The following is a 72,089-nucleotide window of genomic DNA, read 5'->3' as shown; positions in this document are numbered from 1 at the left end:
TCATTTTCGCTTAAACCTTCCTCACACGGCATAGGCGTATCAGTTCGGAGTTTCCATCTCGCTTGCGATGCAACATCACGTCGACACATTAGGAACTTGACGAATGTCATTGGCCATGAATATATGGGATAAACAGCTGGCCGTCTACGACTCAGGCAACTTGCGAATCTGTGTAACTAACCATTAAGTAATGAGGTGCGCATATAACTATTGCCCAGACAGACACCACGATCCTAGTTATACTTGTGCTCATTACATCTTGAGTAACACTCACGAACTTTCCCGGTTCTCGGTATTAATTCAATGTCTGATTAAGTGCCGTAAGGTCTGCAGATGTCCCAGAAAAATATGATGATTGAGGTGGTGCTGTAAATAATACATGGAAATTGAATAACATTTGCTCAACATCATTTTAGTATGAGTCGGCAAATTAACTGACAACTCAGCAAACTGTGCACACACTGTCTCATATATTGAAGGACATATTCATCTGTACAACGCAGAATGTGGTAGGTGAAGGACACTTCAAATACATGATTCGGAACTGATCAACGCCTTATCAATGGAAGTACCTCGTGTTCAATCAAAATCGCAGCTTAGAAAGTGAATGGCGTAGGGATAAAAAGCGAAGCAATGCAGTACGTTAAGAGAATGAATGTCAATGAATCTTTGTGTCTTTTTTTTTTTCATTGCTACACTGTTTTAGGAATTCTTCGCAAAGTGTAATTATTTCAGAGCGTTGAATCACAGTGAGCACTGGTACGAGTGCTTACCTTGGCAGATGTGCCATTCCAGAGCAAAACATTTCAATGTCGCTGCAGGTTTCCGACAACGTGTGGATATAGCGGTACTGTGCGTATATCAGCCGCACCCGTGGCGAATACCACCGTTATATCAGCGTCACGCAGTTGGTGCTGGTGCAGTTGCGAGTATGAATTTCTTGACCTACAGTCGACTTTAGTCATGGTTACAAATGAGGTATGACTTCACTGTTTTGAGTCACACGTCTCGTGTTATTTAACTACTCGGCCGAAGAAGTAGCCTGCCTTGGACGTATCTGCACTCTTTTGCGATATATATGGTAATTTTCTCGCCAAACCGCAGGCAGAATAGGTAATTCATGTAGAGCAGCTTCTAGCTGTTTTTCTCTAGAGCCCTCTGTGACGGTTGCTCTATTCAGCTAGACTCTATATTGCATGGGGGCAATAAGTGTCCCGCTCGGAGCGTCCCTGTTTGTTACATTCCACCAAACAGAGGTGGTAATGTCTGTTGGGACATATGGGACTAGAGTCTCATATGTCGCGTCGACGAAGAACTGAAGACAAGAAACGAACAAGAGACGGAGAAGAAGAAACGCATCGTGGTGGTGCCCATGTACATTTCACCCTGCATGCCCTTCGCCAAGATGCATGCGTTCCTGGCTGAAGCCAATCACCGACAGACGAGTTCAAATAAACATCTCTGTCGCTGTCGTTGATTTGATGTAACTTCCATCATATGCCAGTTTTTGTTTGTTTGTTTGATTTTTCTTCTTTTTTTCAATTTTGCTCAAGGTCCTGATCGCCCACACAAATGTTCCGAAAGCCTCTGAAGTAAAGTGTAGACAGTGCTACAAATGAGTTGCTTGTTGCACTCGTGTTCTTTAGTGGATCCGAAAGATCTTGATAGTGTTAGACTGGACAGTTGAAACTGGAACTATACCAGTCAACGTAAAATTAAGACTATTTCAGTGCAATGAAAATTCTACAAACGAAGACGTCGTGACGAGACCTCGAATTCTCAGGAACGATGTGCACGGTCCTAATAGAAATTTGCTTAAATAAGGCATGGACAGAGTCAGAGTTCGAGAAAACTTGTTACAAGTTACTCGTTACTGTAACTAAGTTCCTTTTTTTGCAATTTTGCCAACGTAAGTTTTAGTTCCAAAGTACTTTTAATTTGCTTTTCACTCACGTGCACATATTTTCTTGCTTTCTCTCCGGTTCCTTCATGAAATTTTGTGCCATAAAACGTGATATTCAATCAATGACAATATATCATTCAGGAAGTAAGAACCGCTGCCATTGAAATGAAGCTGAACCACTGTGCGCCCACAGGGAGTAAGATGCAGAGCGTTCGAATAGACCTCTACCAGAGAAACATCATCATGACGGTGGTAGACGTACTGGAACCGAAACAAATCGGAACGAGAGGGCTGGGTTCCACGAACGGAAAAGTAGGACCGAAGGTCGCGTCCCTTTCGGGGACCATCGTAATCCCCTCAAGACCGTGGCTTTCGGGGGCGACCTTGTTCACCTTTAGCTTCGAGCATTGTTCAACTCTACCAAATTTCTGGCGGTGTCCAACACTATTACGTCATTTGTTTGCAAACAGGGAGAAACCAAGCATCCCAATCAGTACAATGTACTGAAAGTCGGGTGCAATAGGGGTGGACGGTATGTGTCTTATCAGTGTTCTTTAGTTTCACGAGTCTATTCAAGGCCTTCCACCTATCCATCCACGCACTATTGCACTCGACTTTCAGTACATTGTGCTGCTTGGGATCACAATATACTGAAAGTCGAGTGCAACAGGGGAGGACGGACAGGTGGAAGGCCTTGAACCGGCTCGTGAAACTAAGCAACATTATATTCGTAAGCAACGTAAGCATTCGTTGTTGCATTCTTAAGCAATATTGATGAGACACATAGCATCTACAACCCTATTGAACTCGACTTTCAGTACATTGTGCTGCTTGGGAGGTCTATTCTTGGATATAAACGAAGACGATCTGAGCGTGTTGCATTCCTCCACAGGGAACTCAAGGTCTAGCTCAACTGGTCACGCGCGCTGCACCTGCGTAATACTATTTTGTGTCCGAAGTGACTTCGAAGTAACTCGTTCTTTTTTTAAAGTAACTCAGTAACTGCGAGTTACATTTCAGGCTGAAGAACTTCGTTATTAACTTAGTTACATTTTTGACACGGTAAGTTAACTGGTAACGAGTTCTTTCTGACGGGTAACTTCTCAATCTATGGGCAGAGTTACCGTTTCAAAAGATAGACTACATTTTTGTTTACACGAAAGGTGTATTGGCCTATTAATCAAATGTGCAGCCTTTGCAGCCGCATCATCAAGGGCACAATTGACTGGCATCGAATTCTGTTTTCTCTTTTCCTATTACGATTTCTTTTTCTATCGTTTTTTTTTTTTTGTCATTCGGCATGCTCCAAAAACTCCGAAATCTACTGCATATGGTGCTAAATGCGGAAAATCCCGGTTACATATTATACTTTTCTTCCTCTGGGGAATGGCATTTTCGTTTTTCCTTCACCACGTTTCCAGGTGGAATGTGGGTAATACCGCTCTGCGGAGGTGCTGGCCACTTGAAGGAAGAATTATACGTTGAAACATTTCGATCACTTTGGTCAAGAGGGTTCTAGCACACGTGGAACCCTCCATCAAAGAATGGGTAATCCTTTACGTTTTCAATCTTGTCCTACGAAGCTGCTCTCCCTCCATAGTCCTTCTCCGTATAGCTCCCAGTTTTTGTGGCTTTTTTATTTATTTACTGACACATTGCTCGTACACTGATGAAATGTGGGACTACGAGGCCGCAGCCTGTAATGTAGTCCCGTGTGGGCAAACAATATGGAAACTGTGTTAGATGTGTTGTGGGTCAGCCTGTCAGCACAAGTGTAATAAAGTGAAACCACAGGTATGAAACAGATGTACGACAAATTAACAGCGTCAGCAATAGTTATCTCAACTACAACGCTAACACCTCAAGTAAAATGACTAGCCCTAGTAATACTAAATGACATATGCATCACTAATGACAACAATATCATACAGTAAAACAGTGACAAAGATAGCGGTGTGTCAATGGTCAGTTAAATGTGCTCGTAGTCGCTGTCTAAATAAGAAAAAAATATTTAATTGCCGAAACTCTTTTGGTAATTCATTCCATGCTTTTGGTCCGCAATAACTAAATCTATATATACCAAAATTAGTTCTTGGGAAGGGCATTCTAAGGTGCATGTATGTTCTGCGCGACGAATAAGTTGTCTTGTACTCGTAGTTTGCAAAACATTGTGGAAGCATCTAAACTTGTCTTCAGCGTTCAGGTTGTCTGGGAACTCCCACACCTGTGTAGACAATTGTGCTTCAGCAACGGTGTAATCGACGAACGGGTGCCTTACTCTATGTATTCCTTATGCTTCGAGCTGCACGAGACACATACACGAGTTCGTGATCACTGATGTCACATGCAGCAACACCATAAAGCAAATGGTCCTCCCTGAGGTTGGTAAGAATATGGTCTACCAATGTGGAAGATGTTGAGCTAAATCTTGTCGGCGAAGTTATAACTTGCTGAAAACCGTAAGAACAATAGATTTCCTTATACGCTATCGAGTAAGGGTTGTTGCTCAAAAGATCAATGTTACAGTCTCCCAGAAGAATCAGATTGTACTTATGTGATTGACAAAAGTGCACTATTCTCTCTAATTCCTCTAGAAAATGAGGAATTAAGTTCTGGGGCGACCTGTACACTACCCCAACTAGCAAAGAGCGGGACATGAAGGATAACGTTTGTTCCCCACATTGATAGAATGCATGATTGGTGTCAGTACGAACCTCAATAAACAGGCTTTCGCAAAGGAGTGTATTAAATGAAATGTCTTGTCGACAAACATATGGAACGTGATTCTTAATATATAATGCTACGCCTCCGTGAGCGTCATTTTTCCTATTAACAAATTCGTGGGCATAACCACCAAGCTTGCAAAGTGCTTCCTTGGTGCTCTCTAACCGGTTAACGCAACAAAGAGTGCCTTTTGTTTCAAGATCTGTGAAACTAACACAGTAACTTCATCAAGGTGTTTTATCATACTACGCACGTTTAAGTGTACAACTGACAGGTCAGGGTTAATGACTTCCGCCAAGTCAGTCAATGTTAGAGAGTTCATAACAGATACAATAAACTATAGGCACAGCCTATACAGAATAACAAAAACCATGCAAACTAAAGGGAGTGACCAAGCCTACAGCAATGCGAGGTCATCTACATGGGTTATGCGAATTGCTTTCGCACCTTCATGTTTTCTTACAAAAATTCGACCATTTCTCACCCATACAAAACCAAACTTTTTCTCTTTTGCAAAGGTTCTTGTCGCTCCGAGCAACAGCTTATTGTCAGCTGTTAAGTTCTCACATATGAACACTGGCTCTTCGCTTGCACCAACACTCCCAAGCAGCAAAATGCACTGAAAGTCGAGTGCAATAGGGGTGGACGAGTAGGTGGAAGGCCTTGAACAGACTGGTGAAACTAAAGAACATTGATAAGACACCCCCAACAACACATAGACTGCCTCAGGTGATCCGGAGGATGCCATCAAGGGACAAAAATGATGTCCCCAGGAAGTCCTCACCAGATCTTCAATTTGTCAGAAAAGTGACAAAGTGACACTCCCCAATCCATCCTCAGGGCTTCCTCAGACAATCACCTCAGGATGCAACCAGTATGATTTTGGGAGTCATTGGGGAATATTTTTGGGTGCGACCCCAGACGTGGTTACACATGCAAAACTCACTCACTAAGAAGTTGAAGCATAATAACAAACTTCAAAAGACTGAAACACTTTTATTGCACTTAATTCTCATTGTATCAATGTGGAAAAAACTGAGGTCTAACAAAACTTTGTTACCCTTGACGTGAACATCACACTGCTCTTGAATATATTAATGCAATGTGAAAGCTGACACAGACGTAAAATATAGTGCAACACAAGCACTTAAAGAATTTCACAAGGATGTCAAAGATATCACAAGGGTCTCAGCACAGTAGGAAACAGTATTGACAGCAATATCCAAAAATATGTAAGTGTCTTGAGCAGAAATAGCACATTGGGAACACAAGGCAAATCAATGTAAGAAAGTACAATGTGAACGAGACAGATATAGGTAAAAATCTTCTAAAAATGTTAAAAGTGACCACGTGAGTGACTAGACAATGCTCTGTCCTCGGCATCAAAAGCACAATACCAAACAGATATGGTCCTGTTACATCAGAGGGTTACAAGAGAAACAAGGCAATACCAAGTTGTTGGAAGTAATAGTGTGCTTCGGATACAAATATCACTGACAGCAAACATTTTAGGGTGGTTACATTTTGGCATCACCCTGTAAATATGACTAGAAAACAGAGACTAGACGTTACTCATTTCCTACTTCTCTCTAAACACAAAAGAAACATTATATTGTCTGACAAGTACAGCAGGCCAAAATCACAAACAATGTGAGGTTGCTGGTAAGAATTGCACATGGAGCAACATGCTTACATGAAACAAACAAGAGAAAAAACACAAGGGCAAGCGGCCGCGTACAGAAGATGGGCTGATAATCTGCTGTGAATAATGAACAAGGACACGAAATGAGATAAAAATATACAGGGTGTTCCATTTAAGATTGACCCCACCTTTAAAAAATAATGAATCATCGCAGAAGAATGAAACCAAGTGCATAGTGTTACCAGTGACCTGGAGCATTTAATAGTATTTTTGTTGCGCCCAATTAACTGATTAATTAATTTAATTTTCTAACTTTTTAATTAGGAGGATCACACCGGAGATGTCAACTGTGAAGTTGTGGGCGTTGACATGAGAAAGCGAATGCAGTGTGTTGCAACTCTCTAGCTCATACGAGTCTTTTTTTCCCGGGCCAGCAGAAAGGGCCCGGAGTTCCGAAACTACGACGGAATCAGTTTCTGTCTCTCGAAAAGAGCGCTTGATTGCAGCGCTTTCTCACGGCCGCTTGACGAACAAGCATTGATGTCGTCCGTCCCGCCTATGCTGTTATGTGTCACGGGTGCGGGGACACCAGCGAGGTCACTGCGGCGCTTTATCTCTTGATTCTTTGTTTTTTAGGCGTGAAGCGACACAAAACACGGGAAGCGGAAGATATCTGCTCACGGCTTACCTTGAACCACGAGCGCGAGATTATTAAATCAATAAGAAAGAAAGAAAAGTTGTGGGCTATGAAATTTATGAAGCCGCTCTTTTACACCTTTTCATTTGCACCCACTCTCTGCGTTGTAGCACAAGTTATGTCTTTTCCAACGAAGAGACACAACGAAGTCCTACAATGCAGAGAGTGGGTGCAAATGAAAAGGTGTAAAAGACAAAAGACGTGCTAGACAAGACAAAAGAAGTGCTACAACAAAAGAGCGGCTACATAAATTTCATAGCCCACAGCTTTTCTTTCTTTTTTATCGATTTAATAATCTCGCGCTCGTGGTTCAAGGTAAGCCGTGAGCAGATATCTTCCGCTTCCAGTGTTTTGTGTCGCTTCACGCATAAAAAACAAAGAATCAAGAGATAAAGCGCCGCAGTGACCTCGCTGGTGTCCCCGCACCCGTGACAGATAACAGCATAGGCGGGACGGACGACATCAATGCTTGTTCGTCGAGCGGCCGTGAGAAAGCGCTGCAATCAAGCGCTCTTTTCGCGCGACGGAAACTGATTCCGTCGTAGTTTCGGAACTCTGGGCCCTTTCTGCTGTCCCGGGAAAAAAAGACTCGTATGAGCTAGAGAGTTGCAACACACTGCATTCGCTTTCTCATGTCAACGCCCACAACTTCACAGTTGACATCTCCGGTGTGATCTTCCTAATTAAAAAGTTAGAAAATTAAATTAATTAATTAATCAGTTAATTGCGTGACAAAAAATACTATTAAATGCTCCAGGTCACTGGTAACACTATGCACTTGGTTTCATTCTTCTGCGATGATTCATTATTTTTTAAAGGTGGGGTCAATCTTAAATGGAACACCCTGTATAAAGGTTGAGGGCATGAGCATTCTCTTCCAGGGAACACGATGTACTGCAGGAGCGACATCAACAGGGTGTAATGGTACCCTCTACACACGGCAGTTTTGTTGTCCAGCCCTTGGATCATCACGGTTCATCAGTGCATGGTCGGCCTGTAGGTCTTCTGCGTGCTGACGGCTTCTTCTCTTTTGTAGTCGCTCCGAAGCGTGCCTAAGCCATGTCTGAGCGATCTTTTCCACCTCAGCAGCGGTTGCTGATGTTGGAGGGCTTGTAAGCACACCTGGTAAAAGAAAAAAAATTTGTAACTTCTGGGAGGTTTGACCATGAATTAACTGGTCATTGGAACACATTGGCGATTTCTAGTCACGCAAATATCTATTAATTTTCATATATTCGTTCGAACAGCAGAAAATCTCACGTAGTATACGTAAACAGTTCACGGCTTTCAAGCTTCCTTTTTAGCATGCTTCACCTCATGCATGCAAGTACTGCAGGAGGCCCACATTACATGAGCTTTTGCAACAACTGAAGCTATATTTGCATGCAGTGATCACACTCCCTTTTTTTCCTTCTCATATGAAGCTCCACAGTAACACTGCACTTGAATCTATCACTCGACTCTGAGCTAGGTAGCTTAATTTCTGTGATAAACAGCTTGTTTCGTGGAAAACAGGAATTGTATAATGGGGCTTTCGGATTGGGACCTGTGTTCTATCAGAATGAAAACAACGGAAGAAATGAAGTGTGTATAACCTCACACTAAGCCACAATTTCGGATGGCATTTCTTCCAGATAGTGAGAAGAAAAAGAGCTTGACTTAGACAAGCAGCGTTTCCCTTTTGCCATGCAAAAATGCGTACTTTAGGAACGCTTGCCACAAAATTTTAAATTTGACACAGCATAAAAGTAGCACTCCTCATGTCTCATAGCATCTGCAGGAAATTAGACGGTCCAGGCCTAACACAAAACTGTATGAGAACAGCTTCACCTTCGTTCATTCAGATGGACATATGAGAAAATGCCACAAAAAATACTGCCTTCGTTCACACACGAAGAAACACTGATGATTAAGTTAAGGCCACAGCAGCTCGAATCCCAATCACAGAATAGAGATGTACGTATGCACGCACTCAGCATGACACTGGTAAACTCTAGTGTCTTGAAGCACTTCTTTGCTCCACACCCAGTCCAGTTGTAGCATACAGACACCTCGTCAGACAACAGCTGATACAGGATTCGTCGTACTCGGTCCCCGAGGTTGTTTCCACCAAGCTTTATCATGAACCGGCGCTAGAATGAAATTACAACATCTAGTTATACTTCTGCAATGCTGCATAATGCAATGTCCAGTAGAAGCAAGTCATTGTCAGGGAGAAACAGACTAGAAAGTAAGAAGGCAAGGCTGACAAAATATATGCCACTAGGAAAGGACATTATGCAGTAATTCAGCTCTATCTACTCAGAAATGTACAGGGTGTATTCTTTTGTTTATTGGGAACACAGCACTTCACAAACAGAGCAATAAAAGCAAAACGAGCGCTACTCTTCTGTTACTTGAGTTACGAACAGCTGCTACATAACAAGTATCACGTGTTTCTAACTCAAGAAGCATTGATAGCCTCCAGTTTTCTTTTTCCCTCTTTTTGCCTAGCGTTTCCAACAACAACAAAAAAGTCACGCTATTAAGGGGACAGTCCAGAAGGCCCGAACCAAACGAATGTTAGCACATCATTTTTTGCGATTCTTCTGACTACTCTTCAGAATATCTTTTTTGTATCTCTCGCCCTTCATTTTTAATCAAATTTTTGAGATAGCCGCTTACCCCCTCCCAACTACATTATCCGTGCGGCCGCTGGGCACAGCGAGCAAACACAGACATCAAAGCACAAGTCTTCCAGTGTTTTCTCCCATTACCATAGAGAGATGCCCATGTGCCACTGGCTACCATGCTCCAGAGACACCTATCAGAAGTTGTCTTTCTTCGACAACAGCAACTGCTTCTCGCCACGTCATGTAGTCAAGAGATATTCACAAAACACTCTGTACATACCACATGGAGGCAATAGGCACGTACCAATGACTCCCGTGTCTCAGGTGACCTTTTAAGTTCATCATCATACTCCATAAAGCTTTCCAAGTCAAGGAACTGGGAAATGGTAACCTCTGCATCCGAGGTACATGGAGCCTTTGCCAAAGATTTTGCAATTGAGTCCAGTTGCTCTGAGTGTTCCAAGAGGCGAAGCTGAATTATGCTCAAGGAGCGCAATATTTTCTTGACGACCTCTGGAGAGAAAGCAACAAATATCTGTGTGAATATCCGAAATTTTCAAATATCTAATTAAAAAATCCTTTATTTGATTCGAATAACTGTCAATTTCATTCAATTCGAGAAAGCATAGCGATTAGAGATGCGAAGCCCCGAAAAAAAAAAAAAAGCGGAAATTTTTGAAAAAAAAAAAAAAAAGCTTTTCGTTTTTTTCTTTGTCTTCGGAAAAATTGCCCAAAATTTCCAGGGGACAAAATCCAAAATGTAAATTTTTATGCCTTCGATGCGTTCCAACCCGCTAACAGTGCCTTGGGTGCCTCTAATCCACCAACAACCACCAACTTCAAGCTCCGTCTAGCTGGTCCAAGCGATCGCCGTCGCGTTCACATAATGTCGGAATTCTGGTCGGAGTGGACGGGTTGTTCCAATTACCCATCGCTGAGTAGACAGCAGTCTCATGAGATGCTCTCCTCTGCATTTATGCCTAGAGGGTGAACACTACTAAAGTTTCTAGCTCATTGTATGCTGTGGCTTGGCCGACAGTGCTTCGACTTAGCAGTAACCGCGTTTGTTTCCATTTCTTCAAATTTTTCAGAAAAAAACCCGGAAAGAAAACGTTTTTTTTTCGAGTGATACAAAATTTCCGGAAATTTTGCATCTCTAATAGCGATATCCGAAAGTTACTCGAATTTTTCGAAGATTTTCTAATACATTTCTGGTCGCTCCACCTGTAAAGCGGGCTTAATTTAATGTGTCGATGCACTGCGGGAAGCCAACCTTACAGACACACTTTGCATGCATTGGTCCAGCAATAACAGTGAGGGTACTGTGCTAGCAAAATTACAAGTCTTACGCTTCCCCTACGAAACTCCTCCTCGTCTTTACTTAAAAGTGCAAAAGTTCTTGTGTGTGTTGTGTGGAGGGATACAGTAATTTCATAAAGAGGGTCCACTGTTCACAATCACATTCCAAGATGCTCCCCCAAACAAAACCTTCACAATACCCAAAACAAGGGAGAGAACAAAGCAATTCAATTCTTGGGAAAGCAGTGCCAATTTCTCAGTACTATAAATTAAACTTGGTGGTAATCGTTTTTTCCAGTTTGCACCAATTCTGTCACAGAGTTCGTGCTTGGCAAATTTATCACGCACAACATGCTGAACAGTTAGCTGTGCTACGTAGAATCAGCTACAGGGTGATCTTTTTTATTGGAAACAGCATTTCACAAGCATAGCAATAAAAGCAAAACAAGCACTACTTTTCTGCTACTTCAGTTAGAAACAGGTGCTGCTTATTATGCAGCACCTGGTCTTAGCTCAAGTAGCAGGAAAGTAGTGCTCGTTCCGCTCTTATTATCGCTTTGTGAAGTGCTGTGCTTCCAATAAAATCAATCACCCTGTAAACACATGTACTTTTATTTCCCTGCCAACGTTTGCATTCTGCCATGGCTGCTGTACTTTTTGTTTTGTTTTTGTATTCGACTTGAACTCAAAAATCACTATTTGCACAGGCATAAAATTTAATGTAAAGAGTAAATAACACACCTTTGTTCTGTAACACATCTGGCGTTTCACAACTTGTGCCTTGTTCATACTCGTCAACTGCTGGGTGAATGGCAATCAAGAGCAAGGAGGTGATTGTGGGTCACAATGTTGCTTTATTATGCTAATACTCATCAATCATATAATGAAAACATGGTACCTGTGATCGTACCCCTAGAACCTGAGGTGCTCCTAGACAAAGATGAGGAGGGTCTTGAGCTCGCCGTTTCAGGTGTGCACAAGTTGGATGGCACAATACCGCATGCGATTTCTAGCACAGACAGGGAACTTGTTAAAAGCTGCTCAGGGAATCCAACTATTAAACATCAAAGTAATTTAACATGTAAAAAAAGAAAAAACGCTCTACCAGGTGGGCCATTCCACGTCAAGTGATCCAGAGGTGCCGCTCGACCCCCCCACTAGAATTTTATGAGAATTTTTTTGGTGGTTCCTTATGACTCCGAAAGCAACAGAACATTGGTCTTTTCTAACGAAATTGAAATTTATGTGGTGCAGAGCCCCTCAAAGACGCAGTGCTTGGCGAAAACACAGGTATTACGATCCACGTAAGGCACGGAGCATGTTAAACAGCTTATTAAACAGCATGTTAAACAGACTTATTTGATAGGAGAGACTTCATTTTACCGTATGTAAGCAATTTTCACCATCGCACTCGCCGGGCTCGACGCTTGTGGCGTGCATGAAATTCGCAAAGTTTGTGCAAGTTCACCAATTTTTTGGCAACATAAAACTTTAGAATTTCTTCTTCAAAATTTTTTGCGATATAGCCCTGGTGTTGTACTTTCAACACAAAAAAATCCAACCCTGCCGGTGTAATGTAAGCTGCAGTAAAAAATTGGGAAGTTGTGATTGTTTGAAGTTGTGTAAAATTTTATGTGAATTTTTTAGTCGTTCCGTAAAGCAACAGAACATTGGTCTTTTCTAACGAAATTGAAATTTATGGGGTGCAGAGCCCCTCACAGATGCAGTGCTTGGCGAAACCCTATGTCATTTTAAGCAGGTATTATGACCCACATAAGGCACTGAGCATGTTAAAAAGCATCTTATTTGATAGGGGAGAGTTCATTTTACTGTGTGTAAGCAATGTTCACCACCGCGCTCGACGGGCTCGACGCTTGTGGCATGCACGAAATTTGCAAAGTTTGTGCAAGTTTACCAATTTTTTTTAAATATAACATTCTGGAATTTCTTCAAAATTTTTTGCCATATAGCCCTGGTGTTGTACTTTCAACACAAAAAAATCCAACCCTGCCAGTGTAATGTAAGCTGCAGTAAAAAATCGGGAAGTTGTAAAAATTGGACAAAATGCACATTTTTTACCGAAAAATTTGGTGTGAGGAGGTCGGGATAGAAGCGTGATCAAGGCGTCATTCAATGCACCGTCTTCCTAGCAAGACGTAGCAAAAAAATCTCAGGGGTACTTTTTGTTGAACTTAAATAATATTTTTTTTTTTAGTTGAAAGCAACTTCGCAAATGTGTATGCACGTTGCGGCACAGCGTACCGAATGTACAATTGAGCGGGTCACTCACAAAACACTAGACGGTAGGAAAGCACTAAGCAGTCACATTATTGAAGAGCAAATAACGGTTGCAAACACTTGTTTGCCTCCTTCGAGACCCGCCGGTTGTGCAGTGAGTGCTCATTAAGTTGGCCATCTTGCGGTCTAACGAAACTTGTAGCCAGCTCGCGCTGGTAAGAGAAAAGTAAAGACATGGAGATTGGGGTCTACTCAGGCCATATTGTACCATATGGTTTATTTTTGGCCGTGTGCGGCATCCGTCAGTCGAGAGAGAGAGAGAGATACATGATGACGATGATATGACGAGTCCTTGACGTGAGTAGAGTAATCACGACATAACAGTGATCAAGCACTGCTTGCACCAAACACAAGTGGAGAATGCTTTCACCAGTAAGTTCCTTGTATGTGCCATTGTTCCTTTCATCCTTTTTCTTTTGCATGTGTGTGTTAACTCATTCCAGTATTCGGAAGAGAACCTTTTAGCTGTCCACTCCTCTTGCACGTACATAAAACTTACTTAGTAGCTGTGATGCACAATCTTTTCGCTTTGTGCGCCAACAGTTGAGATGTACGTATAACAGAAAATTTTGCCAGTCACGGGTCCTATCACTTTCCATACCGGAGGAGCTACTTCCGGGCATTTCTGTTATGTACAGAGCTATGATACATGTACTGCGTTATTCAGGTCAGGTCTAACGTTTCTTTCATAGTCATCTTGCATACAGGGGATGGTTATTTCAGAGAAACATGGATGAGCGTGCGAGGACATGCACATTTATACTGCTTTCAATGTGAAGACACTTTTGTGTATAAGCAAGACCTGAAAAATGACTTCAGGGAGATCTGGGATTTCTCAACTTGTTCCTTGGCTTAGATCTTGACTTTCGCACTTCAACTCACAAAAAAACACTAACTTTAACCCTTGTTACCGTTTCATGGCAGTGATCAAACTCCAAGGAACAAGGCAAAAAGTCTCAGATCTCCCTGAAGTCATTTTTAAGGTCAGGCTTACACACTAGACCTTATACGGCAAGCAGTATAAATGTGCCTGTACTCGTACGCTCCTCCATGTTTCTCTGAAATAAGCATCCCCCGAATGAGAGATGACTATCAAGGAAACGTTATACCTGACCTGAATAACCCAGTATTATAGCTTTGTACACAACAGAAATGCCCGGAAATAGCGTATCCGATATCAAAAGTGATAGCACCCGTGACCTGACAAAATGTTTCTCTTATACGTACGTCTCATCTGTTGGCGCACAAAGCGAAAAGATCGTACGTCACAGCTACTAAGTAATTTATATATACATGCAAGAGGAGTGGACAGCGAAAAGGTTCTCTTCCGAATACTGGAATGAGTTAACACACACATGCAAAAGAAAATGAAAGGAACAATGGCACATCCAAGGAACTTACTGGTGAAAGCATTCTCCGCTTGTGTTCTGTACAGGCAGTACCTGATCACTGTTCATGTCATGATTATGTACTCTAGGCATGTCACCGACTCGACTGACGGATGCCGGACGCCACACAGCCAAATATTAACCATATGGTACAATGAAGCCTGAATGGACCCCTGTCTCCATGTCTTTACTGATCTCTCACTTAGCACCACCGCGAGCTGGCTAAAAGTTTTGTTAGAGCGCAAGATGGCCAGCTTGATGAGCGCTCACAGCACAACCATCGGGTCTCGAGGGAGGCAAACACGTGTTTCCACCGGTATTTGCTCTTTAGTTATGCGACTTCCTAGTGTTTCTTTCCGTCTAGTGTTTTGTGAGTGATGCGCTCAGTTGTTCATTCGTTACGATGCGCCGCAGTGCGCATACATGTTTACGAAGTTACCTTCAATTTAAAAAAAATATTTGAGTGTAACAAAAAGTACCTCAGATTTTTTTGCCACGTCTTGCTAGGAAGACGGTGCATCGAATGACACCTTGGTCACCCTTCTATCCCGACCTCCTCACACCAAATTTTTCGGTAAAAAATGTGCATTTTGTCAAATTTTTACAACTTCCCGATTTTTTACTGCAGCTTACATTACACTGGCAGGGTTGGATTTTTTTGTGTTGAAAGTACAACACCAGGGCTATATGGCAAAAAATTTTGAAGAAATTCCAGAATGTTATATTTAAAAAAAATTGGTAAACTTGCACAAACTTTGCAAATTTCGTGCATGCCACAAGCGTCGAGCCCGTCGAGCGCGATGGTGAACATTGCTTACATACAGTAAAATGAACTCTCCGCTATCAAATAAGATGCTTTTTAACATGCTCAGTGCCTTATGTGGGTCATAATACCTGCTTAAAATGACATAGGGTTTCGCCAAGCACTGCATCTGTGAGGGGCTCTGCACCCCATAAATTTCAATTTCGTTAGAAAAGACCAATGTTCTGTTGCTTTACGGAACGACTAAAAAATTCACATAAAATTTTAGGGGAGGGGGGGGGGGAGCAGCACCTCTGGATCACTTGGCGTAGAATGGCCCAAGTCAACATTTTCCTTCAAGAAAATTTTGGGCTGTGTGCATAAACTTTGAATACCTGGCACATTTGAAATACCTCCAGCCGTCTTTTGTGAGGAAGCCGTTAAGGTGCCACGGTATATTTGGGCAATTGGTGATCTTTAGCACCGCCCCACTGGAGAATGGTACAGAATTCAGCAAAACTATTTCTTTCACAGTGATGCTTCAGTGATAGGAACACACACACAAAAAAAGCACCAAAATATGTGATGCTTAGTCACATGATTGGATCACTTGTTGCGGAGTGACCCTGCTACTTTTCTGTTACTTGATTTACAGACAGGCGCTACATTGAAGGTAGCACCTGGTTGTAACTAAAATAGCAGAAAAGTAGCGCTCTCTTTTTTGTTCTCTCTTTAAATATAACTTCTTGGCATGTCAGAGTGAGCACCCTGTATTCTTGGTGATACTGCTGTCTCCATGCAGTACTGGGACCGATAACACAATTTTCCTCGTGCTCCCGCTTTTATCAAATTAGTACTTTTTTTTATGGTCGCAACGACTTCATTATTGCAAGTGATTACTGTACTTTGGAACTGTACGGACGTTTCCTTAGACTGTTCACATTTGTGGACAATTTCCCAATCATGATCACGGTCATGCCATTTGTGAAGTAGGGTTCTCACACACACGAGTGAAGCCCACTTTATAGGAGCTCTTACAGGTGCACAGGGGCATCCAGGAAGAATAAGGGAGGAGCTTCACCCTAGAGATTCACACGAGTTGTGAGGCCCGAAGGCCAGGCATGCCAGATGCTCTTGCTCCGGGCCAAGGGCTGGACCGGACTGTCCCATTTTTTCATTTCATTTTATTACCTTAAGGGCCTGTAAGCCATTGAGTACGAGGAGAGTATTAAATTACAGGACACAATACAATAAAAGATAAAGAAAAAAAAACCCAGCAAGGTACACCAACTCGCTCATACGAAACTCGCTCACACCTTCAAAAATTATGTCAGGACTTCTGTCTGGAAAGACATCTGTAGAAGTGCATTCCAATTTGTATGCCAGACAATAAAGGTGAATTTTTATGGTACTCGCTCTGTGACAAGGGAACGAACAGCGTGTAGGGATGGTGAGCACGAGGAGAAGGCGCTGCTGCAGGAAGGTAATGGGAGCTGCTCGTGCAAAGGCTATACAGTAGACTCTAGTTAATTCAAACTTGAGGGGACCAGCACTTTTTGTCTAAATTTTCAGAAGTGCCACTGCAAGCCATTGTTGGTAATTTCCCCAACTTGAGGATAACTTTGACTGTTTTCCTGACAGTTCCTCCATTTCCAGGCTTTCCCAGTTGTTACACACTTCGATAACAACAGTACAATCCAGCCTCCTTGAGACAGCAACAGAAGTCTCTGCTGTCCTTCACACAATACATTTACCTAATGTCTTACCTCCCCTGAAGCCTGCAGAACCCCGGACGACACATGGTTGTGACAAAGGCATAGTGTGCACATTGTCCGAGCGACGTGGTGGAGCTGAAAAGTACCACGAAGCTGTCAACAGGAATCACATGCAGAGGAAACTCTGTTCATTAGAACTACATTCATTTATAACTCTAGTTAATTTGACAAGTTCCTGTGGTATCTGGCTGCCAAGATGTAAAAGTACTAGGTGTGAGTTCACCTCCTCCATAAGCAGTGATGGGCATCAATTATTTCGGAGCAAGCTTGCCTGCTGGCAGCTGACCAAGTGCAGGGTGACAACCATTTTAGACATGTGCAAATGCTTTTTTGAAACAACAGCACAGGAAGGTTTGATGGTGGAGACCGACAGTTGGTAGCTGCAATTACGCGGCCTCAAACGTAGTTAATGCATATGCGTGCAGCGAGTGCATCTCATGGCCTCAGGGAAGAGTTCGTTCTTTCATTGGACGCACTTGAAAGAGCCTCTTTGCAAAGCAATCCACAACTGAAACAAGCTAAGATATCTTCGTTTTCTAAATAAACGTGCGTGTTCTGTTCTACTGTGCTTGTTGCTGTGTCATTCCTGGATAACGGTGATGTCGATCGCTGATTTTGCTCGAACTTCAGTATAACGATAACCATGATATAACGATAGAAATTTGCAGTCCCGTCAATATCGCTATAAACAGGCTCGACTGTATTAAAACTGAACAATAATTTTAGTTATCTAGCTTCCGTGGGACAGCCTCTAATGTCTGTCATACAATAAAACTAATGGCTTACCTTCTCTTAACGCTGCACAGCCCTGGGCACAAGGTTGTGAAGCTGACCGTAGGTGTCTGAGTGGCACAGCGGAGCTGAAAAGTACCACGAAACTGTCAACATCAATCGCGTACATTGTAAACTGTTCCTCTGAACCCCCCTCATTCAAAAGTTTTGTTAAACTGACAACTTTCCGTGGTGCTCACTGAGTTAGGGTACTGACCTGGAACAGTTGGTACATGCACATAAAATGAAACAGCACAAAAGAATTACGAAACAGGTGCTAGATCATGCCCGTTTCCTTTTATTGTGCTCCCTATGGACTGCACTACACTGAATAAAAAGGGCAAAAAAGGGAGGAAAAACATTACGCAGCGGTTGCTAAGAAGGCGTCTGAGGGATGGGACAGCTTGGGGAAAAATATGGTTAAACCACAAAACTTCATGATTGAGTCATATGGTTCTGACATGCAGATTTACGAGATTGCCCTGTTTTACACTAGTACAGAGTGCTCCACCAGAAGAATGATAAAAGGAAATTAGGCGACTGCTTTTGTGGCCAGTGTTCCAAGCAGGTAGACCTCTTGATATAGCACGTTTATGGCAGCATCTGTTTGTTTAGATACTTTCGGGCAATACGGCCAGATCTGTCCAGTGCATATGACCAGTCCATCAACGCTGCTAGCCCTTGACTACAGAAAGGGAACACTTACAGTCAACATCTGAAGAAGCATCACTGAGTGTGTTAGCATAGCTGGTTGGCATGGCTGGTTGGCTCTGGCTCACACCTAATGAAAGAAGCAAAATCGTGCGGTTTTGTTTGGTTGCTTGTTTTTCTTGAAATATCATTTCACTCATTTGAACTTTTTTAAACTTGCTGCTGGATTCACACAGACACCACTGTTAACATTCCCTAGCAATACACAGGATGCTACATCATCCGAACCATGCCATTAGAAGCGCTTCACTTACGCTTTAGGTGGTGTTTTGGCAGCAAAATGTGTGGTGAATCATCATCATCACTGCTTGACAAAATTACCCTGCGCTTCCTTCTGCCACGACCAAGCTCTTCCTCTGCATTGAGGTCCGACGTGTTTTCAGCCATTGGCAGCATCTGCCTTGCCTCGTGGTAGGTTCCTGCAAAGCAGAAGATTCATGCATACAGAAGCAACAAATGCTTCATTCTTACTGTATATTGCCACTATCACACATGTGAGCTTGATCCATCCGGACTGTGGGTCTTTCCGCTTGCGGACATAAAGACCAACTCTTGCCTCTTCTCGATGCGGTGGCCAATAGCACATTCTTTCACCAATCATCCAATTGCTTGGAACAACCGCAACAGTGTTATCTTCCTCAGGAAACTTGACGATCAAGAAGTCATCCAGCTCTACTGTGATTGCAAAAGCTGATTTGAATCAAATACTTAAAAAGCTACAAAAGCCACCTTATCAGTGTTCCTATGGGAGTGGTCAATACACACCTAAAACAAAAAGAGCTCTCCTAAATGTATGATACACAATGGGGAGGGTACCTGCACACATTTAACACAGCCTGACGAAGACCTAGACGTTGGCTTTTGTACATGGCAAACAGCATTCAAAAGAAAAATACTGAGCAGACGATGAGGATAACTTGCAGAGCAAAAAACTGTGTGCAACATGGTAAACTGCTACACTTGTGCACTATGTGGCAGTGGGAATGCCACGTAAGTGTTTGTTCGGAAGGGCAAAAGTGCACATTTCATGCGTACGGATGCCAGAGGCCACACGTGTTCACGAGAAAGATGCGAAACCACATGAATGCCAAGGAGAGATGAGGCACATGGGTAGGTATATAAATCATCTGCCCTCCTAAATCTCCTCCCAACAATACATATTTCGCCTGATGAAGCGCTAACAGCTGCACCTGTAATCTTTATGAAGGTGCCATCATACAAAAGACACGTGCTGTCGCGTGCATTGTTCCGGACACAGAAGCGGCCTGGCACTGTTACTTGCTTATAAAGAGGAGGAAGGCATCCATTAGGCACAGCTTCATGGCGCATTTCTTTGGACAAATGTGCATCCCTTCTACGGTGAGTAGCCTGAGGAGGGATGCATCTCCGTTCAAAGATTCTGTTATAAAGCTGCTCCAGTGGTTTTTCGGGTTTACGGAGGCATCTCTTTAGTATCTGCATAAAACTCTCGAAAGGGAATGCGCTCCAGTGATCAAGAGGGCCGTGGTGTCGGACATCATTGGCCAGGTGAGACAGTCCGTGCACATTGTGCGAAACTGATGCCCTTCCATAAATTTCCCCACGTTTCTTTACAAACTCGCAGAGGAGCTTCTCTGCATAATCAGTGTGGGTTTGGGAAAGACTAGGGCTGACCAGGATAGAAATCGCAACGTGCAGCTTCAAAAAATGTTTATACTGAGCTCTGGGCAGTGATGATGCCAATGAGAGGGGCCCCGTATAAAGCAGGAACGTGCGAAATTCTGTAGCCTTCCATCTGTCAAGCTCAGACATGGACCTAGGCTTCCTTGCAAAGTCAGTTGGAACAAAAGCTGCAAAAGATGCATGCTTGACGGAAATAGTTTCACGTAAAGTGGGACTGAGGCGGTGACTTCTGTTACCTTTGAACCAGAAAGCAAGGAGCCTTTTTTGCACGCCTAGACAAACAAGATGCATATAATCTAACGGCACATCCTCAACCATGTCAATCGGTAGCTCTTCTATCACTGATGTGCCAATGTGGTGTTCCTCCTGCTCACGGGAACGAAAGCTCTCATTGGTCCTCAGTTGTGCGTCTATTTCAGGGAAGCACACTCTGTCTTGTACATATTCGCCTTCAGTTGTACATTTTGTACAGCTATTGTACCCAGAGTGACTTTTGACTGCAAGAACATACGCCCGGGCTGGTGAGTCACATGTAAGCCCTGAAATCTTAATGTTCCTGCTTTTCCCTTGGAGTTCTATGCCACTGCATAGCAGTTCACTGACCTCCTTGACAAATGGCATTAGAAATTCATTCACGCAAGGTGCCTTTGATGTGCCATAATACACACCAACAGGAAATGGCTCTAATCGCTCATCATAGTTCATAACCTTGCACAAAATCGGCCAGAACTGCTGTTTCGTACTTTTTGCAATGGGAAGGCCGTCGATATTTACGCTCAAAAGAATTACATCAGGAACATTCTCTGCAGTGCCAAGCACATACTCAAGGCCATCCTTCAGCCCAAAATGGCAGTATTTTCCTAGAGACATTTGAATTATGTTGTTCTTTCTTGGCGTGTGAAGTAGAGCTCTAGCACTGCTCGGGAGGTCCGCGTGAGCAGGATGCTTCTTCAAAATTCTAAGTAGAGCTGTAACGTGCTCTTGGTGGACGCCCGAAAGTGCCCAAGCCCTCAACTGCTTTAACATTGACCCTCCTTCCACATTGTCAGAACTGTAAGTGCTAATCGGCACATCAGAAAGACAAGAAACATCTTCAACTAACGTAGTTACAGGGCCACTGGGAGTACTACAATGCACTGGAGAGGGAGGGGAATCAATTTCAATTGCTTCAGTGGGGCCCTCAGGCTGTTGGATATCATCTGTATTGACCTCCACATTTAGCGGCACGTTTTGAACGTGATTAACCTCATCCACCTCGAGGAATGATGCCTGGTCATCACTCGAGAGAAGTTGGCAGCTACGTTCAACCCTCCTCTGCAGCCGCCGATAGAAAGTCTTTTTAGGTAGCCTCGGCATTACTAAGACGCTTGAAATGCTGCTTAAAACGAAGTACAGGGTGTGTGCAGAAAAACATGACCCGCATTTAGGCACATAGCTTGTTACCTACCTAACTAACGAACTTCCGGTGGCGCACGATGGCGCATTTATGCGTGCGAAATCTGTAGAAAAATTGTGGAAGCCATACCCAGCTTAAAAAATAAACGGAACAACGAAAACGTCGGCTTCCGTGCATCAGAATAGGGCAACATGGTGGGCAACAGGGTGTATATGAAAGGGCAACATGGTGCACGTAGGAGAGTTGTGTTCAAGTACCGCTAGGGGAGCTATTGGTGCATAAATCGAAACGATGTCCCACATGGATGCTCATCGGCAGTGCCCCTAGCGGTGCCTGCACATAACTCTTATGAGACCGAAATACACTACCATGCAGTGTCATGACCGCCCTATTCTAATGCATGGAAGCCCATGTTTTCGCGCTTTGTTTATTTTTTTACATTGAGTATGGCTTCCAGGATTTTTTGTAGCTTTCGCACGCATAAATACGCCGTCGTGCGCCACCGGAAGTTCCTCGGCTAAGTAGACAACGAGTTACATGTAAAAATGAGGGTCATGTTTTTCTGCACACACCCTGTATATCTCTCACATGACTTCGCCATTGAGGCAGGTAGCGTTCGTTGGTCGATATAGGTGCGACCGGCTCGATGAATGAATCACGAAAAAGGGCAAGAAGTATCAAAAGACGAACGGACCCGTGCGTTACATAGCGTTCACTCTACGTTCACCCGTGCTTTGTTCACAGTTCGCGCGGTTCCCGTTCGCGCCAACCGTCACCGTGGTCACTGAATGATGATGTTTGACGGAAGCGGAAACATCTGGTACTTGATGAAAGATGAAAGCTGGCTAACCTTTTCAGTGACTTTCATCTTTCATCGTTAATTTATTAGGCAAATTGAGGCTTTGTATGTATTTGTCCCTTCTATGTTGTTCCAGCCTAGAACATCAGTTCTTTCATATCCGGTACTTGTCTTGAAGTGTTCCTTCAAATCATGCTTCAAATATGTTAGCCACAAATATTCACTTCAATTGATAAAAAATTTACGGAGATTATTTATTATTGCCGCTTCAGGTTACTTTTACGCCTTTTATTGTCACTGTTATTGCTGCAGCGATTTGGACTTGAGCTGCTTGAGCAGTCGCAAACTCAAAGCTAATCCAATCCAAGTCTGCAAAGTGCATAATGTGTTGCTTTGTTTTGAGTTATCGGTTTCTTTCCTCGTTTGGAACTTGTGACAGGAAAACACCCCTAGAAAACAAGCAAGCAAGCAAGCAATGGAGGTCGGGGGACTAGACCACCGTCATCGCTCTCAAGGATGTAGATATTTCCGTGCTTGTTCGTGAAGGCTGGGCCAGTGCCTCCGAGGCTGAAGGCGGACATGCAACGGTGTAGATGTACAAGGTGTGATGAACATCCCAGCCTGTTGCCCCGAAATATGGTTCAGTCCACAGTCCTCTGCGGTTTGCACCATGTCTGAATTTGATCGGTTCGACAGGCGACGAAGAGACCGTTGTCGCCTTGTGTCCTGCAGAATTAGTCGGTAAGTTGCCAGCCCTTCGCCTTCGTAAGCGGCGTACATTATAAATGCACCACGTTCCGCGTTTTTCACCTGAGTTGCACGGTCCGTGGCGCTAAATTTTCAAAGTGGGGGAAGCAACTGATTCCGTACAAATGCAGCAGTTACGACATCCGCTCCTGAGCTACCCAAATGGCAACGATGCGATGCGAAAGGCAAACTTACTCGGAACCTACCTACATTTTTTCGCTGTATACTTTGTCCGTTGAATATCCGTACACTGATGAACCGCCGCATAACTCCGAGTTAGCAATGCTTGGAGGTGCTTTCTTACCGACGCCCTTAGATGATATTCCTATCTTGCTGCATTTGACAGTAACTAGCATAATTAGCCAGACTTATTCAGCACAGTACCGGGACCTTTCAATATCATAGTACAAATTAAGGTAACATGTCCTTCCCATGAAGCCACCTTTCCCCAGTCTGTTTTATCACTAGCCATGAATGTTTCTTCTTTTAGAGTTGTCTGCCCAAGAATGAGCAGCCCATCCATCTCGCACAGACAGAGTAGAGAACAAAAGACACGTGCATCAGCTGAAAAAGACCTCACCACTAACCCGACTTCCAAGAGGTTGCTGCCCCAACCCCTCCGTTCCGATGAGACTGAACTGCCAATTTCATCTGTGCTGCCGGTACTGTCATTGTGGTGTTTCATCCATGCTATGGTATAAGCCTGAGCACAGTTGAACACTTGTTATCCTTGCGGAGACCAAAGAATTGGAAAGTCTGTGTAGGTGACTCACAGGAAGTTGGTTGACAACTTACAGCCATGATGTGGCAGGATATTTTGTCCCATACCAGGTGATATGCCTTTACCTCTTTTTTTATCTTTTCTGTGCTTGAGGTAGGTTGAACCGGAGCCACCTCCCAAGAAGACAATGGTCAGTAGCCAGCCATTGGCAAGTGTCCACTAGCCTTTTGGCCACAGAGTTCTTGGCCAACGTTACAATATTGTAATTTACTCAAGGTGCGACCCAAGAACATTCGGAAGATGCTTGGTCGTTGGCAGCGCTGTGGTGGCCAACAGTGGACCAAAGTTGGCCATTAAGCTGTCCACAGTTGGCACATGTTTAGCCAAGCCATACATTTCTGATTTTGGGATCTGTTCCCTTTGCCAAAGGTTTTTTCCTCCCATTGTGCCAATGTTTACCCAAGTGCTAATTTTGTACAGTTCAAGAAACAATTTTATTGAACCACTTTATTCCACCTTAGCAGAGTAGCTGTCTGACACAGTTGCACAGCATCTTGTGCCAACATTATCTGTATCGTATTATTGCGGAGGAAAGTCACATGATTGGTAGTAAGCTCTATTCTAGTAAGCTGTAAAGGCCCTTAAGAGTTCTAGTTGCCTCCGTATGACACCCCCCCCCCCAAAAGAGCCTCCAACAACAGGGCCCATGCCGAGATTCTGTCTCGACTGTCCAATGTGTGGAGCAGGAAATGCAACAGCATGATACATGTACAACTGAAGCTAAGCACCAAAAAGAGTATTCCATGGCACAAACGTTCAATGCTCATAACCAGGGGTGGCACAACGTATTGAATTCAGGGGAATTCACCACCACCACCAATTCATACTCCGGTTCGACAAACTCTAGGTAACGTAAAAAAAAAAGAAAAAAAAAGAAAAGCATGCCAGGCGTCCTGGCAGTCGGTAGATCTCTCTGTCTCTGCGTGTTTGCACACACTGAAAAAAAAACAAAAAAAAAAAAAAAACAGGAGTCGAGACGGAGTGCATGCCTGTGTTATGCCCTTCCCGATGTACGGGGCGTTACCCTATGAAAGTTTACCCACGCCAGCATGCCGTGCTCGCCAATTACTCAATGCAGGTGGTACGATGTGCTGCCTACGTATACAACTCATAAGGACATTTCATCATAGTAAATATCAAAGTGATTGAGCACCGCAATGCAAAGTTATAGCGCCAAACGTGAGGTTCCCGTTCAAAACAGCCAAGATGGCGGTGTTGTGAATCGCAGTTGTGACACAGTTCCCCAGACGGCGACGTGTCGCTCTGGCAATCCATCCATTCGTCCATCCAGGCAGAGATGTCGCCGTGTTATGTTGGTTCACTGTTTCCAGTAAGCAGACGACATCCCTTCTGGGTGTCGTTTGCTAATTACGTCGGCATTTTCGTTCCTCACGTTGCTCACTTCGGGAGCAAAATACGACAGTTTCACGAAAGCGAAATGAAAACTGCAGTCCCATCCAGCTGGCAGGGTATGCAACACATCGCCGTCTGGGGAGCAGCATGTCAACTGCTCTTCGCAACGCCACCATCTTTACTGTTTTGACTACGGGAATTGCATGTTTTGCGTTATAACTTCGTGTTGCGGCACTCAATCGCTTCGAAATTTACCAAGACTAAATGTCCTTATGAGCTTTATCTGAAGACCGCACAATCTGCCACCTGCATTGAGTAATCAGCGAGTACGGCGTGCCTGCACGGGTAGACTTTTATAGGGTAACACCCTGTATAAACTATCAGCCGACTCCTTCAAACCTCTCTTGTAGGTGTTTATGCCTTTGTAACTGCTTCACCCTGCGTGAAACTCTATGGAGGATGGTGTAAGCTCTCAGTCTCCACAGAAGCAAATTTTACTTCGTCAAGAGGAGCATTATTTTGTTCTACCCACCCAGGACAGGGTTCGCACAGACCCTTGAAATCCTTGAATACCCTTGATATTGAAAATACTGTTTGAAGGGCCCTTTGAAGTCCTTGAATATGTCAAGGAATCGTCTTGGATTCCTTGAAAACTGGCCAGACCAGTGCGAATATTCGAAAAAATTCGAGTTCCAAATCGAAAAGCTGTCAAGATTCGAATTCAGTTTTATGAGTCAATAAGCTGGTAGAAATAAGCAAACTTGCGGAATTGTGTGTTACATTTCATAATTGACAAATTCCCAAGAAAAAACACTGATTACACGGAAACCTTATTTTGCTGGAAAGTTGTAGGTGGCAAAGGCATGACACTGCACCAGGAGTGGATCCAGTATTTTTAGGGTGGCGGGAGGGGGGGGGGCATTATGGAGTCAGGTGCATGTTCGGACTGGTCCATTGAGCTCCATGGTAAAGCCTGGAATTGAGGGTGGGGGTCAGGATATCTGGGGCTTCCAAAAGCCCAACCTTGCCCGGCACAGGCACATGTAGTTCTTTATTCATTACACATTTATTTTATTATGTACGCCATCCTTGAATTCTGACCCGTAGCCTCCTTGAAATCGTTGAACTAGCCTTGAATTTGGGGCAGATTTTCTGTGCGAACCCTGCCGGGAGTTTATTTTATTCCGAAAAAGCCTAAAGTTGTGCACCATGGAGTTTATGTATTCTGACTCCCAAGAAGAGTATAATTTTTCACTTCTGAGACTAAAATTTTTCAGAGGGCAGGAGGTTTGGACTGTCTCTGGTGCAGGCTAATGCGTTTTGGCATCTCATTTTGAATTCTGGCACGGTGAGCCTTTGCCTGAATACACAACTTGTGACAATACATTTGCGAGTGCGAATTGAGGAAGTCGAGCCATCAAAGCTCACACCCTTTCCTTGGGAGAGTTTTGTGCCCCCTCAGTATTTCAGGAGGGAAGTAGCCCCTCTTCTGCTGCCTGTAACAACATGTGATGATGGTGGGGGAGAATTCTACAGACTTTATAGAGCTACAGATTGACCAAGTTATTTTATTACAGGTTGTTGTTCTCCTCTTTATCCTAATTCTTCTGGCTGCGACATATTTTGTGTCCTCCTTGTTATGATGCTATGGCCTCATGTTATGCTTGCATTTTTCAGGTGGTGGGGAGTCAGGTATTTCTTGCCTCAACATGTGTAGAAGTTTTGCAGGAAAAATAAACTGGTGAAGGCCAACTACATGAGCAGCATTTTTGCTTCAGTGATATGTGTACGTAATCAGCTGACCTGACATACACCATGCTGTTGGGTCATAAGTTAAGCTGGTGCCCTAACGAGGGTTGTTTCTTGGGAACCCCACTTGACAGTTTATCTACTTTTGCAACATACCAGTCACACCACAGCCACTTCTGTGTACTGCATTTCCCCCTCAGTGCTGGCAGACACATTTTGAACAGAGTACTGAATTAAATAAACACAATTGAGTTTCCGAAGTTCACACTGCGTAATGGAATCTGTGCTACAAAAGTTTTTGTGCAGGTGAACAAGCTGGCACAACTATGTCTGTGCAGGAACCACGTCCCCACCTTTGGACAGTGTAGTGTTTAAGAATGAATGCAGGCTTCCAAGGAAATATTTTCCGGGTCTGCAGAAACTTGTACAACCTGATCGAGGTAGCCTGTATCTATTTTGTACCGTTAATTGCCTCAAACTGTTGCATCTGAAATGTTTTTCCCTCTCTGATATGCTCTGCACATCAATATAAAACTTCAATGACCCGCCTCTGTGCCTGGTGCAGCACCTTGGGGGTTAATGACTGGAGAAAAAATTTTCCGTAAAATCCCGAGAGTTAACTTTCATGACATCCTGAGGATATCCTCACTGGACTCTTCAGGGAAAGTCCCATAATGTCACTCTGAGGAAATCCCCAGGATTACCCCAAAAGGACGAGGATGTGAGGACCCTTTGAGGACATCCTCAGGATGGCGTGTGTTCTTGGGGACATACCGTCCACACCTATTGCACTCGACTTTCAGTACATTGTGCTGCTTGGGCTGTTTCTAAGTTTCTTGGAATTTTTTATCCACGTGTCTCTGACATGGCGTTCCTTGAATTTGATCAATATTGGTGGTTTCGTGCTATCAGCTTTTGGTGGGTGGCGGTGGGCTGCTTGAACATCTGATAAGGTCAAGTGTGTAACGCCGATTTGCGATGCAATGTTGTTTATCTCTTTCAGGATATCTTCTCCTGGTACACATGGAAGACCTCTAATTTATACGTTGCATCGGCGACTGTATTGTTCAAGGTCGCCCAAACTTGACCTTATCGTTTTGATTTCATCTTCCTTACTTTTTAATGACGCTGTTGTTTTTTCTAACTGTTCATTTAGGTGCATTATCTGAACTTCATTGTTTACAACACGTGATGTTAGGGCTTCGTGTTTTGATGTTAAGTCGTCTACTTTCTTTTCTAGAGCATCAATTTTCTCGAGTGCCAGGTTCATTTTCGCACCATTCTGACGAATCTCAAGTAATATGGTGGATAGGGACGGCTCTCCCGTTAATGACTTGGATCCCCGCTTATCGCATGTGTTACATGTACCACAGACCCATTCATTTCGTTCTGTATCTGTCAAGGCTTGCAATGAAGTTTTGGTCATATTTGAACATTTCCTGCCGTGATACAGACTGTGGCATCTAGAGCAACGGATACCATTCATATCCACCGTAACACTTTGCATACAAGAGAAGCACAGTTCATTCTCTGTCGTAGACATATTTAGACACTCTGGAATGTTTCACGCAAGCAGTCTTGTGGGGAGTGGTAGAGGAAAAAACCTTAAATTTCTAGATACACTGAGGAACGTCAGACTCACCTAAAACAGTGTAAGAACACAAAGATGAGTCGAAACTGTCTGAAATTCCCCACAAGACTGCGAGGCCCGGTCGCTCCAACGACGCTTAAATGTACTGTTGCAGCATGTCGTCACGGGATTCACCGACGGGCACCGATTGCAGATGCGAGTAGCTGTAGCCTGGCAATTGGCAGAGCGTTATCGTCGAGATAGTATTGTTCTTTCTTGCATATTGCTGTAACTTTGCAGTTGTTATCTAAAACAGTGCAAGAACACAAAGATGAGTCGAAACTGTCTGAAATTCCCCACAAGACTGCGAGGCCCGGTCGCTCCAACGACGCTTAAATGTACTGTTGCAGCATGTCGTCACGGGATTCACCGACGGGCACCGATTGCAGATGCGAGTAGCTGTAGCCTGGCAATTGGCAGAGCGTTATCGTCGAGATAGTATTGTTCTTTCTTGCATATTGCTGTAACTTTGCAGTTGTTATCTAAAACAGTGCAAGAACACAAAGATGAGTCGAAACTGTCTGAAATTCCCCACAAGACTGCGAGGCCCGGTCGCTCCAACGACGCTTAAATGTACTGTTGCAGCATGTCGTCACGGGATTCACCGACGGGCACCGATTGCAGATGCGAGTAGCTGTAGCCTGGCAATTGGCAGAGCGTTATCGTCGAGATAGTATTGTTCTTTCTTGCATATTGCTGTAACTTTGCAGTTGTTATCTAAAACAGTGCAAGAACACAAAGATGAGTCGAAACTGTCTGAAATTCCCCACAAGACTGCGAGGCCCGGTCGCTCCAACGACGCTTAAATGTACTGTTGCAGCATGTCGTCACGGGATTCACCGACGGGCACCGATTGCAGATGCGAGTAGCTGTAGCCTGGCAATTGGCAGAGCGTTATCGTCGAGATAGTATTGTTCTTTCTTGCATATTGCTGTAACTTTGCAGTTGTTATCTAAAACAGTGCAAGAACACAAAGATGAGTCGAAACTGTCTGAAATTCCCCACAAGACTGCGAGGCCCGGTCGCTCCAACGACGCTTAAATGTACTGTTGCAGCATGTCGTCACGGGATTCACCGACGGGCACCGATTGCAGATGCGAGTAGCTGTAGCCTGGCAATTGGCAGAGCGTTATCGTCGAGATAGTATTGTTCTTTCTTGCATATTGCTGTAACTTTGCAGTTGTTATCTAAAACAGTGCAAGAACACAAAGATGAGTCGAAACTGTCTGAAATTCCCCACAAGACTGCGAGGCCCGGTCGCTCCAACGACGCTTAAATGTACTGTTGCAGCATGTCGTCACGGGATTCACCGACGGGCACCGATTGCAGATGCGAGTAGCTGTAGCCTGGCAATTGGCAGAGCGTTATCGTCGAGATAGTATTGTTCTTTCTTGCATATTGCTGTAACTTTGCAGTTGTTATCTAAAACAGTGCAAGAACACAAAGATGAGTCGAAACGGTCTGAAATCCCCCACAGCTTGTTCTGGTGCAAACGTTTTAAAATGCCGGAAATATCGGAATTCCCGCCGTATATCCACAGAAATAAATGCCGAAAACTGAACCAGAGATAAGCACCGACGTTTAGGTTTTTGAGGCAAACACTATAAACATGAGTTCAAACTCGGAGAATGTTCTGAGAAAGTGTTGGTGTTTAACCGTTTTTGTCTCCGTGTCTCTGGTTTTTCTCCCTGTTATCATATACAAATGCTAGTCTCTCTCCCTTCTATTGAAAGTCAACGCATGAAACTGACGCGTCACTTCAATATTGCTGGATATAATAATATAATAAAACATAACCTGTTGAATTCAAAAGCAGGATGCAAGCAAGCTGGTGCAATCTTAGCAGAGGCTCGGCAGGTTGTTATTTCATGTACAAACCAGTTGTCTCGCATCTTACCCGATTCTTCTTTTATTGCTGAGACCTAAGGGGGTGTCAGCCACACGAGCATTGTTCTTCCGGAAGGAATGCTTGCCCTTGTTGACCCCGATTCCCCCGACTACCAAGCTAGCATCCCTTTTGCCTCGTGCTCGGGCCCACTCTGTTAGCCATGTTGCTTTCACTCTCATGTGTGTCAAATAAACTTCTATTTGGGGGTTTGTCGGATGTTCCTGCATGTTCCTTCGTCGGTCATGCCTCGTCGTTGCCCTCAAATTCAAGATAATGTTGTCGTTGTCAAAACATAACTTTACATTCAAAACTTGCTGCGGAGGACTGCACATTCCCTCATTCTCGCTTCAACCCTCTAAACACGGTCTGGGCGGGGCGCTTCGGAGCTTGCGCCTCCCTTGTGACGCAACATCACGTTGGCACATTTGGAAGTTGACGAATGTGACGTGGCCATGAATTCATGGGATAAACAGCTGCTCGTCTACCATTCAGGCAACTTGCAGATTTGTTTGACTAATCGTTAAGTAATCAGGTGCACATATAACTATTACCGAGACAGACACCTCGCTCCTAGTTATACTTGCGCTGATTACATCTTGATGAGCAGTCACGAACTCACCCGGTTCTTGGTATCAATTCAGTGCATAATTAAGCGCCGGACTACCTGTACCGGACTCGTTCATGACCTACAAACTGGCCTGGATAATAGGGTGGAGACAGACGCTATCTTCCTCGACCGCAAAAAGGCGTTCGATAAGGTATCTCACACGGGTCTTCTTTATAAATTATCTCGTTTAAACCTTCCCCCATCTCTCTTAACCTGGATCGAACAGTTCCTATCCTGCCGTAAACAAGCCACGATATAGTTAACGGTACCTTATCGTCCTTCTGTTCTGTCACGTCGGGTGTCCCTCAGGGCACCGTTCTCGGTCCGTTATTATTCCTCATATACATTAACGACCTCCCCACCAACATCACTTCAAAAATTCGGCTTTTCGCAGACGACTGTGTGGTGTACCGAGCAATATCGAGTACATCCGACCAGGTCATATTACAACGCGATCTTAACTTAATTGGTGAATGGTGCAAAGTCTGGCAAATGGAACTCAGCTTGCCGAAGTTCGTATTTGTTCGTTTCACCCGTTCCGCACAACCTGTAACTGTTACCTACTCTATATCCAATCATTTTCTTTTCCCTTCCACATCATGCAAGTACCTGGGCCTTACCTTTTCATCTAACCTTTCATGGAAGGACCATATCTTAGCCATCTGTAAGAGGGCCAATTGCTCACTTGCTTTCCTTCGACGCAACATAAGACAAGCGCCCTCAAATGTTAAAATAATTGCATATAACACTCTGGTTCGACCTCAGTTGGAGTATGCAGCCTCGATATGGGATCCCCATCAGTCATATTTGGAAACACTTGTTGAGTCAGTCCAGAACCGGTGCCTCCGCTTCATCCTATCGGACTATTCCATTCAATCAAGTGTGTCCTTAATGAAACTTAATCTAGGTCTTCCCTCATTGACATTAAGGAGGAAGTACCTTCGGATCTGCTTATTCCACAAATTCTTCTACACTACAACCCTGAGTCAGCTATACATCATTCGGGCCCGGTATATTTCTCATCGCACCGATCACAGTCTGAACGTATCACGTACTATCTCTCGCACCGAGTCCCTCAGACGCTCTTTCATACCGCTCGCCGAAACCGAGTGGAACTCACTCCCACAGAACATTGTTGACATCGCAGATCCCCTAACCTTCCGCAGGCATTTACTTTCCCATTTGTTTCATTAATAACTCTGTTGTCACATAGACCTCCTTCCCTAGGTCTACTGTGGCCAGTGTACCACCGTTATTGCATTGAATTACTATTGTTATTATTGTTATAATTCTTGTTTGTTCTCCTTTTAAACTAATAGTGTGCAAAGGCTGTTGTTAGTTTTTTCTTTATCGTTTACCCATGTAATGACCCTTTGTGGTCTATTGGGCTTTGGAATAATAAATAAATAAATAAATAAATGTTCCAGGAAAAGGGGATTGATGAGGTGTGATATCAAATAGTACGTGAAAACTAAAGCACATTTTCTTAACATCATTTTAGTATGAGTCAGAAATTTAACTGAAACCCAGCAAACTGTGCACACACTGTCCTTATATTGAAGTACATCTTCATCAGTACAACACAGAATGTGGTCAGTGAAGGACACTTCAAATACATTATTCGGAAGCTGATCAACGCCTTATCAATGGAAGCGTCTCGTGTTCTATAAAATTGCAGCTGAACGGCGTAGAGATAAAAAACAAACCGATGCAAAACGTTAAGGGAACGAATCTCAAATTCAATGTATGTTGTTGACAATTTTTTTATTGTTACAGTATTTCAGGAATTCTTACCAAACAGTAATCATTTTAAGGGTGTTGAATCCAAGTGAGCACTGGTACGAGTACTTACCTGCGCAGATGTACTATTTCCGACTACAACTTCATTGTCGCTGCAGGTTTCCGGCAACATGGCGGATATATAGCCGCCCTGTGCCTATATTAGCCGCACCCGCGGTAGATACCAGTTATATCAGCATCACGCGGTTGGTGCTGGTGCGGTCGGTAACTCTACGGGTGCGAATATGAATTTACTTACCTTACGCCCAGCTTTAATCATGGCTACAGGTGAGGTGTGACATGACAACACAGTTTTGAGTCACACCTTCCGTGTTATTTAACTACTCAACCGAAGAAGTACTTTGAACGTACCCGAACGTATCTGCACGTCTTTGCAGAAAAAAAAAATCTCGTAACTTTCTCGTGAAGGTGCTGGGAGAATATGATCCAAGGTAAGCGATCACCCACAAAAGATTCTAAGATTAATATCCGGAACTCTACACCCGTCGGACATCACTGTAAGCTTCATAGATGGACGTCGTTGGATCTGTATCTGCAGGACGTCCCGTCGGGGCTGTTTGAAGAATTGTCCGAGTCAGAGGAAGAGTAATGTATCATCTTTGCTCCACCAAACTGCGCCTGTGCACCACTTATGCAGCCTTTGTGTTGATTGTCACAAAAAGGCGCACGCAACAGGCTTTGCAGAAATCAGTTGTGACTGTGCAGTGGTTGGCCGTCAACGTGTTATAATCCGCTGGGGAGGTTGTAACGACCCTGCCCTCAGCTTCATCAACATGTGCATCACCGCAAGCCTCATGGGTATCGTCAGTGTGCCACGAGCGATGTGGAACACTTGGGGGCGATAAAAGGAACCGGCGTCTGGCAAGCCGGGTCTTTCTGCTCCAGTATGAACCCGACATTATTTCCTCATCTATGTTTGGAAGAGTTGATCCAACGCTCGCTTTCAGTATGCCAGAAAGTATCTCTCTCCAGGATCTTGCATGACGAACTAGCACTGGGAACGGGACAGAGAGAGGGGACGACAGGACATGTGCTAGACTTCCAACAAAAGAATTTATTGGCAACATAGTACCGTCTTTAAATATAACACTCAGAAGGTTAATGTGTCATCCACACACTCGTCATCCTTTTTCTTGTCCCACGTTTTTAGGAATTTGACTTCATTATCAAACAGAGTGATAGAAGCCTGACTCACACACAGTTGCTCATTTTTCCTTATTTCAAATGCCTCTATTATTTCTCTGGTACGCTGATCACAAGAACGACCTTTTATCGTCGTCTCCGGGAATCTTGGAGAACAGCCACACGTGTTACAATGTACCGACAAGTGACCGGACGGGGTACCCCTCAGGATTGCAGCATGCTCCCTTAGCCTAATGTTTAAACATCACCCCGTCTGGCCAATGTATGATTTACCGCAGGTCAGCGGTATCTCATACACCACATTTGCCTCACATGGAACAAACTTCTTTTGGTGTTTTATATCACAATGACCGACATTCCTTCTATGGCAAGTCATATTACACAATTTCCCTAATTTTTCCCTAATTTCACAATTTCCCTAATTGGTGTTATGCTCCCAGAAGCAAGAAAGGGCTAGTACCATTCCACTCATCTCATTCAAAGATTGTTAAAAGAGCTGTCTTGAGTAACTGCTTAAATAGTGCCTTGCGCAAGTCCTGCTTCCACCGTGTAAAAGAGGCATATGATTCACAGATTGATCGAGCGCGAAATGCTGGATATCCATATGAACTCATATTCAATGTGAGTGAGACGTTGCTAAAGACCATCATGGGAGGGAAGGCTCCGGCGAAGAACAGACCTGTAGGGGTACCGGTTGTCATTCCTTATATGCATAAATTGTCCCATAACTTAAAGAAACTTGCAAATAGGCATTCTATTCCTGTGGCACTCTATGCTCCAGAAAAATTAGGGAAATTGTGTAATATGACTTGCCATAGAAGGAATGTCGGTCATTGTGATATAAAACACCAAAAGAAGTTTGTTCCATGTGAGGCAAATGTGGTGTATGAGATACCGCTGACCTGCGGTAAATCATACATTGGCCAGACGGGGCGATGTTTAAACATTAGGCTAAGGGAGCATGCTGCAATCCTGAGGGGTACCCCGTCCGGTCACTTGTCGGTACATTGTAACACGTGTGGCTGTTCTCCAAGATTCCCGGAGACAACGATAAAAGGTCGTTCTTGTGATCACCGTACCAGAGAAATAATAGAGGCATTTGAAATAAGGAAAAATGAGCAACAGTGTGTGAGTCAGGCTTCTATCACTCTGTTTGATAATGAAGTCAAATTCCTAAAAACGTGGGACAAGAAAAAGGATGACGAGTGTGTGGTTGACACATTAACCTTCTGAGTGTTATATTTAAAGACGGTACTATGTTGCCAATAAATTCTTTTGTTGGAAGTCTAGCACCTGTCCTGTCGTCTCCTCTCTCTGTCCCGTTCCCAGTGCTAGTTCGTCATGCAAGATCAACACCAACACGCCCGGTTTTTCACCTTGATCTCCCCAGGATGCCGCATTAACCCATCGAATGCGACTCAATGTCGCTATGACAGTTCAGTTGCGTTGTTTCTGTTCATTCCCATCGAACGACAATCGCACCGAATGTCATTCGTTTGTCTTACATCGAGCTACAGGAAGAAAGAGAATGTCATTCGTAACTGATGTCAGTGTCGATAATTCAGACACCAGGGCCGAACATCTGAAGCATTATACAGGTACATTAGTTGATTTTTTGTTCCTTTTGCTCGAAATTAGCGAAACATTAGATTATTACACAGAATCGTTGCCTTTTCAAAGACATCTAATTGGCTAAGTACCACAAGCAAAGACAACTAAGGGGCCTATCCGCACCGCACTTTGCAATGTGGCGATTGGGATCCAGGGCAGTTTGCCGAAAAACAGTGTTTAGCCTTTCTTCCTTTTTATGTGCTTTCTACCTGTCCTAAATTTACGAATTTTAATACATCTGAAGGTCTTCACGCTAACGGTTCCGAAGGCGCTTGCTAATAATGATAAGCCTTTTGGCCAGTTTCTTCGAAGCGAAGGGGAATCACATTGCTAGGCTTGAATATGATAAGTTCCTTTGTCGGGTCATTTTCGTAGAGTTCATCAAATGTACTTAAACTCGCTATTTATCACGATTAGTTTCACGAGTCTGTTCAAGGCCTTCCACCTACCCATCCACGCACTATTGCACTCGACTTTCAGTACATTGTGCTGCTTGGGATCACAATATACTGAAAGTCGAGTGCAACAGGGCAGGACGGGCAGGTGGAAGGCCTTGAACCGGGTCGTGAAACTAAGCAACATTATATTCGTAAGCAACGTAAGCATTCGTTGTTGCATTCGTAAGCAACATTGATGAGACACATAGCATCTACAACCCTATTGCACTCGACTTTCAGTACATTGTGCTGCTTTGGAGGTCTATCCTTGGATATAAACGAAGACGATCTAAGCGTGTTGCATTCCTCCACAGGGAACTCAAGGTCTAGCTCAACTGGTCACGCGCGCTGCACCTGCGTAATACTGTTTTGTGTCCGAAGTGACTTCGAAGTAACTCGTTCTTTTTTTAAAGTAACTCAGTAACTGCGAGTTACATTTCAGGCTGAAGAACTTCGTTATTAACTTAGTTACATTTTTGACACGGTAACTTAACTGGTAACGAGTTCTTTCTGACGGGTAACTTCTCAATCTATGGGCAGAGTTACCGTTTCAAAAGACAGACTATATTTTTGTTTACACGAAAGGTGTATTGGCCTATTAATCAAATGTGCAGCCTTTGCAGCCGCATCATCAAGGGCACAATTGACTGGCATCGAATTCTGTTTTCTCTTTTCCTATTACGCTTTCTTTTTCTATCGTTTTTTTTTTTGTCATTTGGCATGCTCCAAAAACTCCGAAATCTACTGCACATGGTGCTAAATGCGGAAAATCCCGGTTACATATTATACTTTTCTTCCTCTGGGGAATGGCATTTTCGTTTTTCCTTCACCACGTTTCCAGGTGGAATGTGGGTAATACCGCTCTGCGGAGGTGCTGGCCACTTGAAGGAAGAATTATACGTTGAAACATTTCGATCACTTTGGTCAAGAGGGTTCTAGCACACGTGGAACCCTCCATCAAAGATTACGTTTTCAATCTTGTCCTACGAAGCTCTCCCTCCATAGTCCTTCTTCGTATAGCTCCCGGTTTTTGTGGCTTTTTTTATTTATTTACTGACACATTGCTCGTACACTGATAAAATGTGGGACTACGAGGCCGCAGCCTGTAATGTAGTCCCGTGTGGGCAAACAATATGGAAACTGTGTTAGATGTGTTGTGGATCAGCCTGTCAGCACAAGTGTAATAAAGTGAAACCACAGGTATGAAACAGATGTACGACAAATTAACAGCGTCAGCAATAGTTATCTCAACTACAACGCTAACACCTCAAGTAAAATGACTAGCCCTAGTAATACTAAATGACATATGCATCACTAACGACAACAATATCATACAGTAAAACAGTGACAAAGATAGCGGTGTGTCAATGCTCAGTTAAATGTGCTCGTAGTCGCTGTCTAAATAAGAAAAAAATATTTAATTGCCGAAACTCTTTTGGTAATTCATGCCATGCTTTTGGTCCGCAATAACTAAAGCTATATATACCAAAATTAGTTCTTGGGAAGGGCATTCTAAGGTGCATGTATGTTCTGCGCGACGAATAAGTTGTCTTGTACTCGTAGTTTGCAAAACATTGTGGAAGCATCTAAACTTGTCTTCAGCGTTCAGGTTGTCTGGGAACTCCCGCACCTGTGTAGACAATTGTGCTTCAGCAATGGTGTAATCGACGAACGGGTGCCTTACTCTATGTATTCCTTATGCTTCGAGCTGCACGAGACACAAACACGAGTTCGTGATCACCGATGTCACATGCAGCAACACCATAAAGGAAATGGTCCTCCCTGAGGTTGGTAAGAATATGGTCTACCAATGTGGAAGATGTTGAGCTAAATCTTGTCGGCGAAGTTATAACTTGCTGAAAACCGTAAGAACAATAGATTTCCTTATACGCTATCGAGTAAGGGTTGTTGCTCAAAAGATCAATGTTACAATCTCCCAGAAGAATCAGATTGTACTTATGTGATTGACAAAAGTGCAATATTCTCTCTAATTCCTCTAGAAAATGAGGAATTAAGTTCTGGGGCGACCTGTACACTACCCCAACTAGCAAAGAGCGGGACATGAAGGATAACGTTTGTTCCCCACATTGATAGAATGCATGATTGGTGTCAGTACGAACCTCAATAAACAGGCTTTCGCAAAGGAGTGTATTAAATGAAATGTCTTGTCGACAAACATATGGAACGTGATTCTTAATATATAATGCTACGCCTCCGTGAGCGTCATTTTTCCTATTAACAAATTCGTGGGCATAACCACCAAGCTTCCAAAGTGCTTCCTTGGTGCTCTCTAACCGGTTAACGCAACAAAGAGTGCCTTTTGTTTCAAGATTTGTGAAACTAACACAGTAACTTCATCAAGGTGTTTTTATCATACTACGCACGTTTAAGTGTACAACAGACAGGTCAGGGTTAATGACTTCCGCCAAGTCAGTCAATGTTAGAGTTCATAACAGATGCAACAAACTATAGGCACAGCCTATACAGAATAACAAAAACCATGCAAACTAAAGGGAGTGACCAAGCCTACAGCAATGCGAGGTCATCTACATGGGTTATGCGAATTGCTTTCGCACCTTCATGTTTTCTTACAAAAATTCGACCATTTCTCACCCATACAAAACCAAACTTTTTCTCTTTTGCAAAGGTTCTTGTCGCTCCGAGCAACAGCTTATTGGCAGCTGTTAAGTTCTCACATATGAACACTGGCTCTTCGCTTGCACCAACACTGTTTCTAAGTTTCTTGGAATTTTTTATCCACGCGTCTCTGACATGGCGTTCCCTGAATTTGATCAATATTGGTGGTTTCGTGCTATCAGCTTTTGCTGGGAGGCGGTGGGCTGCTTCAACATCTGATAAGGTCAAGTGTGTATCGCCGATTTGCGATGCAATGTTGTTTATCTCTTTCAGGATATCTTCTCCTGGTACACATGGAAGACCTCTAATTTATACGTTGCATCGGCGACTGTATTGTTCAAGGTCGCCCAAACTTGACCTTATCGTTTTGATTTCATCTTCCTTACTTTTTAATGACGCTGTTTTTTTTTTCTAACTGTTCATTTAGGTGCATTATCTGAACTTCATTGTTTACAACACGTGATGTTAGGGCTTCGTGTTTTGATGTTAAGTCGTCTACTTTCTTTTCTAGAGCATCAATTTTCTCGAGTACCAGGTTCATTTTCGCACCATTCTGACGAATCTCAAGTAATATGGTGGCTAGGGACGGTTCTCCCGTTAATGACTTGGATCCCCGCTTATCGCATGTGTTACATGTACCACAGACCCATTCATTTCGTTCTGTATCTGTCAAGGCTTTCAATGAAGTTTTGGTCATATTTGAACATTTCCCGCCGTGATACAGACTGTGGCATCTAGAGCAACGGATACCATTCATATCCACCGTAACACTTTGCATACAAGAGAAGCACAGTTCATTCTCTGTCGTAGACATATTTAGACACTCTGGAATGTTTCACCCAAGCAGTCTTGTGGGGAGTGGTAGAGGAAAAAACCTTAAATTTCTAGATACACTGAGGAACGTCAGACTCACCTAAAACAGTGTAAGAACACAAAGATGAGTCGAAACTGTCTGAAATCCCCCACAAGACTGCGAGGCCCGGTCGCTCCAACGACGCTTCAATGTACTGTTGCAGCATGTCGTCACGGTATTCACCGACGGGCACCGATTGCAGATGCGAGTAGCTGTAGCCTGGCAATTGGCAGAGCGTTATCGTCGAGATAGTATTGTTCTCTCTTGCATGTTGCTGTAACTTTGCAGTTGTTATCTAAAACAGTGCAAGAACACAAAGATGAGTCGAAACGGTCTGAAATCCCCCACAGCTTGTTCTGGTGCAAACGTTTTAAAATGCCGGAAATATCGGAATTCCCGCCGTATATCCACAGAAGTAAATGCCGAAAACTGAACCAGAGATAAGCACCGACGTTTAGGTTTTTGAGGCAAACACTATAAACATGAGTTCAAACTCGGAGAAAGTTCTGTGAAACTGTTGGTGTTTAATCCTTTTTGTCTCCGAGACTCTGGTTTTTCTCCCTGTTATCATATACAAATGCTAGTCTCTCTCCCTTCTATTGAAAGTCAACGCATGAAACTGACGCGTCACTTCAATATTGCTGGTTATAATAATATAATAAAACATAACTTGTTGAATTCAAAAGCAGGATGCAAGCAAGCTGGTGCAATCTTAGCAGAGGCTCGGCAGGTTGTTATTTCATGTACAAACCAGTTGTCTCGCATCTTACCCGGTTTTTCTTTTATTGCTGAGACCTAAAGGGGTGTCAGCCACAGGAGCATTGTTCTTCCGGAAGGAATGCTTGCCCTTGTTGACCCCGATTCCCCCGACTACCAAGCTAGCATCCCTTTTGCCTCGTGCTCGGGCCCACTCTGTTAGCCATGTTGCGTTCACTCTCATGTGTGTCAAATAAACTTCTATTTGCGGGTTTGTCGGATGTTCGTGCGTGTTCCTTCGTCGGTCATGCCTCGTCGTTGCCCTCAAATTCAAGGTCATGTTGTCGTTGTCAAAACATAACTTTGCATTCAAAACTTGCTGCGGAGGACTGCACATTCCCTCATTCTCGCTTCAACCCTCTAAACACGGTCTGGGCGGGGCGCTTCGGAGCTTGCGCCTCCCTTGTGACGCAACATCACGTTGGCACATTTGGAAGTTGACGAATGTGACGTGGCCATGAATTCATGGGATAAACAGCTGCTCGTCTACCACTCAGGCAACTTGCAGATTTGTTTGACTAATCGTTAAGTAATCAGGTGCACATATAACTATTATCGAGACAGATACCTGGCTCCTAGTTATACATGCGCTGATTACATCTTGATGAGCAGTCACGAACTCACCCGGTTCTTGGTATCAATTCAGTGCATAATTAAGCGCCGTACTATCTGTAAATGTTCCAGGAAAAGGAGATTGATGAGGTGTGATATTAAATAATACATGAAAACTAAAGCACAGTTTCTTAACATCATTTTAGTATGAGTCAGCAATTTAACTGAAACCCAGCACACTGTGCATACACTGTCCTTATATTGAAGTACATCTTCATTAGTACAACACAGAATGTGGTCAGTGAAGGACACTTCAAATACATTATTCGGAAGCTGATCAACGGCTTATCAATGGAAGCGTCTCGTGTTCTATAAAATTGCAGCTGAACGGCGTAGAGATAAAAAACAAACCGATGCAAAACGTTACGGGAACGAATCTCAAATTCAATGTATGTTGTTGACAATTTTTTTATTGTTACAGTATTTCAGGAATTCTTACCAAAGAGTAATCATTTTAAGGGTGTTGAATCCAAGTGAGCACTGGTACGAGTACTTACCTGCGCAGATGTACTATTTCCGACTAGAACTTCATTGTCGCTGCAGGTTTCCGGCAACATGGCGGATATATAGCCACCCTGTGCCTATATCAGCCGCACCCGCGGTGGATACCAGTTATAGCAGCATCACGCGGTTGGTGCTGGTGCGGTCGGTAACTCTACGGGTGCGAGTATGAATTTACTTACCTTACGCCCAGCTTTAATGATGGCTACAGGCGAGGTGTGACATGACAACACAGTTTTGAGTCACACCTTCCGTGTTATTTAACTACTCAACCGAAGAAGTACTTTGAACGTACCCGAACGTATCTGCACGTCTTTGCAGAAAAAAAATCTCGTAACTTTCTCGTGGAGGTGCTCGGAGAATATTATCCAAGGTAAGCGATCACCCACAAAAGATTCTAAGATTAATATCCGGAACTCTATACCCGTCGGGTGAGCTGTGAGCTTCATATATGGACGTCGTTGGATCTGTATCTGCAGGACGTCCCGTCGGGGCTGTTTGAAGAATTGTCCGAGTCAGAGGAAGAGTAATGTATCATCTTTGCTCCACCAAACTGCGCCAGTGCACCACTTATGCAGCCTTTGTGTTGATTGTCACAAAAAGGCGCACGCAACAGGCTTTGCAGAAATCAGTTGTGACTGTGCAGTGGTTGGCCGTCAACGTGTTATAATCCGCTGGGGAGGTTGTAACGACCCTGCCCTCAGCTTCATCAACATGTGTCGCGCTCATTGTCGGTCATGGCAAGTGCGAGAAACCAAGAGGCGCAAGAGAAATTGGAAGGTGCGGAGGCGGTGATTGAAAACAAAACGGCAGCAAGGAAAATGCTGGTAAACAAAGTTTATTTGAAAAACGAAAAACTGGTTCACGAAATGTTAGCTCTAAAGTAACCGCGCCAGAAAATTCACCAAGAGGCTGCCACCCATGCAACGGTCGGGGATGCCAGATTTGTAAATAAATGCAAATGACCCAAGTAGTCAACAGCAAAAAATACGATTTTTACGTCAAAATCAACGCCATCAAGATTGCAAATCCTCTAACGTTGTATATGTAATCGAATGTAACGCGTGCCAATCACAGTACGTGGGTCAGACTAGAGCGTCGTTTACAATTAGGTTCCATAACCACTGATCGGATGTGATGAAAAGACCTAATCTTCCAGTTTCGCGCCATTTCAGCCAACAGGGCCATTCGATTCAAGTTTCAATTTTTCTTCTTCAATCAAACTTCACAACCGATCGATCTCGAGCACAACGGGAATCATACCTTATCTAGAAATTGCAGTCGTCCATAAACGAAGACCCTGGTGCACTATCAACAATAAGAAGTTTAACTACTTAGATAAGGTACGGCTTCTTTTTTTAGTTTCAGGTCGGTTCCTGAAAACGCCCCGGTCCCAGACTCCAAGGCCGATGACACCACCCAGACTTGACAAAGCATTCCTGGACTTGACCTACTGAGAGCCGCCAGGTGGCGGGGCCCTCCTGATTCAGGCGTCATTCTAGACATGTGTAAAAGCTCCAAGCAATTATTGTCACCCCTCGGTCCTGACGACGGCGGAGCTTCCGCCGCAATGTCGACGTTTCCCCTTAAAGGGAGGGTCCGCAACGGTTGTGCCCAAAATTAAGTGAAAGTTGATTTCAGCAGAGACCACCCCTCAGATGCTGACAACAGCCTCCGTTTCGTATAAACGTGCGCGTATAATTTATAAACAGCGAAAACGATAAAGCGAAACCGAAACTATGAGAGCAGGCGGTGGCATCGGAATCGAGGAGCGCCACGCCGTGACGTCAGTCGCGAGATTCGTCTGCCGTGATTCCCATCTGTTGTATTGCATTGAAGACGCCAGGAAGCAAGTTACGCTCAACGTGCAGTCATGGAAACCGACTCCGCATCAGAATAGAACTCCACGGGACTTCGGCCCGATTCAGACGTGTATTCTGATGAGGAGAATGACTTGACCGTCACCATAAACCACAACGACTCGCCGTATTCGACGGACCCTGTACCAGTGCGCGCGTCGCTTGAAACCGAGGCCTCGGACCCATACACTGAAGACTGTCGAACTCGGAGTAACTAATGATGAGTTTCTAATAGGTTGTCGCACATTCTTATACAGGGTGTCCCAGAAAACGTGTCATTGAATTATAATAAAAAAACTACACCAACTAGAGTCATGCGGTCAATGGCATTTGTTCTTACTGGGTTTTTGCCACCTCCTCATATGAATGTCGTGTAACGTAAGTTTAATTATGTAAATTTTTGCGAGCTTAAGTCGGAAATTTGCCTAGTAAAGGTAACTTTCTAACCCCGCCAATGTGAAGGGAGTGTCTAATTTAGTCAAATTAATGATAATTGACAGGGATATTCAGGAGCTATCCCATCGGAGAAAATAGCCGAACACCATACTCTACGGAGGTCGCACAGAATAGCGCCGATGAATTTTTTAGCGCAATCTTTGTCAGTCCGACGAAAGGAGGTTGGAAACCCGGCCCTCCCCGACATCCCAGAGAGAGATAAAACAGGCACGGCTTATCATGTCCGACTTTCGCTGGGATTTTGCTTTCCCTCTCCCAATTTTAGGAACTGTTACGTTTTCTACTATCACTCTGTGGGCTGGCTTCGGAACCTCCTTTCGTCACACTGAGAGCGATTGCGCTCAAAACGTCATCGCGCGCTATTGTCCGGTGCTCCGAAAAGCATGATATTCGGCTATTTTTTCCGATGGAATAGCTCGTGAATATCCCTGTGAATTATCATGAATTTGAGTGTATTCGGCACGCTCTTCATATTGGTGGGGTAAAAAAGTGACCTTTACTTGGCAAATTTCCGAGTTCAGTTCGCAAATATTTACATAATTAAACTTGGAGTACATGACATTCACATTAGGAGGTGGCAAAAACTAATAAGAACAAATGCTGTTGACCGCATTATTCTAGGTGGCGTAGTTTTTTTATTATAATTCAATGACACGTTTTCTGGGACACCCTGTATAAGTGCCACGGGTGCACGCGTAATATGAAACATGTTGCAGGTGCACATGCGGTCGGTGCCTCCCGCAGGTGCCACTCCGAGTTCCCGCATGAGCCGTCTTTTCGTGTCGAACATTCCTGGCTCAAAATGATGAGAACATATCGTTCTCGAGCTGGTCTTCCTCCACTTGATTTTGCGCAGCGCCATTTCCCACTCCAAACGACGTTGTTTGGCCGTCGGAAACTGGAAATATGCTACGTCTGTTGTTGTATCCGACCTGTTGCCACAACTGATTATACAGCATGTCTTACCGGCCATCGTGGTGGGTGTAAGATCAGTGTGCGACGTAACGAACACAATTGCTACGGAAAATTTCCTTCGTCAAAACTGCCAAAACACACAGCAAAGCAAGGCGGACGGCGCGGGATATCTCGCGACTTACATCACGCTCGGTGTTGCTTGCAGGAAAGCGCTCGTGGCTCGCACTACCCTGTCACCGAGCGCGTCATAGAAGAAAATCATTTTTATCAAGTTTGACTCAGTTTTCGAAGGAGATATTTTACAGGCATGGTCGTTGATGGCTAAAGGTGACGAATATTCGAAAGTCTCGGAAGGGACCTTATGCGGATTCTCCCTTTAAGTTTCCACCTGTAAATAAATAACTTCCCCCTTTTTTCTTACTTCCTACACCTTCGTTAGCTGCCGCTAATTTATTTCAACTACCGTTATATATATATATATATATATATATATATATATATATATATATATATCTCTTGAAAAGTTGAAGTTGGTTCGGACGGCTACGTAATTACAGTAAACGTTGAGATAAATGGGAGACAGAAGACGAAAGTAGGGGAAGTAACAAAAAATGGCTGATTAAAGCTTAACAGTTACAAAAGTTAGGGGCGACGTCTACGTCACGGCGGAAGCTTCTCCTCTTCAGGACGAAACAGCTAAATGTGTATAGCTAAATGCCCATTTAGCTATTTCATCCTGAAGAAGGCGGAGCTTCCGCGGTAACATAGATATCACCATTAACTTTTAAGTTTTAATAAACCTTTTTGGTTACTTCCCTACTTTCGTCTTCTGTCTCCCATTTATCTCAACGTTCACTATATATATATATATATATATATATATACAGGGTGTCCACCGTAACTATAGAAGTAATTTTTGAAACTAGAAAAATCACTCTTTCCCAGTTTTAATCAATCACAATGTACTCTATGCCGAAAGGCCCACCTTACGATGGCTGACGCAAGCTCCTGTGTGCATTAATTAACTTTCGTAAGTTAACTTTTCAATAATCAACGATAGAAGATTGACCCAATGAGAAGAGGGTTCAATGGTAACGTTACCATTTTCAAAACAAAAATTAAGCAGTTATAGCGCGAGGAAAGGGCCTGGAAATAAGGTGCTCTGGTGGTCATCTTTCGACGCTCAAGTAGAAGCGCTCCCATTTTCATTTCCTGTGTACGCGGGGGTGGGAAATAGCTGTCGCACCAATCTGTCCCCATGCAATCTCTCCCCCCTGCGACTGTGTTTTCCCTCCCCCGCATACAGAGGAAAGGAAAACGGGAGCGTTTCTACTTGAGCGTCGAAAAACGACCACCAGATCGCCTTATTTCCAGTCCCTTTCTTCGCGTTATAACTGTCTCGATCTTTGTTCTGAAAACGGTAATGTTACCAGTGACCCCAGGGGATTCGATGTTCTCATTGGGTCAATCTTCTAATGTTGATAATTAAAAAGTTAATTAACGAAAGTTAATCAGTGCATCGACACAGAAGCTTGCCTGTGCCCTCTTAATGGGGGCCTTTAGTCGTAGAGTACATCGCAAAACTGGGAAAAAGTGATTTTTTTCTATTTTTAAGAATTACTTCTATAGTTCCAGTGGACACCCTGCATACAGGGTGGTCCACCAACCATGATAGAAATTCATAGTAAAAAACGTAGGCCCCGGAGAGGACCAAGGGATTTTTCTGCTAAGAACTTTTGCCACATGTTGGTAACATTTATATTTCATTTCAATTGACGGAAAGTTAATTTCTTTTATTGAACTCCAAAATTTTCCAAAGGAACCTAACGTTTCCTTTGCGGAAATGGGTTCCCCGCGGTCATTTTACTCAGTACAGTACATAATCCCACTCGTAATGCAATGGCAATTGTCGAAATAAATTCGCCAAAAATTCGTAGATATGAGCCCTTGGCTCCACCTGCTTTTTGACGGCTTGTAGTTTGAGCGCAAAGCTTTGAAGAAAGGAGGTTACATTGGCACGCCACACAAGGTGGGAAAGGGCTACAAGCCTTGCCCACGGAGTAAACATGCGCGATGAGTGCGGGAATCAGAGCATCAAAAATGAGGTTATCCGACGGCTTGTAACCCTTTACGGCTCAACAGAAAAAATATGGGGCCATTCAATTTGGCACCTACTAAACTTACTTTTAACGACTTTTAATTGAAATAAATTGATTTTTTGAATTGAACTCGGAAATTTGTGTAGTCAATGTAACGTTTTTCTGCTCTGTCTGTCAGGTGGAGAGTGGTATACCCCCTAACGGCGCTGTTTTGCGGCCGACTTAGTGCGTTGCTGAAATATGCGCAACTAAACCCCAATTTTCGGACAACTTTTGCGGACGTAACCACCGTACTACGAATCGTATTTTGTGGGGGGTTTGGCTAATTCAACCACGGTCAATCTGATTTAGCAAGAAAGACGTTATATTTACTAGGCAAATTTCAGAGTTCAATTAAAATAATAATTTATTTCAATTACATGTCGTTGAAATTATTTTTAGGAGGTGGCAAATTGAATGGCTGGAAGGTAGCTGCTTACCCCATATTTTTCTGTTGGGTAGTTTTTTTACTAAGGTCAAATGACGCGTTACGTGACGCACCCTGTATATAATGCAAAGAGAAAGTGTCTGAAAGCCGCGAGTTAATATAAAATAACGAATAAGTGACCCGGAGACGGAAGTTACATAAAAGGAAGTTGAACTGTTAGTGGTTTAATGCATTAGCTTTCAGAATCCCCCCCAAAATCAACCATACGGTTGCTACTGTCGCGTGGCATGGCCGCGAGTGAAATAGACAATCCGCTTCGACAAATAGTCCCAAAGTCGGCGAATTTAATTGGACTCCTGACATGAGTATACTTCGTACATCGGACTTCCATACTTCGTACGCGAAGCAAGCATACTTCACTTGAACGGCTGTGTAAAGCGAACTCAGAGCACACGCACGAACGAACGAGCGCTCAGCACTGCCACAGTTCCCGTCGATGCTTTTTCAAGCGAAATAACGTTGGACATGCACATAATGCATAGGCTTTTCTATACTAGAACAGAAAACATAGCAACAGCACACACACAGAACAAATATGTCAGCCATGACAAACTACTAGGTAGAGGGTGAGTGTTAACAAGGGCGAAAACCACCAATATGCTCTATACGTCTTAGTGCTATCCTCTGTGTAGAGATACACATCTATCACTCCGCTGTCGTGTTGGGCTACAGGATACATTTTGAAGCAGTTCATTTTTAAATATACATATTTAAACCATTTATTTTTAGCGATATATTTTTACACAGTTTATTTGTAACGATATATTTTGCAACAATATATTTTCATGGTGGATTCTTGAGCGATTGTTTTTTGGGCGGAGATTTTTGCGTGGTTGATTCCTTATTGGGGAATTTTACGCAGTTTATTATAAAACAATATATTTTGAAAGAGTTTTTCTTAAAGGATTTATTCTTAAATATTTATTAGTGTAACCCCCATACTGATATCCCCAGGAACACCGTGTGAGGTTGTTCTGTTTGTGTTATAGATAGAGCGGCTGTTAACCGTTTTTTATCAAGGCGCTAAGCAGGACTGTTCATGTGACCACAATTATCCGAACGCTATTGATAACGAAAAACATTCGAGTTCGTACCTCGTTACCATCGCTGTCTCAACGCTATTTTCGCAATGGGACGCAGTAATGCGAGGACATTTTCCATTAGAAGCAGCGAGATCACCCATGCAGAAAGCTTGTTAACAATGCATATGCTGTTTCTGTTGACATGACCAACATGGGGACGTAGGTACTATGGTGCTCACGAGATAGGTTCCAAGGTTTTTAATATCTCCTATTGTCGCCCATTACTGAGTCCAAATCGTTAATCTTCTGTAGAACCAGTTCTATCGAGTTGTTATTTTAGACGTGCAGGATAACATATACAGTGTTCTCATATCACAGAGTGCCTACTCTGACGCTACTGCCATACACGTTACTTCATATGCAGCAGGACCATTGAAAAACCTGAGTCTGGGCACATCGAGAAACGACGACAGGACACAAACGAGTCAAACCAGTAGAGTGTTTAATTCGCGCAACACTCAAGAAATGTGTACACAACGACTGGGGTAGGAAAAGGCGAATATATTGAGGAAACAACTCCACTATAGGACGAACAAGGTCAAGGAGAGTAGGAATCAAAGAAGTCGTTTGAATGCAGGTTCAATGAAAACACAGGCGACTCTACCGCCATTACCGGCATTGCAGAATGACAAGTGCTTCTCTGAGAAGGCGTTTTCGGATGTCAGGTTCCTATGCTGCAAATGAGGTTTCTGCCTAAATTGGTTGGTAGTTTTTACACAATTTGAAGTGACCAGGGGAATTTGTATTCAGATTGTTACTGTACTGGCGTCATCTTTGATTTATAATAATGATTAATAATTCGTGGCTTAACGTCGCGAGACAATGATGATGATGGAACGCCACAGTGATTGATGTGTGGATTAATTTTTACACCGTGAGGATTCATTGCGTTCTCAAGAAACGATGCATCCTAGCAAACGCACCTCGGGGAAGACGGATTGTCAAAACAACTTGTACTCTGTCACCTCTGTACTCTGTACAGTTCCTCGGCCGGGTTCGAACCCGCACCGTTTTAGTTTAGAGGCTGTGATGTTTGACATACACAGATGCAACATCAATCCATGATGCTCAGGGTTCGGAGCCCGGAATCCCAGGATCCCGAAATCCTGGGATTTCTAGATGATAAATTTCAGCTTTTCTGACAACAAATATTCGGTGGTACGAGTGAAAGGGAAAGAACGGTGTCCAATCGACTTTTTGTTTCAAGCGTCCCTTCCCCGAAAAATATGATTTGCAATCCAAAACCGAACCAACCTTGTCGTCCACGAGTCATTACAACGACGTTAGCTGCTGACTCATGTGAACTACGCAAGCCATAGCGAAGAACAGCCCTCAAGTAGCATAAAACTCCCATGAAATCAGAAGGAGCCTTCCAATCCTATACAACAAGAAATATTGTAGAATCTCTCTCTGCAGAATCTCTCTTTTTGTTCTTTTGATCCTCACGAATACATATATTTGAAACGTCAATATATATATATATATTTGAAAGTAAAAAGAGAAAATGGAGACAGACTTTTCAGAAAATTATAGACTCTGGTGCTGCAGACTAGAACATAACAGTCACTGTGGATGAATTTTAGCGGCTGCGTAAGTAGAATTGCTGTACAGCATAAGTATGTATCTTCTCGTGCACAACTAACTGCGGGAAATATCCTGGGGCGCAGACAGAAGATATTGCGTAGCAGACGACAAGAAGAGACGCATTTCATTGCGTCATTTCAGTTGACATTCCGGCACGCTGCGAATGCTCAATGTAACGTGCAGCTTTTGCCCCGTGAGCAGTTTTTTTTTTTTTTTCGCTAGAATGTTTCGTGGGGATGCCAGAAGACGCGAACTATATCACAATTTGTGATAGCATGGTTGTGCAAGTGGATACAGTCCTATACGACATCCTGGGTATAGTTGCGAAAAAAATTCTGATCCCGTCCCGGGATCCCGGGATCCACATTTTCGTATCCTGAAATCTCGGGATTGTAAAAACGGCTCAGGATTCCGAACCCTAATGATGCTTGAGTGGCCAAAATTTCTTTTCCGCAGGTGGCACAAATAATCACAAAACAAGTATTTTCCTTTGACCGATTCGCCGTAACTCAACGGAAGGACAGTCCAGCAGCATTGGGCTTCACCTCACCGGTATTCTAAGCGTGCGCACCTCTCTAGGTTCTGTTCTACCCGGGTGTGGAGGGGAGGGGGTGACGTGAGGGTTCTACCGGTGGAGAGTACCTTACAGCTAAATCGAGGAAGCCGAAGACTTGTCGTCCATGTCGCGAAAACAAGTTACAAAGTTCGTGTCCGAAACACAGCCGGCGGCCCGTGCCAAGCTAACCTGTGACGTCACGTAGGGTACAGGAGGCAGTACAGAGAGAGATTCAGGAGTTTCGATTTCAATATAAGCTTACCAAATATTTTGGTAACTAACGGGTCAACGACCGGCAAACCAAGTTCGTCTCTCATTTCTGATGAATGTACCGAACTTATTCACATAGTCACTATGACATTTCCGGATTGTCCCGGAGTTTCCCCTTAAGGAATTAAATATGCGATAATTTCTACGCAAGGGACAAAATGTAAGAACGTAGGACTAATTCTACAAGCAGAACCGGAGTTTGAAAAACGGGATAAAACGATACAGACAAAAATATTTCTAAGGTACCAGACACCAGTTGATAGACAAGAAAAATGAAACTCCTCTGGAGTTGATTAACCTGTTGATTAACCCATCTGCAGATTCAGGGAACATAATCATACCCGACAGCGTCATATAATTTTCTCGATGGTTCGTTGTTGTAATGAGATTCTGATGAGAAAGTCTGCTGAGATTACTTATTCTCATTTCACGCGAACAATGTTACGAAATCATTATGGTGGTTCTGTGAAAACAGCTTTGATAATTAGAATAGCCAGTATAAATACTGACACTGCCTGGTTATCCGATCATCGACCAGCAAGAACGCTCAAGATGTTTCAACTGGTAGTTTTCCTCACTGCCTGCTGCTTCGTGGCAACTGTCCATGCTGCTGCTGCTAACTGCAAGTCGGGCCCTTTCAGCGCCGCAGTGGTAAGTCCTAAACCTAGGTACATTTGCTCTGATCACACCGGGTTTTTCAGCAATAACAAAACCAGGTCTAAAATGACTTGAACCATTTGCATACTAAACTTACGACTCGACTTCTCTTTTCAATTTTGACGCGTCTTCTTCACTCACACAACAATAATATGTCAGTGTGTCTCGTTAACAACAGCAACAACCGGGATTCAATGGAAGTTAAAGGCACCGTTGTTTTCATTGCACTCTTCGAAACGTTGCAGCTATATTGTACGGATATCGTGGCCCTATGTACCTTGCCACGCCGCCGTCGTGGAATTCTACCAATACCAGTCATACGTACGTCATGTCATGCGCAGGGATACACTTTGATTTAACTCGCATCAAGTCGACGCATATGTCTGTGCTGGTAGAACATACATATGAGAATGACTCACGAATTGCCGGTACTGGATACGACATGCTTTCCGAATCATTTTCAACTGTAACGCAGTGCAGGTGAAAAGACGTAACCTCCATCGTAATCATATATTTCCACCCGTCTATTCAGTAACCGTGACACTTTAATTTGAAGAACAAGCTGCGTAGTAATTATTCGAATGTTGTAATGAGCATGTAAGGGGATATGACATGCAGATGTCATATAGGTCAAAAGCCTTCAAAGAGAGTAGCAGATCAGCGAGGTCAACCATGGAAACCGAGGAATTATGCCCAGTGTTTGGCACGGTCATCTGTTTAATTTACATCAATGACTTGCATAGGATATTTTCTCGTTCGTTAGCTATATGTTAAAGATTGCGTCATACATCGCGGGATCCACAATTTACCGTACTGTATCTCTCTCGGGGAAGGAAATTATTAAACTGGCTCTCTAGAGAGAATTACATAACCTTCTGCATAACCAACTGTGTATCGAATGTCCTGTAAGAAATATATCCGTAATTTCGCTGCACAACTCACTTCTAACTCTGTTCCCGGCATATGTGCCGTAATGCATACGTTGCAGAAGGTCCGTTTGTAGTGAACAGCGCACGTTTCCTGGCTGGGTTTTCGCAGCTTAATATCATTTACGCTTATGGAGTCTGTAGAGTGTGCACTGGAATTTCTACGATAACTACTTTACGGCGCATCTTCCGGCAACAGAGTTAGCAGTCACTTTTATATAAAACTAGAGATTTTTTACAGTTTTTCCAATGACAATCAACGTTGAATATAATGTAATTTAATGTAATTCACAGCTTGCCACTCACACTCGACCAATCTGACTACCAAATACCCACACTCTCTGTGGAAAGGGTCTCCTTGGGAATCCATTATCACACAACCTATCGTGGAAATAACACATAAATAGCTTAACCCTTAAATCTTCAGGATTTGTATAGCACCGCCTTCACTTTTTTTTTTTCACGTGACGTTAAATATATTGCGTAGCACCCACTCGACCTATTGGAATATGCTAGTATGATCTGGACTCCACAGCAGCAGTAATTATAAGGAAGGACTCTCGCGCGTCTCAAATTAGAAGGAACTTAACATGTCTAACCTTAAGTATAGATGGATGGTTGCCAGTCTAATAATTTTCCTGAAGTTAACGCACTCATAACCATGCTGACGATCATGGTATTGTCCTAGACCACCCCAAATCTCTCTATACGCTACAAGCATTTATCTACAGTCTGAGGCCCATCTATCCGTGGCAACAGATTACTCCACTCACCTCATCAGTTGACGATCACCCTGTAGAACAGTGCGCAATGCGAGATCAGTTGTACTCATGACATTGTGGAAATAAAAATTTACGAGTAATACATATTTCACATGGATGCGGAATTGAAAATATGTTTTCTGTATGCACGTGTTTGTGTGTATAAAGACACATTTTGTAAACCTTCCCCCGGATGTGACGGCTCAACAAAGTGCCCTTAGAGTTCAAATAATTAAGTTATATTGCTACTTCATAAGACCTATTGCGTTGTAACGAATTCTTCTGGAGCCCGATCGACAAACAATTTTTTGGCAAAAGCAGTGACACTGAAGACGGTTCAAGCTTCATATTAGCAGCAGAGACACAGAATCCGCGTTTTTTTTTTTATTTCTTAAGGCAGGCTATCTTGGGAGGAACGGTTCACGGTACGGGGCTACTAAATGCACGTGGCAGAGGCAAATGAATACATGTAAAGTTATCATGCCCGCTGAACTACAATTGGCAATAGATACAACAGCCTGTGTTCATAACAATACAAACACATCGTACACATACGGAAGGCGAATATACATTGTACCGTAACTTTACAATAATACGTACATGTGAAAAAAAAAAAATATATATGTATGTTTATAATTTGATCGTGCACTCCCAGCCGAGGACAGGTGTTTCGTTCTACTTGGAACTCGTCAGCAACACTCGGTCGGCCCTAACAATGTCTCTCGCCGATACACACTGTTATCCCTGACCCAAGATCCTGTCACGCCCTGCGCCGGACGGACACGTTCCGAGCAGAAGGAAGCAGCCAAAATTAGGAAGACTATACATTCAAGTAGAGAAAAGGATGTGCATTTTGCCCTCCAACAATGACCTACTCCCGGTTTCGAATGCACACGTCAAAGCTGTTCCAAAATTTGAGGATGACTTATGATACTCTTTGTGGCAATGGCCAATATACCTGACAGGGCAATGTCCTTGGTTATCTGGTCCTGGTTCTGCGAATAGAGCTAACAAGGGGAACTAGAAAGCGAACACCGTGTGATCAGGTAGAATACGCTAAATTAAACAGTTTAAAAATAAGGTGTCGTGAAAGCCAAATTTCAAAACGCACAGAATCATGAAAATGTGCGTGCTATCAAGTTCCTGAGTGCTGAGGTAGTCGTCGCTACAATACATTCCCCTCTTTCCAAGCTCGGCAGCTGAAAGTTCTACGCTGTTTTTTCTTTTCTTTTCATTATTTTTCTTCTTCAACCTACCTGCTACATTCTGCAGAACTCTTCTAATCACTCCCGTAGGATTGGAGCAGCATCGTGTATTAAGTGCAGAAGACCATGTCAACAATATTTAAAAAAAATGACATGAAAATTCTAAAAAAATTAGGGGGCTCATTATTTCATTCTCCGCGTCACCACCAGCAATGGGTAGACTATCGCTCCCTGCGATAAAACTACCCACACATCATTTCGTAAGAAAGTTGTTGTTGTTGTTTTTCTGTGTTTCCAAAGATATATTTCCTGATCCTAAGAAGTGCAGATTGTATGGACCAATCTTTCGTGAAGCCTACCTTGTTGTTCAGCGAGTAGGTCGTGTGCGTGCAAAATCCGACGAGTCAGTTATGTATTATCTGTTGATTACCTTTTCGATAATTGACAGAATGAAAATTGGCATGTAATTGTTTAAGTCATCGCTCACGGCAACTTCGTGTAGCGACCGCCTTGCCTGTTTTATTTTGTTTGTTGGCATACCTGTGGTAAACGATCAGTTAATTATATGTGACACAACAATACTTCTCAGAGCGTTGACGGTTTACACCGGCCTTGTGTCAATATCATCTGCACCGGTTGTACAGCCATCTCTTCGGGATAGTATTGCATTTGTTACTACGCTTTGAATACTTGGAGTTGGACTGGTTGCCCAATGCGACCTTAATATATATATTCACATGGTTCATCAGCTATTTTGCCTAATGGAGTACCCACATCGAAAGAGTGATCGACTGTTCTGTTTCAGTCCGGTAAAGAGATATGTTCCACGTTAGTGCACTGACTAGAGTCTCTGCTTTCTCATTTAGAGCCTTGGTGGACCCGGTGGAAGTGGAGTATATAAGCTGATGCAATCGACGTTCCCGCAAGAGGAACAGTGTGTGTACATCGGACCACCTCAAACAACACCCACCAAGGAGAGTCCTGCAACTTATTATTGGGGGTGGAAAAAGGACAACAAGTGGTAAGTACCAGGGGCGTACATGCAATTATTGGTTGTCACTTGGGTAGTTACACAAATTAAATCAATACACAATAAAGAACGCTTCGCTTAATGTGCTTTAGCTTCCTGTACAGCGCTGAACAAAAGTCTGCGGGACGCGCGAGCGTTGTATTTTCTCCTCGGAGCTACACACTAGCGGCGGACTAAAGTGGGCTCCTTCACTCTGGTTCACTCATTCAGAGGAAGGGAAGGAGTGCGCCAGCAGTGAAACCAATAGAAACCGCTTCGTGACTACATTCAAGCGATGCCGACATCAGGTTCCAACAGCTCCTCATAGAGCCCATGGTTTGAAATAATTCACACAACACTGGGCACACGACCAATGAAAGTGCAACGTTGTAGAAATTATGTATAGCCAGTCGGTCAATCGGAAGCCTTAACTTTGGCTGACATTTCGGTCGGTTCTGGCTACCATCGACTTCTACTGGATTTAACGCCTACCGCCTTTACCCGATATTCAAAATAACGGAAGCTTCTTTTGGCTAAAAGAGATATTTATTTGACACAAAGCACTATTTCAAAGACCTTTTACATGGGTGCAGTGTGAATACAAAGTCCAGTGCGTTGTTCACACACTGCAACCTTATGCACGGCAGTCTTATGAGTGCGTACCATTTTACGATGAGTATTTTCTAGCGCTTAAAACAGCTTCTGTGGCACGTAATCCTGTCTTTGTTGTCAGCCCTCGAAATCCGGCGGCGCCCCCAGAGCGTGTTCTTCACTCTTCAACCGCTCCAACTTACGAAGCATTCCAGTTCCGGAGTTGACAAACAGTTCGTGGGATAATAGTCGTGTCCAGGAACGGCACGACACGCGTAGAATCACCAAATGTTCTGCCAACTGACACCACCGAAACGCGGAACACAAGAGGACGGACGCCGTGCCGGCCGATGCGTGCTATTTCGAAACTATGCTGAAATGGTTGCCGGGACCGGGACGCTGCACGCATATGCGCGCGTACAAAATGCGATTTCCAAACATTGTCGACCAATCGGAGCGCGCGCACAGTCTCGGCCAATGTAGATTGGCGCAGTGGTACATCCTCTACAGCCACATCCTCGGTTACCTGAGGAGGACTGCCGACACTACCGCGTTGTGTTGCAACGAGCGCACTTGCACATCCCTCTGGACGAGTGAACTCGCCCACTTGCGCCTAGGTGCCGCACCGACAGGAATGGGACGTTCCGTGAACTTTTCTCCAGCAGTGCACAAGCATTGTCGCTGGGAATTTTTCGAGCAGTTGCCTTCCTTAAAATTTAAACAGTGCCGACGTACCATACACCTCGTGGAAACAAAGCATCGACGAGAGGTACAGGGATAATTGTCACATTGCCTATTACTGTGTAAGAGTAAAATAATTCGTCCGTCGACATGATCAAATTCGTCGAGGGGCCAGATCTGCTACGCGATTCATTGGTAGGGTAAAGATTATATATTACCCGTCCTCTACCAATGAAGGTCACATCATTCCGCCACGAGCACCAGGTAACAAAAAGGCCTTGCTAACACAGTTCCCAAAAGAACGTATGAACCCGCCTCTTCTCGAAGGGATGAACCTTCGGCTCATCTATACCTCCTCAACCTTGTTGTTTTCTTTATATCTGTCTGTGAGTCCTGTAAAATTTCAGCTGTGCTTGAGACTTTGTCCGGTGCTTCTCTAGTCTCTAGGGTTTTAATATTATGAGTTCTAATCACCAGCTATCTTGCTTTTAGCCATTCTCTACTTAGTTTTTGTGTTTGTTATTTTGATTTCATGAGGACACAGCCAAAAATGCATGGCTGAAAGTATACCGGGTGTCTCAGTTAAATCCCCGGGCTAAATAATTCGCGAACCGGTACACCAATCGAAGAACTTTCTTTTTTACAAGTATCTGTACTATACCGCCTACAATCTGCGCACTGTGTGAATGAGTGGGAGGAGCTCATTATTTAAATAAAAATTCAAATGAGTTTCTAAAGTTTCTAAAAACTTCTAAAGCAGGAAACCGTCGGCATTAAAATGGGTACTACCCCTTTTGGGACCTTCAGAGGACACCTTTTAGAGAAAACTATGCCACCGAAGCGGGTCATTTGTTGCAGTAATTAATTGGTTTCGGTTTACATATTTTTGTCGCGGCTGGTCGCGGTGAAGCGCAAAACGACGCTCTTCCACTCCCACGTCCACCAATGAATTACGTCCATACACCAATGAATTACGTCCTTTTGCACTTCGCAGCGACCAGCCGCGACAAAAATATGTAAACCGAAACCAATTAATTACTGCAACAAATGACCCGCTTCGGTGGCAGATTTTTCTCTAAAAGGTGTCCACTGAAGGTCCCAAAAGGGGTAGTACTTATTTTAGTGCCGACGGCGCCCTGCTTTAAAAGTTATGTTTTTTCACGAAACTCATTTTAATTTTTATTTAAATAATAAGCGTCTCCAACTCATTCACACGGTGCGCAGGTTGTAGGCAGTATCGGACAGATACTTGTAAAAGGGAAAGTTCTTCGACTGGTGCACCGGTTCGCGAATTATTTAGTCGGGGGATTTAACTGAGACACCCGATATAACTAATAAAGCAGCTGGGATTTGATTCATTTCCTTTTTTTTCAACCACGATCTATCTCGTTCCCCATGGCAACAAGCGATTAGCTGTGGCGCAACGCCACACCATAATATCGCGACAGTACACGGGCAGTAATAAAATGCAAATAAATGTAACTCTCTGACGATTGCTATGCAATTCATAGTCTCAATGGAAGTGCAGAAGGGCTTTTGAGTACTGATTTTCGCTCCTAATACTGGTTTCCCTTATACTAGAGAAGTTTGAATTTTTTTAGTATTGAAATCGATGCTGAACGGAAATACATTAAAATTGTAGCATCTTGTTGCGATTGCTTTAAGCAAAACCAGTTGTTTCAGGTTTCTTAGACGCGGTAATTCACTGGCTACAGATACTAGGAAAAAACAAAAACAACACATCTTCTATTATTCGTTCACTATCATTTTCTTTTGTAATATTGTAAGTGTCGTTCTCTAGAATACCCACAAGAAATGTGGACTCCCTAGAAAGAGACATTTCATGAACATCGGCCAGCAGCCTCCGTAGCGTGCTGACTCTGCGCTCTTTGATTTTCAGGGAAAAAAGGACAGGGACTGTGTATCCAGACGGCGCAAGCATTATGGACCACGATGACGGTAAGTACTTCATACACATTGCAACCGGTAACAGTTAAGAAAATCACCATCCGGTAATGCCACGGAGCGAAAGTGTGTGACCTCCTGCCTGTAAAGGGAAGTGTTCCTCTGCCGCAATGAGGCAACGAAAAAAAGAAGGGGGCAGTGGGGTCGATGAATACGTACAGAAGGTTATGTACAGGGGTGCAACAAGAAACGTAAGAAATAAGAGGCGCGCATATCAATTTGTCGCTGGCAGTTCAAGAACCCAAGAAAGCGATATAGTGCACCAAAACATCGTTGAAACGTCGCAAAGCAGATGGTTCATTCTGTTTTAAAGGAACTGTTGTTGCCACAGGACTGAAGTATCGTGGTTAAGGCGTGCGTACCTCGATATTTTTGACAGGACCTCACGTTTGGCGATCTCTTACAAACTGCTCGCTAATGCAAGCGGATATAACAAGGTGGACTAGAGGGTGATGGGAAGTATTTGAAGTACGAAGTAGTAGAACTTTAAGCAGACCACCAAACCGAACCTTAACCGAAAACCGGAAAGAACCGCTATTTTTTTCCGGAACCGAACCAAAACTGCCGCCGCTATCTTGGAGCTGAACTGGAGCTAAACCGATTTAGAAAATTTCGGTCACCGTTTCAAAACTGGTTTGAAAGCAACGACAGTCGAGTTGACAGCATCGAAACTGACTGTTTTTCATCTTACCTACCTTAAGCTTAAGCGCCCCAACCTGTTCCAAAAGTGGCCGGTTCATGCGAAATCTTTTGCAACCCGTGACTCCAATACAAGCGGAAATGCATAGCTGGACGCCCGCATCGATGGTGACAACGTCGGATAACCGCGCCCTATTGGTTCGTTTTCCGGTGGACAAGCGATATTGTCAAGACTTTGTGGTCAGCCAGGATATGCGAGCACACAGAAAAAAAAAAGAAAAAAAAACTGTCGGGACTTTCCTGCCATTGATTTTAGGTCATATACCTTGTGCAATGAACCGGTTTGGAACCGGCTTAGAGCACCTTGAATCGGTTCAGAGCCCATATGTGCGGCCTCCTAGAGCTGCATTGGAACCGAACCATGCTGCCTGGACCCGAACCTGAACCAAACGGGAGAAAAAAAAAAATCAGTTTGATACTCTGAATTTAAAACATTTCTTAGTACTTGTACTTTACTTTAAGTACATTTCAACCCCTGCGCTTTCGACTGTACTTAAAGTACTTTTTGCCGGTACTTTCCCAGCAACTACTCAAGTAGCCAAACTTCGACTCCAGTCAAAAATCACAAAAAAAAGATAAAAAGTGCACCCCAGAAAAAGCGCTAACATGCTACCTGTAGCGCTACTTGTGTGTTTTCGTCTTCTTTCAGGAAGGCGAACGCTAAACATTGTTCACAAGAAGGGAATGCGCTATCGACACTTCGACTGAACCCAAATCCTGCGTTTCTGGTGGCTATGTTGTCGATAAAAAAAAAACGTTGAGACATGAGAGCCAGCTTTCGCTACAGTCAATCATCGTCTTCCTCGTCCATCGTCATCCTCTCAGATACCGTCCTATACCCCTGTCACACGGGCATTTTCGATCCTGCTCGACCGAACCTGCTTGAACCCAATGCATATCGGATGGTGCTACACGGCCGCTTCCAAGCAGGATCGAACTTTGATCCTGCTTGACTCAAGACAGTTCCCATAACAGGATTCACAATTTCAAGACGGCTCGACGGCCGCCATTTGCATCCTCGACCTCGGTGAACTGTCATAACTTAAGACGGACATGCACGCGAAGCTACAAATGATGCTTACATCGGTATACGATAAATTACCACTAATATCGCTGTTATATAGGAAACGCGAAATTAATGAGTTCCGTTTATTCATTTGCACAGGTCAACCATTCAATGCGCATTGAAAGTGGCCGTGTAGCAGCGTCAAAACTCGAGCGTGCTCGGGAAGTTCAATGCAGATAGGATTCGAGAAGGATCGAAATACCCGTGTGACAGGGGTATTAGAAGATTTTGCTTTAGAGGAGGCGTCCCCGTGTAAAGACGCTGGCGAAGGCGTTATAACACAGGCAGCATACATTCGCACGGCAAGTCGCAGGCGGTTCCAGCACATCTCAACCACATCTGGTTACGATCGCGGCACATTCGAAGATAAGACATGTGATTATCCTACCACCTTAGCTGGGACGTTAAAATAAATTGACAAGAGAAGATGAGATCAGGTCAGACTGATCAGATAAGATAAAACAATTTCATGAAAGAAATGATCCAGGCAATCATCCAAAGAGTGAACCATGTTAAATGACATGTTATTGACAAGTATACTGAAAAGTTGCGTATAGTTCAAATGAACACCAAGTTTGCGGGCTACATTCACACGTACAAGTATTCACGTCAAAGGACATGGTGAAAGTTTAAATGTATTCAAGCTGAATTAATTGTCGAAACACTATTGGAGGGCAGACATACCACCATCTCCAATGAAATCGCAATCAATTATACGGGGAGCTTCACCGTACAATTTTAAGCCGTCGGCATACTCAAGAACACAATAGTACTTAACATCAAGTGGGAAAGTCTTTCACAAAAATATTAGAAAGCAGAGGACCAGGGACTGATCCTTGTGGCACACCTGAAGGCATTTTGTAAGAGCCAGAATAGAAACCGCCTATCCGCACATAATTGGCAGAAAGGTTTCCACCTACTCTTCGAAGACAAACTGTCTTTCAAATTGTGACTCTTGATCGTATGATGATGTAGTGCTATGGAATGTTTGGAAAATACGAATATGATATAGGGGCGTAACATCTTTCACTCATGAAACCCTCTGTGCAAGAACTTTTTCTCCCGAGGAATTGGATTTATACTTCAGATACCTGGGAGAGTCGTGTCATAGCTCTTGCGGCATTGTGCAGAATTATGAAGTACGCTTTTCTATATATTCTCACAGTATATGGCAACACGAACACCACATTGGTTTACACCGAGAAAGGGAAATGCGATGTTACACTTTTCCATGGACAGAGCAATAAACTCGAGGGTGGACCATGTAAGTAATTTTCTTGTTCTTTCCTCTCAAAACCGATTCAAACGTCATTTTCAATTGACGGTCAAGGATGTGACGGAAGGGATACCGTCTGATATATTCGTTATTAAAGCAAATAAGCATTGGATCAACATGGTACGAGTCGCTTAGTGCAGCGAAATATATCAAACACTAACCTGCGTAGACACTATACTCCCGGTATGACGATGAGACGAAGAGCGACTTCTGAGATTCACAATTAACCGCTGAACAATACAAAACTTGTAATGTCGTACCTATTGGGTTCAAGAGCGATATATTGACTACAGAGCAACTCAACCACACTGGGTAGTAAAGCATTGAACCGAGATTGACTGGCCTGTAAGACATCATACTGTAACCACCACATTGGTGTTACATTGATGTAGCGATCAAAACTGGCCTCGATACATACTGGTTTTTTTTTTTTTTTTTTGTTACGATTGATGAAATCTTAAAAAAATATATGGGCATAGATCGCATTCCTGCAGCTGAGTTCTACGGCCAGGTATACATGCTCTCAAAGGAAATATTCAACTACAGGATGACTAATCACGAAAAATTAATTAATTAACGTTTAATTGGGGAATTCCGGGAGAAGCGAGATAGCAGAAGGGGCAACAACCCTCGTTGAAACTCATTCTACATTTTAAAAGAGCACGTGCCGTGAACAATCCATCGCCATATTTCTGTATGCAAATGAGCCGAAACGGAAGCGCGGAAGCGAAAAAGTGCGCCTTAGGAGCGCATCAACCTCGCCGACGGAGGCTTATCTGGACCGGAACGCGGTTTACCTGACAAGATAAGCAGCACCTACTCCAATCCTCTCGATTGCTCCTAATCACGTTACTCTCTGACGTGAAATGAGCAATGTGCTCCCTGCGTTCCTGGTCAACCCGATTTCGCTTTCTGTTTATCTGCATATCAGAATTCGAGAATGGGTATTTTAACGGACGTGCCTGTTTCCGGGTTTTTTTAGACGTAGAATGGCGTCCACCGAGAATAGCCTCTCAATGTGTAATCTTGCTTTTGCCCGAATTTCCGCAATTAAAAATGTAATTCTTGAATTTTAGGTACTTAATCATCGTGTAGTTACGTAGTTTCTTCCAGTGGATGTCCGCCTTTCCTCAGAACTCAACCGCATCATCCCTGTACCTTCTGTGATAGCGGCGCTTACCCGTCAGTCCGTGTTCATGTTGGCTTCTGTTTTTTAGTGTGACAATTTAATGTAAGTACGTTTAATGCAATTTTATGTAAGAAGAGAACATTATCTGTTCCAAATATTGGCGGCTCTCGTCCTGAGGCTGAGTTGTCCTGTGGGAAGCAGCATGTAACTGCTGGACGACTAGTTACCTAAAATTCATTAAACGTTTTATTAGATGTTGTCGCCGTCACTAAATGTGAGGCAGTGGAATTGGAGGCGACCATTATTTGAATCCACCCTATTTCTCAAAAATCCTGAGACGAGCACGTACTTTTGAGATATAAATGGCCATACGTTTGTATGCAAATAATGCGAAACCTGAACTACGCACATTGCGAGCGGAAAAACGATAGGCTAACAGAATAGTGTTGATTCCTATCAGCTCTGTCGCTACAAAACACGTGGCCCTCCGACGTGAACGGCCCCTTTCCTGTTTTTGCACTCCAGTTATGTTAAAATGTCCAGTTAGTTTTGCACTCCAGTTGCACTCCATCATATTTTGCAGTTGTCGAATTGTGGCAGCACACCGAAGCGGAAGGCGGCAGCAATGAAGTCGAGTGCTGCCAAAAGCATTTCAAAGAGGAACTTACACGGCAGGGGAAAACGCTCACTGATGCGACGAACCGGAGCAACGGTTGCGATCCGTACCCCGAGTTGAAATAGAACTGTCATCAAACCGTCTGCACCGACAGGCAAAAATAAAGATGCTGCATTTGAAAGCGTGCGTGTCAGCGTTCTTTTCTTCACTGATATAATAATTGGGAATAGATTTACGCGTAAGACGGGCCTTCCTATTTGAGTGCCGACATGCTGAATGTGCCGCGGGGTCGGAAAGCGGATAATTTCTACCACCTGTGGTTCTTTTGACAAGCGCAGGAACTCTCCGATAGACAATGCGGGAAGTAATGCTTACCACCCCCACATTGTTACCGTTCTCGGCCGGGATGTAACCCGCGATCTTGAGTTCAGCAAGACAACACGTTACCGACTGAGCTTGCGAGGACGGCTTCTATAATCGACGGCCACAAGCCTTCGGCACATAGCCGACATGAAGCTAACGACAGTACAGCATGCTATCACCGCTGTTTCAATACACAGGGTGACGTATACCCTTTTTCTGCGTCTCTCCCAGAGGCGCTCTAAGGACAATGCCAGATCAATCGCCTTTGAAGTCGGCCCCGAATTTAGGATTTCACATGATCCGCATACCGGAATATAAACAAGGAAATAATTCGCTAATAGCGACACAAAAAATGCAGGCTGCGGCCGTTTACACAAATAGAGAGTGCCACCAAACTCAGGCGTACGCCTCAGGAGAGAGAGCAGTGTCATGCGGAATGATGGCCTGCGAAGAATGTGTTGCGAGAATATTTTTGGTTCTTCTTTTTGTGTGTGTGTGTTTGTGGAATACCGTAGAAGCAGCAGACTTACATCGCACATGCCGAAAAGGGAATGACACTACATTACACACTCAAAACAAATCACTGCATGGAATGTGTTCAGAGAGGATTTATTCAAAACGGTAGAAGCCTTTGTCACACCTTATACGATATCATGACATACGACCAACTGTGGCCACTAATATCCAACCTTCCGAAGAGTCTGCGACAGAAGGTATAGGGAACGTGGTGCACCGAGGTGCTAGATGAGGGCCACAATTTTTGTACCATAGGCGCGGCACTGCGCGTGTAATTTGAGTTCCGTACTGTGGTGTCGCCTACAAAATGAGCAGCTTTAATATTTTAAAAGTGCATATAGTTAGAATTGTCAGAAGATTAACTCCCCAGCCAATGGAAATGACGTCATCAAGGTCGTACGGCGTCACTCAAGGCCCCAGTTACTCCGCCCTCATATCAGTGAGGTAATCACAAGTTACTGGATAAGATGGTTAATCAGTGATACGATATCACAGTTAATCAGTCACAGTTAATATCACAGTTAATACGATATCACAATATCATATTATAGTTAATCCAGTGATATAATATCATTGATAAGACTATTAACTAGTAATAATGACGTCATGGTTGAAACAAAGCAGGGACCAAATATAGGGGTTTTTGGTTGTGAGCCGAGCACCTTAAAGGGACAGTCCGGGAAAACCGGAAGTTGATTTTTTCCAACTGCCACTGAGGCTTACATGCTGGGTGGAAAGTTTCAGCTCACAAAATGCCGTGGTTTTCGAGATATCGAATAAAAAATACTCCTCTGAAGACATCCGGTTTCGCTTTTCTCCCTCGCATACTCCTTGCCCCAAGGAGCCTCTATGTACGTCAGCCGTCACGGGGGCATGACGTCCCCAATGGACAAAGTGGAGCGGAGGACTGCGCCGTTGCTGGGAATGCAGAGAGGTGTTCTTGTCTATGAGTGTACTGAACAGAAGGCTACGTCGTGATACCTGTGTTTACATTGACGCTACTCTGCATTTTAGTCTACATAACGCGTGATTACTACTCAAAAACATCATAATGGACAAATGCTAGCACGCAACTATCAACTATCGCGCAAACAGGCATGCGCAAGTCACGTGCGGCTTTGCTCTTATGCACGTCACGCGAGAGCTCGCTGCGGCCTATACTCAGGACCAACTGCGGCATAGAAAAAAGTCGATTATAAACCGTGCGATACGATTTCTTCTGAAATATTTTGCACAGTTGTTGTGAGGAGTATTAGAACTCATAAGGCGGTGTTTCCCAGACCTATGTTTTCGACCGGACTGTCACTTTAAGCCACTGGGTCATCGGCTCAACATGTTTAAAAGTGTCGGTATTAAGGATATAATTCTGGGGAGACGTAGTTTGGTTTGTTTTAGGACACATAGCGCCGCGCAGTTGCTATAGTTCGTTTTATAACGTCCTCGAGAGATGGCATCACTTCCACGATATGTTCAAGTTAGCGCCGCAGCCTTGCATCGGTGTAGCTCCTGGTCAACAGATGGCGCTACTTCCGCGCGAATTTTAAATTTCCCGCCGTAGAGTTTTCTGTCACGCGATATTACCGCTTACCTATTACCTTATATATTATTATTATTATACATATTTATATATATAAATATATATATATATATTATCTTATCAGCTTATTACCGATATCAAACGTCTTGAAGCTGTGCAAAAGAGGGCACTTCATATTATTCATTCGCGTTTCTTGCGGAATGTCCCCGCATTTTTATCTTATGACTATGACAAGCTTTCAAATTACCTGCACTTGCTTCCTCTTGTTAACCGGAGAGTAGCCTCATCTATACTGTAAGCACGATAGAGCAAGTTATGTTTCTTGCACGAGAAAGCATTATGCGTTTACCTTTCAGTCCACTGCTAACGAAACAATTAAAAAAAACGATGATAAAAAGTGAACAAAATGCAATCGTTTATTCATGACAACTAATGTTTCTATTATTATTACGAATAGATCACAGATACCTTTCAAGCATATAGTCATTTCAAATTTACTCTGCTTTTGTCACATAATGGGATGTAGCGCCACTGCTTTGTAAATCTTTGTGTTACTATGAATAAAAGAAGACCGTGCTCGCGTGCTCGAGCACTTGTTCGGCGTACCTTAGGCGGTGGCTCACGGCACACTGGCGACAAACACGCGCGGGCCGCGCTTCGAAACGGGCTGCTTCGGACGTTTCTAGTGTCTCCTTGCTCCTGCAAAGGAGTCATTCGTAGAGCTTTTAGCTCTGCTCTGCTTCGGCGATCTCGGACGGACCCCTTTTACCCTGCTCTGCGACTTGATTGCTTGTGCTCGAGGTGAGGGAGATTGGCCAGTTCTCAGCAAGGAGGAGCTATGCCTCCTCCCATAGGCGACCCTGATCGCTACTGGTCGGCCTCTGTTGATATTCTTGCATTTCCACTAGACCATTTTTTTGCGAACGGGTTAGGTAGCATTCCCGTGGTCCTGAGGCCAACAAACGGTTCATGTATTGGCTCCAAGAACCCCAAGGCGTTAATTCGCAACCTTGAATTAGTCACCCCTGACTTCCGGGACATCACAGAGGTCCGGCAATACGGGAAGGACGGTATCGTGTGTAGGTCCCGGAACCTGGAAGTTGTCCACGCTTTGCTGTCGACGCTCTCTTTTGGTGGCATCCCCGTGCAACCCTTCGTTCCGCACCATCTCGCCTGCACGAAGGGCGTCGTGAGAGGCGTCGATGTTTCCCTTCATGCGTGCGAGCTCCTTGATCTCTTCGACTCCATCTGGGTGCTTGAAGCCTTTCGCTGCAGTCGCATGGAAAACGGGAGACGGATCCCCACTGAAACGGTCATTGTGACGTTTGCCGGTCATTGCTGTCCCTCTGAGATCAAATCCTGGCCACTCATCTTTCGTGTGGACCCCTTCACCCGCAGGCCTCTTCAATGCAAACGCTGCTTTCGCTTCGGTCACACTGCCAAGAGCTGCAAGTCCGATGTACGCTGCCGACGCTGTGGTGACCAACATGACGAATCCTCCTGCCCTGCTGGGTCACCGCTGAAATGCTGCCTGTGCGGTGAAGCTCACCTTGCTGACTGTGAAACTTGCGGTAGCCGAGACCAAGAGACTTCTCTGCTGGAAATCATGGACACGCGTCACTGCTCGCGGTATGATGCTGCCGCTGTCATGAAAGGCCGTGGGTTCAGCTTTGCACGAAAAGCTCAGACACCTGTTGATGGTAACCTCGAGAAGCTGATCACCAGCGCCGTCGAGGCAGCTGTGTCCAAATTGAGGGACGAGATCAGCCCATTGATTGCTCTGGTCACGTCTCTGTTCCTTACTCTGTCAGAGGCTGTGCTGTCTGATGGTCCCAAGGTTCCTTCCTCTCCCAGTGCGGACACCGGGGTTCATCCGCCGCCACCTGCACCCGTTACCTCTCACCCCGTCGCCATCCCTCCTCCGCTCTCTCTGCCTGATTGTACTGTCGCAGATTCCATGATGGATGATGATGATGTTCCCTCTACCTCAAAGCGCGGTGCCTCTCCTTCACCACCTCTGTGCTCTGCCTCCGTTGGCAAACGCAACAGGAACAACATTAAGAACTGCAGCAAGAACGGCGACAACCACGATCATAAGAATGGCAGTCAAAACGACAGCAAGACCCGCGGCAAGACAGGCGTCTGCGATGTCCTTGCGGCTGCGGTTGCTCAGTCTATCCTCGGGGATGAGTAACGTCCGCGTGCTTCAGTGGAACTGCTACTCTGTTTTTTCCGCTTTTCCTGACTTACATTCCTTAGTCTCCTCTGTCTCCCCCGATGTGATACTGTTACAAGAAACATGGCTTGCTCCATATCGTTCCTTTTCTCTCCCTGGCTTTCACTCCTTTCGGTTGGACAGGCGTGCCTGCAGAGGTGGCGGCCTGCTAACCCTCATTTCCTCTAGGCTTGTTCACTCTTCGCGTATCATTGTGCAGGTGATGTCTGCAGAATGCGAGATACTAGCGGTGCAGCTCCGCATGCCGGGCAATCGCCCCTTGTGTTTTATCAACGTTTACTGTCCGGCAGGATTTCGGTCCTCCTCTACCTTTGATCATGTGGTTTCCAAGATGGCCGGCGACTATATTGTTGCGGGAGATTTCAACTCGCATCATGTCATGTGGGATAACAGGACTGATGCCCGTGGCAGCGAACTGTGGGACTGGATCTGTGACCATAACCTTTCTCTTGCAAATGATGGGTCAGTGACTTTTGCACGCGGCTCTTCGCGCTCCGTTCTCGACCTCACGCTGTACAGCTCACGCGTTCCGGTTCTGTCATGGAAAGTTGTCTCCTGTGGAACATCTAGTGATCACCTTCCTGTTTTCTTCGAGGTGCCTTCGGCAGCCCAACGTCTCTCCCTCGTCATCCGCCATAATCGCTCTCTCCAGGAAAAGAAAGTTGCTGCGCTGTTGCAGACCTGCAACAACATGCCAATGGGTGATCGTGCTGCTGCTGCTGTATCTATTATTTCCCAGGCCATTGGGTCATCTTCTTTCCAAGTGCGCAAACGCTCACCTTCGAACTGTGCTCCCTGGTGGAATGAGTCCTGTACAAGGGATTATAGGCGACGGAAAGCTGCATGGAAGCAACTGCTGTCCAACTCGTGCTATGCCAACTGGACACGCTACCAGATCCTAAAGGCCACTTTCAAGAGGACTGTCTCTTCTTCCAAGAGTGCGTTTCACAACGAGCACAATTCTTTCCTATCTCTCCCGAAACAACGGAGGGCTCTTCACCGGCACATCTCGTTTCTCCGGGGTCAGACTTCATGTTCACCTGGCGAGCTCCACGTTTTATCCGATGCAGATGCCTTGTCTCGTCTTGAAGATGTTGCCAAGGGCCTCGCCGCGCGCTTCCATAACACTGTTGCCCTACCTCCTCCTCCTCCTCCGTTCTCCGTGTCGCCGCATCCTGGATTCGTAGCAGTCGAATGGGACGAATTGGACTGCATTATCCGTGCGCTCCCTTCATCTGCTCCCGGTCCGGATGGCGTATCTGCTCAAATGATGAAATTTCTGTGGTCTGCCCACCCCAACGTCTTGCTTGAAATTGTCAACACCTCTCTGAGCTCGTCCTGGATCCCCCCTGACTGGAAAGTAGCAATGGTTATCCTGTTGAAGAAGGTTGCGTCCAAGGGCCTTGCCATTGACAATATTCGGCCGATCGCGCTAACGTCTGTCCTGTGCAAGACCGTGGAGCGAGTGATTCACCGCCGGTTGTCTGATTTTGTTGAGTCCAATAATATCTACAACTGTAGCCAGATCGGCTTCCATCAGCGCTGTTCCGTCTGGATGGGTCACGTCAACCTCGAGAGCCAAATACGCCGCGCACAGGAGGATGGGGACTTCTCAGCTCTGGTGACGTTAGACATTGCACAGGCATATGACAGCATTGAGCACCGCGTCCTGCTGCACAGGCTGGCTACTGTCCGTATCCCTCCCTATATTCTCTCCTGGGTCAGGAATATTCTCTCTGGAAGATCTTTCCAATGCTCGGACCGCCACCTCGTCTCTTCCCCTCATCAGCTGTTTAGAGGGGTGCCTCAAGGTTCTGTCCTTTCCCCTCTGCTCTTTAACATACTCATGAGCTCCCTTCCATTGGACGCGAATATTCTGACAATCACTTACGCAGATGACATCGCCTTTTTCGCCTCGGCCTCATCGCTGCACTTGTTGTACACGCTGACCCAGCAATACATCGACACTATTGTGGCTTGGACCACATCCGCTCATCTGAGTCTAAAGGTCCAGAAATGTGCCGTGCTCCTATTTCCGCCTGTGGGCTTCCGTGGTGTGGTGCCCAGCTTCAATCTTTTGATAGGCAACGATCGCATCGACCAACCTGAGTCTCTGAAGTATCTGGGTGTGTGGTATGATCACAGGATGGATTGGGGCCGCCACATTGACCACATCAGCCGAAGAGCCTCCGCGGCACTGGGTTGCATCCAGCGTTGTCCCAGCGTTCGTGTTGGTATGCGCAGGAATGCCCTCCTTTATGTCTATCGTTGCTATGTCCGTCCCATCCTCGAATATGGCTGTGTCCTTTTCTCTCATCTCCCAGACTACCGGATAAGCAAGCTGCTCGTCTTAGAGAGGAAAGCGCTCCGCATGTGTCTCGGCCTTCCGAGGTATACTGCTAACGACGCCCTGTTTCTTGAGGCGGGTGTGCTCCCGCTGAAAGCCCGCTTCCATCTTTTAACAGTGAGCACTTTCCTGTCTCTGGCGCAGAGCCCTCTTGCTTCTCACCACATTGAATCGTTCAGAGATTTGGGTTCCTGGACTAGCAGGCGGTGGCGCAGATCCAATATTCCCCAGTTGCTATTTGCCCAATCTCTCCTGTCGCCCCTGAATGTTTCGCTTGCCCATGTGCCCCAGCCGGTTGTGCCTCCCGCGCCAGCCTCTGTCCAGGTTCTCAGCATCTTTCATTCGGATGCCAAACATGCCCCTCTCACTTATTTGAAAGCAGAGCTTGACACTCACATGTCTCAGTTTCACAATCACCTGGTCATCGCCACGGACGCATCTGTCTCTGAGGAACGGGCGGGAGTTGGCATTGTCATTCCGCAGCTCGACTTGCACAGTCCCGTCCGCCTCCCGGACTACACACCGGTCTTTCACAGTGAGTTTCTAGCCATGCTCCTAGCGCTGATGAGGGTTCCCATCGCTTTCAATATGGTGCTCCTCCTCTCTGACTCTCTTTCTGTGATTTCCTCCCTTGAGAGCCCTACAAGCCCCTTGATCGCCACCTTAGTTGCTTTTGCACCTAGCCACATCTCCCATCTCCTTGTCACCTGGATTCCTGGTCACCGCGGTCTCCCGCTCAACGAAGCCGCTGACACCCTGGCTAATATGGCACTCTCTGGGCCAATCCTGGATGTCCTTCCTCCAATAGCTGACATCGTCCGGGCGCGCTACAGACGCTTCCTTTCACTCGCGCGGCGTCGCCCTCCACGTCCTGGCTATGAACACCTCTTATTCCGTTGGAATCCTGAGCATTGTGGCTGCCGTGAGTTCAAAACTTCTGTAACGCGTGCTCGGTGCCTCTCCCTCCCATTGAACTTCTATCTTCACCGTGCTGGCCTCGAATCGGCACCTGCGTGCCCGCACTGCGGACAAGCCGAGACTGTCCATCACTTCTTTCTCGACTGCCCCTCCTACGCCACCATTCGTCGTCGCCTTCTCGTCCCCCCTCTTCTCTCCATCGGTGCTCAGCTCTCCCTCACATCTCTGCTATCCCTTGGAGCCTCCCATATTGGCGTTAGGGACCGCGCTGTTCTCCATAGTATCATGTCATTCATCTCCAGCTCTAACCGATTCTAACTCTTTTGAGAGGATCTAACTCTGAGTGGATCTAACTCTTTTTTAACATCCTGTTGACCGCTACTCAGTAGTCCTGGCCAATCTCCCTAGCGGACAAGCGCCATCCCGCTTGAGGAGCAACAACAACAACAACCTTCATCGGAGCCACGTTGCCTTGCTTGTGCTGCTAATATTCCTGACTGTAGCTTGGACGCGGGCTCTAGTCGGCGCCCTTCCTGAATGTAACATTATTGACGACGAGCGAATTTGGAAGCCCGTACAGCAGTAAGATACTCAAGGTGAAAACCGTGGAGTATGTCGTCGTTCGGGAAATTCGAAGGCTTCGACGCAGCGTCCATGAATTGGACTGAGTGCAAGGCACGCGTTCTTCTATACTTTGAAGCTAGCGACGCTCCTCCAGGACGATTAGTGGCGCCGAAAAAGCCAAGCGAGGAGCAGCTG

The 72,089-nt window shown here is 44.4% G+C and overlaps 1 protein-coding gene across 1 annotated transcript; it reads left to right on the top strand.

The window, feature by feature from the left end:
* The first annotated feature begins 51,348 nt into the window (after nt 1-51,348).
* On the top strand, nt 51,349-63,594 carry LOC135378799 (uncharacterized). Its single transcript, XM_064611896.1, has 5 exons — nt 51,349-51,483; nt 55,248-55,402; nt 58,563-58,621; nt 61,558-61,656; nt 63,381-63,594. Exons 1-5 carry the CDS (start codon nt 51,385-51,387, stop codon nt 63,536-63,538), a joined length of 570 nt encoding a protein of 189 aa, XP_064467966.1. The 5' UTR covers nt 51,349-51,384; the 3' UTR covers nt 63,539-63,594.
* The last annotated feature ends 8,495 nt before the right edge of the window (nt 63,595-72,089 follow it).

Source organism: Ornithodoros turicata, chromosome 1 (genome assembly GCF_037126465.1).
Source record: "Ornithodoros turicata isolate Travis chromosome 1, ASM3712646v1, whole genome shotgun sequence".
Lineage (NCBI taxonomy): Eukaryota > Metazoa > Arthropoda > Arachnida > Ixodida > Argasidae > Ornithodoros > Ornithodoros turicata.
This window is presented reverse-complemented; position numbering and strand designations above follow the sequence as displayed.

Excerpts from the sequence above, each read along its gene's own strand:
- LOC135378799 (XM_064611896.1), top strand. The coding sequence starts at position 51,385 with ATGTTTCAACTGGTAGTTTTCCTCACTGCCTGCTGCTTCGTGGCAACT. Across the intron at positions 55,403-58,562 it reads TGGAAAAAGGACAACAAGTG|GGAAAAAAGGACAGGGACTG; the intron begins GTAAGTACCAGG and ends TTTGATTTTCAG. Across the intron at positions 58,622-61,557 it reads CATTATGGACCACGATGACG|TATATGGCAACACGAACACC; the intron begins GTAAGTACTTCA and ends ATATTCTCACAG.